Here is a 72,089-nt window from a genome sequence, read left to right on the forward strand (position 1 = left end):
ATATATATATATATATATATATATATATATATATGTCAAAGCAAGGTGCGCAAGCGCTTTGGCCATATATATATATATATTCACTGAAAAAACCATAGGTTTAACACTCGTTATGGTTAGGAATTAGCATTTAAAAAACCTTTGGAATTCACTGAAAGAACCATAGGTTTCACACCAGTTATAGTTAGCTGAACATTTTACTCATACAAAACCATTGAAATTCCCACATTATAGTTAGTTGGACTCACTATAACTCGTGTGCCCGCAATCCACTGCTGATGATGTCACATATTACATCATTCATGACATGGTCAGTGACATCACTGATGACATCACTGATGACATCTCAAATGACATCACTGATGACATCTCAAATGACATCACTGATGACATCATCCAGTGTCTGTGTGTTTCTGTAAAGTTTAAATATGTTTTACATATTGAAGAATGAGTGGATGTATAAGTGTCTGGATGAAGGATTTAGTAGGTGCGTGACTGACTGTATGAGTGAGTGATTAAATGTGTCTTACTGAATGCATGGGTTAGTGACTAAACTGTCTGAATGTGTGCATCATTATATCTGTTGTTGTGTAAGCTGCTGCATGTGTTGATCAGTAGCTATATGAGTGGCTATATGAGTTATTGATTGGTTGCCCAAGTATTTGTATGTGAGGCTGCGTGTGTGTGTGGGTGGCTAAGAGGTGTGTGACTCTGTGCATACATGTGTGAGCAGTTGAATCACTTGGTGTATGGGTTCAAGAGTGCATGTGAAAACAACTGTATGGGCGGTTGACTGTGTGCATGGGTGTGTTGGTGAGTGAATGGATATCTCAGTGCTACATGTCCAAGTAAGTACATATGTAAAATACAGTGCATATGAGAGTTGGCATATATAAATGACTATACATGAGAGCCTGTGATTGCATAAGTGACTGTATGGATTAATGTGTACTTGTATCAGTGATTGTAAAAGAGAGTAAGTATGTGTTAGTCTATGTCTGAATAAGTAAGGGTTTGTGTGTATAACTGTATAGATGAGGAAATGGGAGTGTGATTGATTCTTTGCATGACTGACTAGGTGTGTGAGTAACTCCATGGATGAGTGGCAGTGTGTGAGTGTCTGTATAGGTGTATGAGTGCATATGATAGTGTTGTATTGATGAGTGACTGTATGTATGAGTGATTGCATGGGTGAATGAGTGGATGTGTGTGTAGACTTAGGAATCAGTGAGTGCGTATGTAGTAACTGGTATTGGTGTGTCAATGGTTTCAGGAATGGTAGTCTGTATTCAACACTGGGTGTATCAAAGGTTAGATTAGAGTGTGAGGAGGTGCATCATATTATCACATGAATGATGTCATCAGTGATGTCATCAGTGATGTCATTTGAGATGTCATCAGTGATGTCATCAGTGATGTCACTGACCATGTCATGAATGATGTAATATGTGACATCATCAGCAGTGGATTGCGGGCGCGCAAGTTATAGTGAGTCCAACTAACTATAACGTGGGAATTTCAATGGTTTTGTATGAGTAAAATGTTCAGCTAACTATAACTGGTGTGAAACCTATGGTTTTTCAGTGAATTTCAAAGGTTTTTTAAATGCTAATTCCTAACTATAACGAATGTTAAACCTATGGTTTTTTCAGTGAATTTCAAAAGGTTTTTTAAAAGCTAATTCCTTACCATAACAAGTTTGTAACCTACGATTTTTAAAGTGAAATATTACGTTTTTTTAATAGCTGTTTTTTATAGCTATTAATTATTATGTTTTTTATAAAATTATTTAAATAATGTATATTTTTCTAAAATTGATTTTTCAATGTATTTTTCCTGTGTTTTTTTAAAAATCATTTTACCTCGGAGCGCTCAGGGTACGCGCACCCATAAACGCACCTGTAAACGCACCCGTAAACATAGCGTAAGCGCTATTACCGCATGCGAAAAAATATATAAGTATGTATTTAAAGTAAATAATAATGCAAGACATTCATGTTTGATTTTAAATAACCGTATTTTAACTTTAAAAGCATTTCCGAAAATCTAGCAAAACGTCATTCAGACGCGCCGCGCAAGTGCCCCCGGAAGCGCCTACGTACGTGCCGCGTAAGCGCCCCCGGAAGTGCTCCGGAGCGCGTAGCGTAAGCGCGTCAAGTCATGTGACCTTAAAATAACACTTTTCATTGGTTGTTAACAGTTTTTTTTACAACTAATGAAAACCCCACCCATTTCCTACACTACCTCTTTCACTTTGGAGAGAGCAAGACCTGTTCCCTGTTTCTCCTCTTGAATTCTTTGAAAAGAATGGCTGGAAGAGCACCAAGCAGCAGTGACTCTGATGAGTTTCTACATGAGGACCCTCCTCAGCCAAAAATTAAGGAGCACTTCATCTGGAAGTTTTTCACCATTCCAGAAGGTGAGAAAAAAGTTAATGCAGCAAAGGTGTAATGCAAACTATGTCACACAATTCTATCACGTGGTGGCCCAAGAAAGAAATACAGTTTTGGCAACGCCACTTTGATTCGACATGTACAAAGAAGGCACCCCCAGAACTATGCCTGGGAGAGTGTCAGGGACCTGGCACGCAATCCCCCAAGAGATGGCGGCAGTACCTCGACTGGTGGACCAACACCTTCTGGAAGTCAAGCTGCAAGATTAATACCTGTTGTGCAGCCGGACTTTGCAGACCTGAAATTTGTGTGCAAGTACTGCGATGAATTTCTTTGTTATGGGGAGCAAAGCATAGAATTAATTATTAGGAAGAAAAAGGATCACCGCTGCACCCTCATCCCTAATTTTTCCCTTTTTTTTTTGCTCCTGTTGAGCAATTTTGCATTCCCTAGTTTTGTTTTTGTTCTGTAAAAAAAAACAACAAAAAAACGTTCAGAAAATTTACAAAAAAATTAAAAACTAAAAAAGAAGAAAAAAAGAGTTGTTTTCAGAACTACCTCCAATTCTCCAAAAAGACCTATATTCCTTACATATTGTGTCGTTCATTTTTCAATGAATGTGTACTGCATAATTGTTTGGCTGAAATGACTAAATGAAGGGAAGAAAGTGACTCATGGAACAAATGATAGAAGGGGAGTGAGTAAAGGTGAGTTGATGACAGTGAGGAATGCAAGGTGAGTGAGGGTGAGTGAAGGGGGAGTGACAAAGTGAGGGGATGGAGAGAGTGAGCCAGGGTAAGACAGAGGGAGTGAGGGAAGGGGAGTGAGGAAGTGAAAGGACAGAGAGAGTGAGAGAAGGAGTGAGTGAAGTGGAGTAAGGTGAGTAAGGGAAGGGATATTACTGAGGCAGCAAAAGATAGAAAGAAGGGGAAGGGGACTGAAGTCGAGTGACTGAGAGCTGGTAAGTGGTGGAGGGGAGAGAGGGGAAGGGGAGTGAAGGAATGGGGAATGAGAGGTAGTGAGGGAAGTGGAGTAAGGAAACGGGGGTGAAGGAGAGTGAGAGAAGGGCAGTGAGGGTGAGTAAAGAGGGGTGATAGAGGGTGGATAAAGGCAAGTGAGCATGAGACAAGGGGAGTGAGGGAGTGAGGAGACAGAGGGACTGAAGGAAAGAGTAAGAGAAGGGAACTGAGTGAGGGAGCATAGAAAGCTAAGTGAAGGAGTGTAGGAGAGTTATAGGGAGTGAGCGTGACAGAAGAGGAGTGAGAGAGTGAGGGGACGGAGGTAGTAAAGCTAAGAGAGAGGGAGTGAGGGAAGGAGAATGAGGATGTGACAGGACAGAGGGACTGAGAGAAAGAGTGAGTAAAGTGGATTAATGTGAGTGAGGGAAGGGGAATGAGTGAGTGAGCGAAGGAAGAGAATAGAGGGGAAGAGTACTGAAGCATAGGTACTGAGAGAAGGTGAGTGGGGGATGAAAGTAAAGGGAAAGGGAGAGAAAGATAGGGAATGAGGGGTAGTGAGGGAACCAGACTAAGGGAACGGGGGTGAAGGAGGGTGAAAGAACAGCAGAGAGCATGAGTAAAGAGGGATGAAAGAGGGTAGATAAAAGTGAGTGAGGGTAAGACAAGGGGAGTGAGGAAGTGAGGGGATAGAGGTAGGGAAGGAAAGAGTAACAGAAAGGGACTGAGTGAGGGAGCAAAGAAATATAAGTGAGGGAATGTGGCTGAGTTATAGGGAGTGAGCGTGACAGAAGAGGAGTGAGAGACTAAGAGGATGGAGAGAATGAGGCTAAGAGAGAGAGAATGAGGGAAGGGGAGTGAGGAAGTAAGAGGACAGAGGGAGCGAGAGAAGGAGTTAGTGAAGTGGCGTAAGGAGATTAAGGGAAGGGAAAAGAGTGAAGGAGCAAAGGAAGGAAAGAGAGAGGAAGGAAAGTAATGCAGGAGGTCTGAAAGAAGGTGAGTGTGGGAGGGGAGTGAGGGAAAGAGGAGTAAACATGCGGATTGAGAATAAGTGAGGGAAGCGCTGTAAGGGAACAGGGGTGTGGGTGAGAGAAGAGTGGTGAGGTTAAGGAAAAGAGTGATGAGAAAGTACATTTTGTATGTCAAACTTACCTTATAAGTAATGTAAATTTACTTACATATTTTTTCTAAATGTAATATCTGTGGAAGAGAAAAAAAATAAGTTATAATATTTACAATACATAATTCACAATACAAGAGACAAGGCAGGAGATTAAAAGTCATAAAAGGGTAGTAAGAGATAAAGTAGGAGTGAAGGACACAGAAAGGAAAACAAAGTAATGGTGATGGTTAGAGAGAGTGAAAAAGAAATAGAGGGAGAGCAAATTACTAAGAGGATAATCAGATGGATACGTTCAGTGACAGAGAGGAAGAGAAGGAGAGAGAAATTAAGTGAAGTTGATTAAGATACTATAGGAATGTGAGTTAGGAAAACTAAAGGAAGAAAGGGGACTAAGGAAAGGGGAGTGAGTGACAGAGAAGGAGGAGTGAGTGAGGGTAGATTCATGACAATGAGGGATGGAAGGTGAGTGAGGGTGAGTGTAGGGGCATAAGACAGTGAGGGGACAATGGGAGTGAGGGTAACAGAGAGGGAGTGAGGGAAGAGGAGTGAGAATATGAGAGAACAGAGAGAGTGAGAGAAGGAGTGAGTAAAGGGGAGTAAGGTGAGTGAGGGAAGGGGAATGACTAAGGGAGCAAAGGAAAGAAAGAAGGGGAAGGGGAGTGAAGCAAAGGGACTGGGAAAAGGTGAGTGAGTAAGGAGAGAAAGGGGAAGGGGAGTTAAGGATGGGGAATGAGGATAAGTGAGGGAACCGGAGTAAGGGAACAGGAGTAAAGAAGGGTGATAGAAGGGCAGTGAGGTTGAGGAAAGAGGGATGATAGAGGGTGGATAAAGGCGAGTGAGGGTAAGACAAGGGGAGTGAGGAAGTGAGGGGATAGAGGTAGTGAAGGAAAGAGTAACAGAAAGGGACTGAGTGAGGGAGCAAAGAAATATAAGTGAGGGAGTGTGGCTGAGTTATAGGGAGTGAGCGTGACAGAAGAGGAGTGAGAGACTAAGAGGATGGAGAGAATGAGGCTAAGAGAGAGAGAGTGAGGGAAGGGGAGTGAGGAAGTAAGAGGACAGAGGGAGCGAGAGAAGGAGTTAGTGAAGTGGCGTAAGGAGATTAAGGGAAGGGAAAAGAGTGAAGGAGCAATGGAAGGAAAGAGAGAGGAAGGAAAGTAATGCAGGAGGTCTGAAAGAAGGTGAGTGTGGGAGGGGAGTGAGGGAAAGAGGAGTAAACATGCGGATTGAGAATAAGTGAGGGAAGCGCTGTAAGGGAACAGGGGTGTGGGTAAGAGAAGAGTGGTGAGGTTAAGGAAAAGAGTGATGAGAAAGTACATTTTGTATGTCAAACTTACCTTATAAGTAATGTAAATTTACTTACAAATTTTTTCTAAATGTAATATCTGTGGAAGAGAAAAAAAATAAGTTATAATATTTACAATACATAATTCACAATACAAGAGACAAGGCAGGAGATTAAAAGTCATAAAAGGGTAGTAAGAGATAAAGTAGGAGTGAAGGACACAGAAAGGAAAACAAAGTAATGGTGATGGTTAGAGAGAGTGAAAAAGAAATAGAGGGAGAGCAAATTACTAAGAGGATAATCAGATGGATACGTTCAGTGACAGAGAGGAAGAGAAGGAGAGAGAAATTAAGTGAAGTTGATTAAGATACTATAGGAATGTGAGTTAGGAAAACTAAAGGAAGAAAGGGGACTAAGGAAAGGGGAGTGAGTGACAGAGAAGGAGGAGTGAGTGAGGGTAGATTCATGACAATGAGGGATGGAAGGTGAGTGAGGGTGAGTGTAGGGGCATAAGACAGTGAGGGGACAATGGGAGTGAGGGTAACAGAGAGGGAGTGAGGGAAGAGGAGTGAGAATATGAGAGAACAGAGGGAGTGAGAGAAGGAGTGAGTAAAGGGGAGTAAGGTGAGTGAGGGAAGGGGAATGACTAAGGGAGCAAAGGAAGGAAAGAAGCGGAAGGGGAGTGAAGCAAAGGGACTGGGAAAAGGTGAGTGAGTAAGGAGAGAAAGGGGAAGGGGAGTTAAGGATGGGGAATGAGGATAAGTGAGGGAACCGGAGTAAGGGAACAGGAGTAAAGAAGGGTGATAGAAGGGCAGTGAGGTTGAGGAAAGAGGGATGATAGAGGGTGGATAAAGGCGAGTGAGTGTAAGACAAGGGGACTGAGGGAGTGAGGACATAGAGGTAGTGAAGGAAAGAGTGAGAGAAAAGGACTGAGTAAGGGAGCAAAGAAAGGTAAGTGAAAGAGTGTGGGTGAGTTATAGGGAGTGAGCGTGACAGAAGAGGAGTGAGAGACTGAAGGGACGGAGAGAGTAAGGCTAAGAAAAAGGGAGTGAGGGAAGGGGAGTGAGGAAGTAAGAGGACAGAGGGAGTGAGAGAAGGAGTTAGTGAAGTGGAGTAAGGAGAGTAAGGGAAGGGAAAAGAGTAAAGGAGCGAAGGAAGGGAAGAGAGAGGAAGGGAAGTAAAGCAGGAGGTCTGAAAGAAGGTGAGTGTGGGAGGGGAGTGAGGGAAAGAGGAGTAAACATGCGGATTGAGAATAAGTGAGGGAAGCGCAGTAAGGGAACAGGGGTGTGGGTGGGTGAGAGAAGAGTGGTGAGGTTAAGGAAAAGAGTGATGAGAAAGTCAATTTTGTATGTCAAACTTACCTTATAAGTAATGTAAATTTAATTACATATTTTTTCTAAATGTAATATCTGTGGAAGAGAAAAAAAAGTAAGTTATACTATTTACAATATATATTTCACAATACAAGAGACAAGGCAGGAGATTAAAAGTCATAAAAGGGTAGTAAGAGATAAAGTAGGAGTGAAGGACACAGAAAGGAAAACAAAGGAATGGTGAAGGTGAGAGTGAAAAAGAAATAGAGGGAGAGCAAATTACTAAGAGGACAATCAGATGGATACATTCAGTGACAGAGAGGAAGAGAAGGAGAGAGAAATGAAGTGAAGTTGAGTAAGATACTATAGGAATGTGAGTTAGGAAAACTAAAGGAAGAAAGGGGACTAAGGAAAGGGGAGTGAGTGACAGGGAAGGAGGAGTGAGTGAGGGTGTATTCATGACAATGAGGGATGAAAGGTGAGTGAGGGTGAATGTAGGGGCGTAAGACAGTGAGGGGACAATGGGAGTGAGAGAAGGAGTGAATAAAGTGGAGTAATTTGAGTAAGGGAAGGAGAATGACTGAGGGAGTAAAGGAAGCAAAGAAGGGGAAAGGGAGTGAATCAGAGGGACTGTGAAAAGGTACTGTGGGAGCAGAGTGAGAGGAAGAGCAGTTTAGGATAGGGAATGAGGATAAGTGAGGGAAGTGGAGTAAGGGAACGGGGTGAGGGAGGGTGAGAGAAGGGCAGTGAGGGTGAGTTAAGAGGGGTGATAGAGGGTGGAAAAAGGTGAGTGAGTGTGAGACAAGGGGAGTATAATATATATTTCATAATACAAAAAACTAAATAACTTGTACAACATGTTATATGGTTTATTTTTGCTGTTCTCAGAATATATTGAATTTCACTTAAAACAGTGAGTTCAATACTACTCATCATATGACAGTGGGCACAAAAAAATACAATCAAAAAGATTGTGTTTAAAAAACCCATACAACGTTTCAATAAATAATGTAAAACTTAGAAAAAACATATCTTAACTCACTTTTGATCCACGTACTTTTCCACGAGGCCAAATAGTATATGGAAAGTCCTTTTCTTTGGAAATTACTCAATAGTATTCTTAAACTTCCATTAACCCGAGTTTCTGAAAGAAAAGCTTCAACATCTTTTACATCATGAAACATAGTTATATTTCCACCTCTGACTCACTCATGATTAACATTTCCTATAATACTGATATCACTCACTATGTCATACACTTACACTACCTCTATGACATCTACACGTTTTTTAATACCTTAATCAATCTCACTCACAAAGTAATTTTGAACAGCAGATTAAGTTTTATTAACTGCTCCAATCTTCATAGGCCAATTACCTTTCCTAAAATTTCGGTTGTAAGAATACTAGGTAAGAATTTTGTAAGTCAGAAGGCAAACGTTGTTTGAAAGTCAATTGAGTATCATTACAATTATTCCAGCCTTTTTGACATTTTAAGTAAGCTGTGTAATGTCCTGATGTTGTCGAAGGACCATCATGGTAAATAATTGCTGCAGTTGCAAAGGGTCTTCCTGAAATTGATAATTGAGAAGCCACAACATTTTTAATTAAAGTTGTCAATTTAGTTCCATCAGGTCTACATCGTTGGACCATTAAAATTACATACTGTCCATATCTTTGTATAAATAATGTTGATAGCATTGCAGATTTACATTGAGTACAGACGATGTTTTGATTTGCTTCTCTAACTAGATTATTAAAAGACACTGATTTGCAGTCTGGAAAAGTCAAATATATAAATCTTTCAGTGTCTATTGTAGTAGTACTTGAAAAGGAACAATTTTCGCAGTTATGCTGCCATTTATAAGAAAGGCCAAAAAGATTTTCTACATCTACACCTTCATCTTGCAATACAACAAACATATACATTAGAAATTCCTGACAATCTTGCTGAATATTCTGTGAAAATTGATTTAGAACAGAACATATGTCTAAAACATTTCGAATTTCAGAAACACTTTGTATTTTTGTTCTATCACTGCTACATTTCTCAAACACAGAATTCAATCAACAACAAAATCTTTGATCCCGATTTTCAACAATCTGTTCTTGTACAGTTTGGAGAAAAAAAACAACATTAACCACTACATTAGCATAGCAGTTGACACCAGAACTGTTTTCAAACTGAAATCCAACAACATCTTTAACTGAATCCTTTTCCTTTCTGCTTACAATTACTGGTTCATCTACTTTTTTTCTTTTTGCTACAACTTCACTACAATTTTTCTCATTTCTTCTTTTGCGGCCTACTACACGCTTTTCAAATAGAGGATATTGAGGTAAATTTGGAGCATACTCTCTTCTTAACCTATTATATTCTTTTACACAATTTAGATCTGCACTAATCTTTGTCTCATCAAAATCAATCAAATACAATCCAGATAAAGTTCTGACTCGAGATAAAGCAACATATGCCATACCCTCTTTGAACACAGAACTTCCAATATTCACCAAAGCACTATCTACACTTAAACCTTGAGATTTATGAATAGTCACTGCATATGCCAAAGAAACAGGAAACTGTTTTTGGCGGACATATAAATCTTTCACAAGCAAAAATCGAGCAGAACAACGACTGATTTGTTGCACTTCTTCAATACCATCAAATTTAATTTTTATCAATTCAATTCCATCTCCATTTCGTTAATTCACAAAATCAACAACATGACCCATTGCTCCATTTACTAAACCTCTTTTCACATGTAAATTACGTCGTAAAATTATACGACAATTTAAAGATGCATACAGAGTCTTTTCCAAACCAGCAGTTTTAGATATTGTCTTCTCTAAAGAATCCAATTTTGATTTCAACTTTTCTGACAAAATAATAGTTGCTCCTTCATGATCTATTTTATCAATAGCTTCCAGTTTCACAATCTCTTGATTTTCTAGCTTTAACATTTTGTTGTTGAAGATTGAACATTCTTGCAGAGTTGGCATCAAGCATATGACAGATTTGTTTTCAGTAATTTTCTTTAAAAAATTCTCTGGGAGAATGTTTTCGTTTGGAAACAAATTTGAAATTAATCGTGCATGTAAAGCTTCTTTGCCATGATCACTTACTTTTCCAATTCTTACATCTTGTAGAATATTTTTATAATCTTCATCCTTTGCCTGTCGCATATTTTGAAGCAGTCTGCATATTTGAAATTTAACTATATGTTAACATTTCCAATGCTTCCTAGGCACTTCCTTGTATCTTCATGTGTAAGCATTTTAAACACTGGTTATCCTTTCACTGGAGTTAGCTGCAGTAGATCTCCAAAAACAATGATGTGTTTGCCTCCAAATAACACATCATACTCTGTTTTAAGAATTTCTTGCATTCTTAAATGCACAAAAGCAGGCATTACATTTGATACCATGCTTACCTCATCAATGATAAGAAGTTTCATTTTCTTTAGGACTCTTGAAACTTCACAACAAGCTTCTCCAGATAGCTTGTGGTATTGTAATTTATTATCATGCTCTACTGGCAGCATCAATAAACGATGTAAAGTAATCCCTTTAATGTTATGTGCTGCCAACCCAGTTGGAGCGGTAACAACACAAGACAGCGATGACTCCGTTCTTTTCTGCAGATAAGTTGCAATTGCTTTAATCAGAAAACATTTCCAGTTCCTGCTTCTCCACTCACGTACAGTAGGACAGGTATAAATGATGTACATGAGCACTCTTTTTTCTCATGACATAAACCATGCTCAGTCTGTTCTGTGACTTTGTCATATATTTGTCTCTGCTCAACGTTTAGTTCTTTTTCCAAATCTTCTAAGTTAACTACATCCTCCTGAGCTTGTTCCATGGCTCTTTCCACTTCATCCATGGCAGTGGCAGCGTCATTTTGGATAATTGGTCCTCCTAGTGGATCCTGACTCAATGAAGCAGAACTCTGACTGTCTTGAGAACTGTCTCTAGCAATCTCTGCTGCAATTGTAGCTTCTTGCTGTATTTCCTCGTTCAACATTTTCAGATAATTTGAAAAAACAGGACATTCTATGGTATCGTTGGTTGCATTGAACGAATCTTTATAAGTAAGAAAATCTCCAAGTAGTTCCTCTTCTGTACGCCATGGCTTAAAGAGTTGCAAAAGAGCTAAATAGTAAAATTCCCTTTTGTCTGGAGATTCACAACTCAATTTTCGATGTTTAATCAAATGGCCTTTTCTTTGTTTCACCAGACAGCCTTCACATCCAATTACAGCATATACATCTTTATTGATATCTTCTGTGATGTTCCTCTTAAAATGATAGGTTTGCAGAACTTCATAGAGACAAACGTTCTCAAGATGACAACTTCTATTTGGATAGTATGTATCCACATGTTTGTCTTCAAAATATCTGTACTGTTTGGTTCATTCTCCGCCAAATACTCAATTTCTTGCACAGATTTCAAAACTCGGTTTCGTGTTGCAGCAAGACCTAGACTCACCCAAATGATTCTTCTAGATTTGGCATATAGACTTGCTGATGATAACCAATCAGAACATTCATATGCTCCAATTTCTCGATGCGACAACATCTTCAGACTGTAACTGTATAATTTCTTACTTAGACTCTTTTCATGTGAAATTTCCTCCCACATTTCCTTCAGTTCCGTCTTTTCTGATTTTGTGATGTAAGACGTCACATTTCGAGCAACAGCAATAGAGTTGTCAGCAACATATTGAATATCCATGTTAGCATTCCACATGGACAAAATGACTGGGTTGTAGTCATTTATGTATTTGGACTCTTCATTTCTTCTTCTTAGGTTGTATGTATTTTTCGGTGATTTTCTTGTCAAAGTATGTCACAGAGAAGACACAAAATTGTTCACTCTTCCTTTCGATGTTACTGGACGTGGAAATGCAAAACGACATTTTGTGTAGAACTTGTCCTTGGATTTGTATTTTCGACGACAGTATTTTCCACAACGATGGGTTTGAAAGCGTAAAACTTGATGTCTTAAATTGTTTTCTTCTGTATTTTTCGGAACAGCACATGTAGAATACTGTCCAATGAAACTCATCACTTTCTCATCTGAATCTGTTCCAAATTTGGGTGCATCTTTAATCCATAGCAGCATATGTATGTGAGGAGCACCACTTGCTTGATACTCCTTTCTCCAAAAGAAATCCAAAACCTCTCCAAGCGGAGGATTTTTTTTGTTTGTAATAAAAGACATCATAGCTTCAAACCGATGATTAAAATACCTGCATACATTAACTGGATCCAAAGATCACAGTTCTCCAGGTGTCTTGTATTCAATATTTTCAATGTTTTTATTTGCCTCTCGTAGAAATTGAAGTAAGTCTTCCCAAGCATACTCAGCACAGCTAAGAGTGAGGAACCATGTAGGAGTTCCTAAGTTTCTTAGCATACATTTCAATTCCCCATGACGACGGTACCAATACTCGTTAGTACCACGCTGACATGCCATGAAATTAATTAGCTGAGATTCCAAAACACTGTCTTGCAGTTTGACTTTATCCATAGAGTCCCATTTTGTAGATGTGCTCCACTTTTCAGTATATGGTTCACTGCATAAGAAAGTCCAGACAAGTCACTCTCAAACAGTAGATGGAACAAATATGGAATGCATTGAAGAAACCTTGGATCTTCTGCATATAATCTTAAAGTCTGGTATTTAGATGCAGGAATTTGAACAGGTCGGTCGTCATATCGTCCACCTTGACCTGTTGGAAATAACTGTGGAAAACAACGAGCTTCCAAACTTTCTTCCCATACACTAATGGGACTTCCTTTTGCTTCTTTCATTTGAAACAAGTCAATAGCATTCCCCATTACTTCTTTGGAATGCAATGGACGAACACTATAATGTTCATAAATTTCTTCACTTCTAGAGACATCAACTTTTTCAATTTGCCCAGCTGAGAAATCACTGTCCTCTTCTACAGTTGTTTCCTCTTCTCCAACATATACATTTTTGTACTAGTGATTATTTTTTACCAAATACAACGTTGCCTTTTTGACTTTCCTAACATCCACTAATTCTTGCCAGATTTTTTTACTCTTTGTTGGAACACCATTAACTAGAATAACCAGAGGTTCCTCTTCTACTTTTTCTACACCAATTGTATCAATATTTTTCTTAAAATCTAGAGGCAAATAAACAACTCTTCCCTTTGATCCTCTCTGTAAATCTGAAGGAGGCAATTTCCCTGTCTTAGGCTCCATGCGAACAATAGCCTGAAAAGGATGCACACATTGAATCAGAATAGACTCATAGGTATTTAAATCCATAAATTCAGAAGGAATGTCTACCAACTCCAGATTATTATGAACAGCTCTAGCAGGCATTCTGTTTTCATTTAATTTATTATAACAATATTTACAAATACGTTGATCAGAACACAAATCAAAACAATTTTCTACCAAGAAATAAGTTGCAAAATCCTTCCACTCATCATTATTTTCCATTTCGCTTTTTACATATAAATCAACTAATCTAGTCTGATTCTTATAATGAGTTCGTTGACAACACATACAAGTAAAATTAGGCCTTACACTTGAATTGACCTTAAACTTTGTAATTTCATGTTCAATTTTTTCTGTACTTGAAATCTCTACATTCTCTTCCACATTACCTTCTATTGCTGTTTCAGTTTCTGCGCTGTCCTCTTTTTCACCAAAGTAACAAAACTCAATTTCTTCACAAATGTTCTTCACTTCTAATTCAGTTCCATCCAAAAGAGCACTGTTTAACTGTTTTAGCTTAAGTGCTGGACTTTTTGCATAATACAACCTTCTCACTAATTTCCTCACTTTATTATGATGCACTGCTAACATCCTAAAATGGTGAAAAACACTCTGACATACTTTTCTTGAAAGACAAGCCAGTGAATGCCCATGCAAACCTGTTTTTTCTCACACTCTACAAGGATCTAACTCTTGCAAAATCTTCATCTTTTGTTTTAGACTTTTCTTAGTCTATGTCCGTAAGAAACTGAGAAACAAATCAATTGAATCCTGTCGCACACTACAAATACTACTACAATTCCAAGTATACACTGGAGCCTTAGGACATCTCCCTAAAACTTCATCAGCTAACACCTCTTCTGTATTTCTAGGCACAATTTTTTCTTTTTCAACCGGACAACCGTCCTTCACCTCATATGCTCGACCACTGGTGTCAACTGCATGCACCAAATCATTATCCTGAAAGTAACTTTCTTCATAAAAAAATGGCTCACAACTTGAACTATGCTTCCATTCTCCAGAAAAAACATCACAAAAATTAGTCCGATTAATTACTCTTTTCCACTTACATTTTGTTTTGAAAACACTGATTACCTTATCTAGTGTACGAATTCTATTGATTACTAAACCATATAATTTATTTTTCACTTTAAATGCCTGATCCACAGTCTTCACTATGCTTTTTTTTTTTTTTTTAAAGCACTCTTCTTTACATCTTTACATTTTGTAATACATTTAAAATAATTCTGTTTTAAAACATTCGTCTACGAATGTCAATAAATTGATTTCTCCGTCTATTCCTATAGAGAATATCATCTCCTTCTACAGCTCTAACATTTTTTAAGGGGCACCGTTTTTTATTTGTATTTAGAGATATTTGTTTTTTCTTTGAAAGAACATCTTTTTTTTTTACATTTCATTAACTTCCTTAAAAAGTCCTTTGTTTGCTTATCAGGAGCATTCTTTTTTTTCACTCAAGATTGTTTTTTAGATGAATCTTCTATTTGTGTTTTCTTGGACCATAAATCATGTTTATATATTTTTTGTCGTCTTTCCTTCGTCGGCATATTCTTTTATTTTTCTATAGATGATTACAATCTGTGGTAAAGAAAAAAGAACCTATTATACAACACTACAAACATACTACTTAGCAATTACAATAAGTAAACGATATAAACACTAGTTTACAACATAAGTAACTTTGTACCACAGCAACTGTGTCACAGCAATAGTGCAGTACATTTTGATTATTAATCTCACTCTCTGCCTGCACCATCTCACTCTGTGCCTGTGTCTTATGTCACTCTGTGCCTGTGTCTCATCTCACTCTGTGCCTGTGTCTCATCTCAGTCTGTACCTGCCCCATCTCTCTCTTTGTGTATGTCATTTCTCTTTGTGTGTCTCATCTCACTCTATGCCTGTGTCTCATCTCACTCTGTACCTGTGTCTCATCTCACTCTGAGCCTCTGTCTCATCTAACTCTGTGCCTGTGTGTCATCTCACTCTGTGCCTGCCCCATCTCTCTATTTGTGTGTGTCATTTGTCTGTTTGCATGTATCTCATCTCACTCTGGTAAATGTTTTATGGTAAAATGTATGGCTTTATTTTTTTTGACAAGGATCATACTGAGTGTCTGTGTGAAATAAGGAATTATATTTCACATTTTTCAATATTGTCACCTGTGTCTGCTGACAGTTTGCCTCTCTTAGCTTAAAGGGTATTCTGTGCTTGTGTCTCACCTCACTCTGTGCCTGTGTGTCATTTCACTCTGTGCCTGCCCTATCTCTCTCTGTTTGTGTGTGTCATTTGTCTGTTTGCGTATGTCTCATTTCACTCTGGTAAATGTTTTTTGGTAAAAAGTATGGCTTTAACATTTTTGTCAAGGATCACACTGAGTGACAGTGTGAAATAAGGAATTATATTTTCACATTTTTCAATAATGTCACCTGTGTCTGCTCACAGTTTGCATCGCTAAGGTTAAAGGGTACTTTGTGCCTGTGTCTCACCTCACTCTGTGCCTGTGTGTCATCTTACTCTGTGCCTGCCCCATCTCTCTCTTTGTGTGTGTCATCTGGTATAATGTATGGCTTTAACATTTTTGACAAGGATCACACTGAGTGTCTGTATGAAATAAGGGATTATATTTTCAAATTTTTCTATAATGTCACCTGTGTCTGCTGACAGTTTGCCTCTCTTAGCTTAAAGGGTACTCTGTGCCTGTGTCTCATGTCAGTTTGTACCTGTCCCATCTCTCTCTTTATGTGTGTCATTTCTCTCTTTGGTGTGTCTCATGTCACTCTGGTAAATGTTTTATGGTAAAAAGTATGTCTTTAACATTTTTGACAAGGATCACACTGAGTGTCTGTGTGAAATAAGGAATAATATTTTCACATTTGTCAATAAATATAATTCCTTATTTCACACAGTCACTCAGTGTGATCCTTGTCAAAAATGTTAAAGCCATACATATTACCAAAAAACATTTCCCAGAGTGAGATGAGACACACGCAAACAGACAAATGACACACGCAAAAAGAGAGATAGGGCAGGCACAGAGTGAGATAACACACAGGCAGGGAGTGAGGTAAGACACAGGCAGAGAGTGAGGTAAGACACACGCACAGAGTACCCTTTAAGCTAAGAGAGGCAAACTGTCAGCAGACACAGTTGACATTATTGAAAAATGTAAAAATAGAGGGCCAGATGTAGGTAATTCTATTTTACCGATTCATAAATACCGAATTTTACCGATTCGGTATTTATGAATCGGTAAAATAGAAGTACTGAGATGTAGGTAAATTTCTTTTTAAATTTACCGAATCGGTAATGCCCCTTGATTCCTATGGGCCTTGAAGCCCATAGGAATCAATGGGCAATACCGAATCGGTATTTACCGATTCGGTAAATACCGATTTTGGCAAGGGTGCAGGGGGTGTCACTTTGACACCCTCTAGCACCCTAAATACAGGTATGTGTGCCATGTGGCACCTGGATTCGGTATTTTACCACCCAATTGGATTGGGTGGTAAAATACCGAATCTGTAAGGCCTGTGGCACTCTCAGGAGTGCCACCTACATTTGGAAATACCGAATCGGTAAAATTACCGATTCGGTATTTTACAGAATCGGTAAATTTACCGATTCGGTAAATTTACCGAATCTGTAAAATATATGCCCCTACATCTGAAAACCCAAATACCGGTCGGTAACGGCCGAATTCGGCAGTTACCAACCGGTATTTTGGCTCCTACATCTGGCCCATAATTCCTTATTTCACGGAGACACTCAGTATGATCCTGGTAAAAAATGTTAAAGCCATGCTTTTTACCATAAAACATTTACCAGAGAGAGATGAGACACACGCAAAAAGACAAATGACACACACAAAGAGAGAGAGATGGGGCAGGCACAGAGTAAGATGACACACAGGCACAGAGTGAGGTGAGACACAGGCACAGAGTACCCTTTAAGCTTAGAGATGCAAACTGTCAGCAGACACAGGTGACATTATTGAAAAATATGAGAATATAATTCCTTATTTCACATAGACACTCAGTGTGATCCTTGACCAAAATTTAAAAGCCAGACATTTTACCAGGAAACATTTACCAGAGTGACATGAGACACACACAAAGAGAGAAATGACACACAGAAAGAGAGAGATTGGGCAGGTACAAAGTGACATGAGACACAGGCACAGAGTACCCTTTAAGCTAAGAGAGGCAAACTGTCACCAGACACAGGTGACATTATTGAAAAATGTGAAAATATAATTCCTTATTTCACACAGACACTCAGTGTGATCCTTGACCAAAATTTAAAAGCCAGACATTTTACCAGGAAACATTTACCAGAGTGACATGAGACACACACAAAGAGAGAAATGACACACAGAAAGAAAGAGATTGGGCAGGTACAAAGTGACATGAGGCACAGGCACTGAGTACCCTTTAAGCTAAGAGAGGCAAACTGTCAGCAGACACAGGTGACATTCTTGAAAAATGTGAAAATGTAATTCCTTATTTCACAGAGACACTCAGTGTGATTCTTGACCAAAATTTAAAAGCCAGACATTTTACCAGAACAATTTACCAGAGTGACATGAGACACACACAAAGATAGAAATGACACACAGAAAGAGAGAGATTGGGCAGGTACAAAGTGACATGAGACACAGGCACAGAGTACCCTTTAAGCTAAGAGAGGCAAACTGTCAGCAGACACATGTGACATTATTGAAAAATTTTAAAATATAATTCCTTATTTCACACAGACACTCAGTGTGATCCTTGACCAAAATTTAAAAGCCAGACATTTTACCAGAAAACATTTACCGGAGTGACATGAGAGACACACAAAGGGAGAAATGACACACAGAAAGAGAGATTGGGCAGGTACAAAGTGACATGAGACACAGGCACAGAGTAACCTTTAAGCTAAGAGAGGCAAACTGTCAGCAGACATAGGTGACATTATTTAGAAATGTGAAAATATAATTCCTTATTTCACAGAGACACTCAGTGTGATCCTTGACCAAAATTTAAAAGCCAGACATTTTACCAGAAAACATTTACCAGAGTGACATGAGACACACACAAAGAGAGAAATGACACACAGAAAGAGAGAGATTGGGTAGGTGCAAAGTGACATGAGACACAGGCACAGAGTACCCTTTAAGCTAAGAGAGGCAAACTGTCAGCAGACACAGGTGACATTATTGAAAAATGTGAGAATATAATACCTTATTTCACACAGACACTCAGTGTGATCCTTGTCCAAAATTTAAAAGCCAGACATTTTACCGGAACACATTTACCAGAGTGACATGAGACACACACACAAAGAGAGAAATGACACACAGAAAGAGAGATATTGGACAGGTACAAAGTGACATGAGACACAGGCACAGAGTACCCTTTAACCTAAGAGAGGCAAACTGTCAGCAGACACAGGTGACATTATTGAAAAATGTGAGAATATAATTCCTTATTTCACACAGACACTCAGTGTGATCCTTGACCAAAATTTAAAAGCCAGACATTTTACCAGGAAACATTTACCAGAGTGACATGAGACACACACAAAGAGAGAAATGACACACAGAAAGAGAGAGATTGGGCAGGTACAAAGTGACATGAGGCACAAGCACAGAGTACCCTTTAAGCTAAGAGAGGCAAACTGTCAGCAGACACAGGTGACATTATTGAAAAATGTGAAAATGTAATTCCTTATTTCACAGAGACACTCAGTGTGATTCTTGACCAAAATTTAAAAGCCAGACATTTTACCAGAACAATTTACCAGAGTGACATGAGACACACACAAAGATAGAAATGACACACAGAAAGAGAAAGAGATTGGGCAGGTACAAAGTGACATGAGACACAGGCACAGAGTACCCTTTAAGCTAAGAGAGGCAAACTGTCAGCAGACACATGTGACATTATTGAAAAATTTGAAAATATAATTCCTTATTTCACACAGACACTCAGTGTGATCCTTGACCAAAATTTAAAAGCCAGACATTTTACCAGAAAACATTTACCGGAGTGACATGAGAGACACACAAAGAGAGAAATGACACACAGAAAGAGAGAGATTGGGCAGGTACAAAGTGACATGAGACACAGGCACAGAGTAACCTTTAAGCTAAGAGAGGCACACTGTCAGCAGACATAGGTGACATTATTGAGAAATGTGAAAATATAATTCCTTATTTCACAGAGACACTCAGTGTGATCCTTGACCAAAATTTAAAAGCCAGACATTTTACCAGAAAACATTTACCAGAGTGACATGAGACACACACAAAGAGAGAAATGACACACAGAAAGAGAGAGATTGGGTAGGTGCAAAGTGACATGAGACACAGGCACAGAGTACCCTTTAAGCTAAGAGAGGCAAACTGTCAGCAGACACAGGTGACATTATTGAAAAATGTGAGAATATGATTCCTTATTTCACACAGACACTCAGTGTGATCCTTGACCAAAATTTAAAAGCCAGACATTTTACCAGAAAACATTTACCAGAGTGACATAAGACACACACAAAGAGAGAAATGACACACAGAAAGAGAGAGATTGGGCAGGTGCAAAGTGACATGAGACACAGGCACAGAGTACCCTTTAAGCTAGGAGAGGCAAACTGTGAGCAGACGCAGGTGACATTATTGAAAAATGTGAGAATATAATTCCTTATTTCACACAGACACTCAGTGTGATCCTTGACCAAAATTTGAAAGCCAGACATTTTACCAGAAAACATTTACCAAAGTGACATGAGACACACACAAAGAGAGAAATGACACACACAAAGAGAGAGATTTGGCAGGTACAAAGTGACATGAGACACAGGCACAGAGTACCCGTTAAGCTAAGAGAGGCAAACTGTCAGCAGACACAGGTGACATTATTGAAAAATGTGAAAATATAATTCCTTATTTCACACAGACACTCAGTGTGATCCTTGACCAAAAATATAAAAGCCAGACACTTTACCAGAAAACATTTACCAGAGTGACATGAGACACACACAAAGATAGAAATGACACACAGAAAGAGAGAGATTGGGCAGGTACAAAGTGACATGAGACACAGGCACAGAGTACCCTTTAAGCTAAGAGAGGCAAACTGTCACCAGACACAGGTGACATTATTGAAAAATGTGAAAATATAATTCCTTATTTCACACAGACACTCAGTGTGATCCTTGACCAAAATTTAAAAGCCAGACATTTTACCAGGAAACATTTACCAGAGTGACATGAGACACACACAAAGAGAGAAATGACACACAGAAAGAGAGAGATTGGGCAGGTACAAAGTGACATGAGGCACAGGCACAGAGTACCCTTTAAGCTAAGAGAGGCAAACTGTCAGCAGACACAGGTGACATTATTGAAAAATGTGAGAATATAATTCCTTATTTCACACAGACACTCAGTGTGATCCTTGACCAAAATTTAAAAGCCAGACATTTTACCAGGAAACATTTACCAGAGTGACATGAGACACACACAAAGAGAGAAATGACACACAGAAAGAGAGAGATTGGGCAGGTACAAAGTGACATGAGGCACAGGCACAGAGTACCCTTTAAGCTAAGAGAGGCAAACTGTCAGCAGACACAGGTGACATTATTGAAAAATGTGAAAATGTAATTCCTTATTTCACAGAGACACTCAGTGTGATTCTTGACCAAAATTTTAAAGCCAGACATTTTACCAGAACAATTTACCAGAGTGACATGAGACACACACAAAGAGAGAAATGACACACAGAAAGAGAGAGATTGGGTAGGTGCAAAGTGACATGAGACACAGGCACAGAGTACCCTTTAAGCTAAGAGAGGCAAACTGTCAGCAGACACAGGTGACATTATTGAAAAATGTGAGAATATAATACCTTATTTCACACAGACACTCAGTGTGATCCTTGTCCAAAATTTAAAAGCCAGACATTTTACCGGAACACATTTACCAGAGTGACATGAGACACACACAAAGAGAGAAATGACACACAGAAAGAGAGATATTGGGCAGGTACAAAGTGACATGAGACACAGGCACAGAGTACCCTTTAACCTAAGAGAGGCAAACTGTCAGCAGACACAGGTGACATTATTGAAAAATGTGAGAATATGATTCCTTATTTCACACAGACACTCAGTGTGATCCTTGACCAAAATTTAAAAGCCAGACATTTTACCAGAAAACATTTACCAGAGTGACATAAGACACACACAAAGAGAGAAGTGACACACAGAAAGAGATAGATTGGGCAGGTGCAAAGTGACATGAGACACAGGCACAGAGTACCCTTTAAGCTAGGAGAGGCAAACTGTGAGCAGACGCAGGTGACATTATTGAAAAATGTGAGAATATAATTCCTTATTTCACACAGACACTCAGTGTGATCCTTGACCAAAATTTAAAAGCCAGACATTTTACCAGAAAACATTTACCAAAGTGACATGAGACACACACAAAGAGAGAAATGACACACACAAAGAGAGAGATTTGGCAGGTACAAAGTGACATGAGACACAGGCACAGAGTACCCGTTAAGCTAAGAGAGGCAAACTGTCAGCAGACACAGGTGACATTATTGAAAAATGTGAAAATATAATTCCTTATTTCACACAGACACTCAGTGTGATCCTTGACCAAAAATATAAAAGCCAGACATTTTACCAGAAAACATTTACCAGAGTGACATGAGACACACACAAAGATAGAAATGACACACAGAAAGAGAGAGATTGGGTAGATGCAAAGTGACATGAGACACAGGCACAGAGTACCCTTTAAGCTAAGAGAGGCAAACTGTCAGGAGACACAGGTGACATTATTGAAAAATGTGAGAATATAATTCCTTATTTCACACAGACACTCAGTGTGATCCTTGACCAAAATTTAAAAGCCAGGCATTTTACCAGAAAACATTTACCAGAGTGACATGAGACACACACAAAGAGAGAAAGACACACAGAAAAAGAGAGATTGGGCAGGTGCAAAGTGACATGAGACACAGGCACAGAGTACCCTTTAAGCTAAGAGAGGCAAACTGTCAGCAGACACAGGTGACATTATTGAAAAATTTGATAATATAATTCCTTATTTCACACAGACACTCAGTGTGATCCTTGACCAAAATTTAAAAGCCAGACATTGTACCAGAAAACATTTACCAGAGTGACATGACACACACAAAGAGAGAAATGACACACAGAAAGAGATAGATTGGGCAGGTTCAAAGTGACATGAGACACAGGCACAGAGTACCCTTTAAGCTAAGAGAGGCAAACTGTCAGCAGACACAGGTGACATTATTGAAAAATGTGAAAATATAATTCCTTATTTCACACAGACACTCAGTGTGATCCTTGACCAAAATTTATAAGGCAGACATTTTACCAGAAAACATTTACCAGAGTGACATGAGACACACACAAAGAGAGAAATGACACACAGAAAAAGAGAGATTGGGCAGGTGCAAAGTGACATGAGACACAGGCACAGAGTACCCTTTAAGCTAAGAGAGGCAAACTGTCAGCAGACACAGGTGACATTATTGAAAAATGTGAAAATATAATTCCTTATTTCACACATACACTCAGTGTGATCCTTAACCAAAATTTAAAAGCCAGACATTGTAACAGAAAACATTTACCAGAGTGACCTGACACACACAAAGAGAGAAATGACACACAGAAAGAGAGAGATTGGGCAGGTGCAAAGTGACATGAGACACAGGCACAGAGTACCCTTTAAGCTAAGAGAAGCAATCTGTCAGCAGACACAGGTGACATTATTGAAAAATGTGAGAATATAATTCCTTATTTCACACATACACTCAGTGTGATCCTTGACCAAAATTTAAAAGCCAGACATTTTACCAGAAAACGTTTACCAGAGTGACATGAGACACACACAAAGAGAGAAATGACACACAGAAAGAGAGAGATTTGGCAGGTTCAAAGTGACATGAGACACAGGCACAGAGTACCCTTTAAGCTAAGAGAGGCAAACTGTCAGCAGACACAGGTCACATTATTGAAAAATGTGAAAATATAATTCCTGATTTCACACAGACACTCAGTGTGATCCTTGACCAAAATATAAAAGCCAGACATTTTACCAGAAAACATTTACCAGAGTGACATGAGACACACACAAAGAGAGAAATGACACACAGAAAGAGAGAGATTGGGTAGGTGCAAAGTGACATGAGACACAGGCACAGAGTACCCTTTAAGCTAAGAGAGGCAATCTGTCAGCAGACACAGGTGACATTATTGAAAAATGTGAGAATATAATTCCTTATTTCACACATACACTCAGTGTGATCCTTGACCAAAATTTAAAAGCCAGACATTTTACCAGAAAACATTTACCAGAGTGACATGAGACACACACAAAGAGAGAAATGACACACAGAAAGAGAGAGATTTGGCAGGTTCAAAGTGACATGAGACACAGGCACAGAGTACCCTTTAAGCTAAGAGAGGCAAACTGTCAGCAGACACAGGTCACATTATTGAAAAATTTGAAAATATAATTCCTGATTTCACACAGACACTCAGTGTGATCCTTGACCAAAATATAAAAGCCAGACATTTTACCAGAAAACATTTACCAGAGTGACATGAGACACACACAAAGAGAGAAATGACACACAGAAAGAGAGAGATTGGGTAGGTGCAAAGTGACATGAGACACAGGCACAGAGTACCCTTTAAGCTAAGAGAGGCAAACTGTCAGCAGACACAGGTGACATTATTGAAAAATGTAAAAATGTAATTCCTTATTTCACACAGACACTCAGTATGATCCTTGACCAAAATTTAAAAGCCAGACATTTTACCAGAAAAGATTTACCAGAGTGACATGAGACACACACAAAGAGAGAAATGACACACAGAAAGAGAGAGATTGGGCAGGTACAAAGTGACATGAGACACAGGCACAGAGTACCCTTTAAGCTAAGAGAGGCAAACTGTCAGCAGACACAGGTGACATTATTGAAAAATGTGAAAAAAAAATCCTTATTTCACACAGACACTCAGTGTGATCCTTGACCGACATTTAAAATCCAGAAATGTTACCAGAAAACATTTTCCATAGTAAATTGTTTTTGACACAGAGCACAGCCCATTTAAATGACCACTACAAAACAAGGCAGAAACCTAATCATTTCCAAAATACATTTCCAATATGCACCATTACATTTTTTAACAGCATTACAAAAAAACATGACACACAATGCAAGAATAAAGAAGCACAATATGCTTCTTAGTCTTCCCCATAGTGCATACAGCAGTCTATATTTATTAAATGAATCATTACTCACCTTTAAAAATGCTTTAGAAGATTTAGAACAGTGTCAGTCACACACACCAGTTTTTCTTAAGCAGAATCTCAAAAAAAAACCTCAAACACTGCAACCACAAATGGCCCTGATTCCCTGTAATTCTTCACACATATTCCTGGACTTAACCAATTAAAATTCTTCCCACACTATTTCAAAACCAAACTAACATTTTAATTGGTTCTACATTTCAACTAATATTCACCCATCCCCCAGTGCTCATTCACCCTGTTACCATGGTAACTCCCACCTAACTCAGCACACAGTTCAAAGGTTCATCATACTATGTTGCAAAAGAATCCAGCAAGGGTGTTTGACCTCTCAATGTAGTAGCTAATCATGTGCAATGTTTCTTTCAATTAATTTTTCTCAATCATCAGAATTACTTCTTTCAAAAAACAAAAACATGCACCCTAATTTTCAGTGGTGAATTTTAAGAAACCACCAATCATTTCTTGTTTTTCAAGTGCACTGAATCGCAACCACTTTTTTCATAACTCCTACTTCCAAACTGCCATTTCATTTCCACAACTCATCTGAATACAACCACATCTACCTTGAAGATGCCAAAAGTCTGGATTGTGGGTCATAGCTATGTTCACTGGAGTGAAAAATATGCAGCTACCAGAGGTATTCACAACCTTAATTTACCAAATGTGGATATTATGTGGATTGGACAGAGAGGATTGAGAAGTCAACAATTGATACCATTGGTAAAATCCTTTATGCATCTACCACACCCTGACCTCATAATTGTGCACTGTGGTGGCAATGACCTGGGAACTTTGACTGGGGTAGGTCTGGAAATGCTTTTAAAGGACATCTTTGGGCAATTGATGTCACTTTTTCAAAAAACTGCCTTGGTATTTTCTTATATATGCCAAAGGCAAAAATGGAACTGGTCTAACCAATTTTATCCACAGATTGAGAAAGCAAGGAAACATGTGAATAAATCTGTTTCTGCTTTCCTCAGAGACTATGGTATGGGTTCCATATACCACAACAACTTGCGTTACAGCATGCTACGCATCTATAGGACAGATGGTGTACATTTTACAGATGAGGGGAATAGAGTCTTCCTCTTGCCAGAGATAATTAAGTACATTCTTTATTGTATAGTTAATAAAAACCATTACAAAATATAAAATACCACAGTGTTTAAAAAGCAAGACGTTAACACTACTATGTAAAGAATAAAATGTATAAAATCAGATATCATTCAAGCTTGACGATAAACTTGTCAAGGGCCCTAGCTCAGCCACATTGATAAGGAGTTCATGTTACGAGTTCAAGTCTTTGCCAATAGCCCTCGCTTTTTCTCGAAATTGGCAATAAATTTGACTGTTCTACAGAGGAATTGTGGATCCACTGAGCATAGGATTTGTACAATCGCAGACCGACAGGTGCGTATTCCATGTTCCTTGAACTTGGCTTTTAGCCAACACCGACGATCCTGGTTCACAGCTGGACAAATGCAAATCAAATGGATGAGGTCTTGTTTTCCTGGGCCACATAAATCACATTCCTTACTTTCTTGGGGCCTCCATTTCGGTTGATCTGCACTTGTTGGAAGGTTGCCCAACCTTAAATTAAGGTATTTACGCTTAATAAATGGTGAGAAAGCAAGGTGTAGATAGGCTGCTGATACAGGCTTTTTGTATGATTTAATGGTCATCCAGGCGTGGGTTCGATGACTAAAGGTTAACTTGAAGCGAGTGCCTGTTGGCAGTCTTCTTTACCACCTGTTTAAATGATGGAACTGGAAGCTTAGATTCCCAGTCGTTTCTAGCGAGAGTCTTAAGTACTAGGCATACTGGGAGTTAGGACTCTTTTGGATTGCTTCCCACATGGCGCGGTAGACCTCACTTTCCTGATTCCTCCAGACGTCATACCAAAATTTGACGGTCTCATACTTTTTCAGGAGCACTTGGGATTGCAAACCGAATTCAAGTCTTACTTGTGCCAGTGATGTGTTGTTTGGTAAGACGAATACACGCTTATAGACTTTAGTTTGTATTTTGTCAATGAGTATTGCACTTTTACCATGATGTAATACACTCCCATATGCTATTGTAGGCAGTAGCTTAGCTTTCATTACAGTTAGCAGGGGGGTGACCAGTGCTCCTTTGAGTTTGGTCGCTAAGTTGCTGAAAGCATGCAATAGAGCGGTGCCCTTCTTTTCAATGCCGTTGAAATGTTTAGAGAAATTAAGGCGCTTGTCTAGTTGTATCCCCAGATACTTATAGCTTTCCACCACTTCCAGTTTAACGTTGTCTATTAGGAAGGTTGGTGGTGCTTTGTGGCGTCGAGTTATAACCATAATCTTGGGTTTCTTGCTATTTATTTCTAGCAAATTCTGTTTAGTGTATCTGGTCAGTTCTTGCAGTAGACGTTGTAAGCCTATTCTCGTCTGACTTAGTAGCACCACATCGTCGGCGTAGGATAGATGTGTTACTCGGAGATTGCCTAGCCGGGGAGGATGAGCATTGGTCTGGTCAAGGCTTACTGTCAGGTCTGCCATAAATAAATTAAAGAGGTGGGGGGCCAGCACACAGCCTTGTTTTAGTCGATCAAAGGTGCTGATCTTCCGGGTTAACTGCTGCCCATTGTCAATCTTTACCTGCATCCAAGTGTTGGTATACAGGTCGATGATTGGCGTTAGGATTGAGTCCGGCAGGCCCTGCTGCTTCAATTTGGTCCAAAGTAATTGCCTGCTGACACGGTCAAAGGCCGCCTTAAAGTCCACGAAACAGGTGTAGAGTTCCTGATGGTTTTGTAGACTTTTTTCAGCAATCAAGCACAGTGCCATAGTATTTGCCATAGTGCCCGTGCCGCGACGAAACCCCGTCTGGTTTAACGGGATTTTGTTGTTCGTATCAGACCATTGAGCTAGATCATCTAACACCCGGGATGCATAGTATTTTGCTTCAGCATCGAAGAGGGCTATCAGGCGATAATTCTTTGGGTCTTTGCGATCTCTGCCTGTATAGATTGGATTAATGATAGCTCTCCTCCAGCTATCTGGGACTCGACCTGTGTTGCTTATTGATCGAAACAGGAGGTTGAATTTACTGGCCCAGTACTGGGGGCCCTCTTTGTAAATTGCCTGCGGGATGCCGTTCGGTCCTGGTGCACTGTCTTGCCTGCTTTTCTTGATTATTTGTAATATGAGAAGCTCATCACCTGGCCACAACGGTTGACCCATACCTTCTTGATGGTTGATCGAGTTGTTTGACCACACAAAAGTAATAACTTCCTGGTCCACTATTCCGGATGTTTCACTTGCGGTTATTGCAGTTGTTGTTAGGTGTGTCGATGGCTTTATTGAAAACGTGTCGACTATATGTTGGGTCCATGCAGTTTCAGTAATGCAGGTCATACTTATTGGTTGTGCTATTCTGTTCATGGAATTGACTTGTGACCAGAAAGCCCTGGAATCCGATTTTCTTTACGTTATGCAACAGTTTAGTCCAGAAGTCATTTGCTTGATTTTTTTTTCTCGTCCAAATCAATTTCTTATACTGTTTCCTTGTTGTCCGGACTTCTTGCCAGATACTTGGATTTATCCTGTGGCCATGTGCTCGTCTTGTGAGTTTTTGCAAATGTCTCCTCAAAGGAGAGTGTGGGTTTGGTGATTTTGGTGTTGCTCTTGGAAAGGATCTTCTTTTTAGAGTTGATACTAGTCCTGGGTAGCTTTTCCAAAAAGTCAGACCAAATTTCTGAGCACAGGTCATTCTCATGAGCAGTCGTTTGGAATAGCTTCTTGGAGTCCTGCGCTATTTGTGGAAGTGAGTCGCTCGTCCACCTTAGTCGCTTCAGGTTGATAGTTGAAGTGTTACCAGCTATCATAGGTGCTTGTAGGTACCTGGTTGCAGTCAGCGTCATCTCAATGTGTTGCATTGAATGGTCACTGTCTAGAGAGCAGATTATTTGGAAGTTTTTTATTAGACTTAGCAAGGGTAGTGTTACTATTGTATAATCCAGGATAGAGCTTGCTTTGTGGCCTGTATAAGTGATGGCGGGGGGTTTACCCTGGTTAGTTCTTCCATTTATTACCCGTAGTCCGAGGTGTTCAAGGTCCCACATCAACTGCCTACCCTCTTTGTCTGTCTTCTTGACCGGTGAAATCTCCTGGGGTACAACATCCCACATTTCGTTTGCTACAGTGATGTTGTCCTCATCTTCTGGTTCGTGTAGGAGATTGGCATTAAAATCGCCGGTGACAATAATCTCCCATCTTGGTTGTTCAACGCGGATATTTGATACAACATTAATGACACGTTGGAAGAGCTCTTTTTTAACTGCGTTTTTCGGGTGGGAATATGTGTTGATTAAGATAATAGATCTTGTTTTGCCCTTTATAATGCTCTCCAATTTGATGATTTGCATATCTAGTGCCGATGTGGCCAGTTGTGTGGCATTGATCTTCAGCGCAGTGGTTTTATATACCGAAAGCCCATCCTTGCGCGCCCGTAGCGCTGAGGGCGAATCGCACTTACGTGGAAGCATAATGTGCCTGGTACATCTATTGGTTCTGTTAACCACGTTTCCTGTAGGGCTATGATATCGTATGAATCCCAGGTGGCTGTCTTTCTGCAATTATTTAAGATGTCTTTTGGGCCTTCGATATTCCTGGAGAGGAGTTTTATTAAATTTCCTTCGGTCTCGCCTGCCTGCCAGTGGGTTCAATTACTGTTAGTACACAATTTCTGTCTCAGATGTTCGTTGTTGACTGATTCAGCCCCCCTGGCACCTTGAAGCACTGAGTGTGTTGATTGATTTATCCGCGCTTGATCTTCTCTTTTGCCACACTTTCTTAGCAGGGGAGACGGATAGCCTGGTTTTACTTCTTCTTTCAGAGTAATTCCCCACTCTTCAAATTTTACCACTTCAGTAAGGATGCTTTTTACTATTCCTACATCCCTCAGGATGCAAGTGTGCTTTCCTTTGCCACGTTGTCCTTTGAAGCAATAAATTCGATCGAGAGTAGGTCAGCTGTTGTTAGGTGGCTGAGACTTGGAATTGCAGATGTCAGGTGGAGAATATTCCCACGATTTAAGAAGTCTTGTGAGCCTTGTGGCTCATAGTTGGGGCCAAAGAGTAACTTTCCTGTTATAGCTGCTTTCGTCTCAGTAGCTTGGTCACTGATGATATGTGTTTTGCCATTTTGCCAAGGTTTCGTTGATTTGTGACTTTCATAATCCTTTGCAATGACATGCAGATATTTTGCTATTTGATTGTATGCATCATTCTGGGTTTGCGTAGGTGACATACTAGCTAAAGCCTTTACTTCCCGGCCTGCTTGTTTTGCACCAGCCAATTCTAAGTGATGCCCATATTCCGCGGCGGGAATCACAGGGCATGGTTCTATCCTTTCTAAGTTTGTTATTTCTGTGCTTTGTTGCACTACTTTATTATCTGTGGTAATCATTACTTGAGTGTGATCATGAGTGTTTCTGTCCACCTTTGTTGTTATTTGTCTGTTGTTTTTGTTGTCACTTTTCCCTGTTATGGGATTAACACTTGGAATAGTGATCAGGATAGAAGGCGCTTTATGATTCTTATCTACGCCTTTAACGACAAAACAGTGGGGTCTGCGATTGCTTGCCTCGTGCTTATTTTGTTCGTACCCGTTTGTGGGGTACAGTTTATCCTCATGTAACATGCGAGCCTTTTGGCAGGGGTTGAACTCCGTTTTTTGCGGCTCGCATTGCAGACTCTCTGAAGATTTATTTAGTTGTGCAACGTCGCTGGCCCCTTGATCAGGGCTACTAACTATACAACTTGAGGCAGTCGAGCAACTCATGTGGTCAGTGTTGGTGGAGTTCCCTGCTCCAAGGGCTTTAGCTAGGGCAACCCCCTCTATATGTGTAGATATTTTTGGTGATGTCATGTGGACTAGATCATTGGAGCTTTTAAGCATGGGCTTTTGTCCCTCTTCTTTGGGCAAACTCTTCCAATCTTTACATTCATTTATTATGGTCAGCTGGCATGTCCCCTCTTTAGTCTTTTGTTCATATTTTGATTTTGTTTTGGCCTGATCGAAAGTTAATCAATGACTGCTTGTTTGCAGGTAAGCAGTTTGAAAGCTGATTTCTGTTTTTTCTAGCCCTTTTTTTTCTGCCGCTTAGTCAGACCTTTCTGTTGTTTTGATTGTTTGCCTCATCCCGATCAGTTTGATCTATTTCTAGTAGTTTGAAACTGTTGTTTTGTCTAGCAGGAGGAGTAACACATGTTGTTTTTGGTTCCTGTGTTATTTCATCAAATATTTGTATTGGTTGGATTTTGTTTATTTTTTTTTGGTCTGCCATTTGCTGTACTGGCGCTACAGCGTGGTCTGCGTTGCTATTCCTAGGTTTGGTTACATTATTTTTGTGTGTGTTTTTACAGTGGTCAAAAGAAATAAGATCACTTCCGATTGGAGTACTGTTATTACTCTGGTTAGCATGCTTGCATTCCTATAGGATGTCATTAAGTATTGATCGCAAATCCTTCAATTTTTCCAGTATTGGATAGTAGGTACATGTCTGGGGTGATGCCCAGGGGCGAATCTGATCCTTTATGATGTTAAACGTGCTGGCCATGGTGTCTAATTTTTTGTTTATACCAGCTATGTATTCCGCCATTGTACTCATAAGATGTATTTGAATATTGAGTTTATCTGACTGCATATTGAGAGTTTTGATAGAGGTTTCCAGTATACACCCCAGAGCACTGTGTAATGTGATTATGGATTCCAGGTTTTCTTTAACATCCTGCCCTACTTCCTGCTGGTTCACTTTATTGTGATTGATGTTGACTTCCAGATGTGTTTGTTCTTTGGGTGTTGTGACATTTTTCCGCCCCTGGTTTTTTTTTTGCCGATTTTCGAGACTTTTTATTATTGCTATATCGGCAATAGCTTAAAACACTTGGGATTTCTATTATTGATGTTTCCCTTTGGCCATCTACATCAAGACCATTTGATGAATCTGTGAGTATATCATAGTCCACTTCCTGATTCAGTTCGCTGGATATCTCGATTATGTTTTTGATTGGTGGGTCCTTGATTAACGGTTTTTTGGGTGCCAATCATTTGTTGTTGTTTCCTGGACCTCCTTTGTAATAATTGTTGAATTAATATGAGTATTTGTTTGCTCGGAATTACTTTGAATTGCATTGATGTCCGAGTGGTCTTTATGTATTGTGGTTTTTCCGTTGTTATATGTGGGCGTTTGGGACGCCCACCCGGGGTTACACTCCTTTATTTTTTCTGTAGAGTTTATCAGTGCTTGGCTTAAGCATGAGGCCAGCCTTGGGGTTGAGTGGCTGTTTGGATGGACCTTGTATGATGAGTCATGCGTGCTGGTGTTATATCGTTTGTCATTTTTACTTGTGGCCTGTTGACTTCCAGTCATTGATTGATTTATGTCACTATTATTTGATATACGTCTTATTGAATATCCTTCGATAGGGCAATCCAAGGTCCTTTTTGATACTATTGATGGCGTTAATGATTTCTCTTGTCCTTGTACTGGGTCGTATCTTTTATTTTCCATAAGCACTTGAGCTTGAGTTACTATCATGTGTTTATTTTTGTCATGGGTGGCTACCATACAGTTGAGAGTCTCCTCTGTTCCGTTAGCCCTTTCTGCATTGGCGCTAGGAACGAACAAGGGAGTCCTTGTGTCCGTCGACTTTGTACTTACTTTATTGGGCGACATTGGTTTTTGCAGTCCATTAGGTGTCTTCCTCTTGAATTTTAGACTCTGCATCGGTACCTACTTGTAGGTACAAAAAACACCCACATAACACAACAGCTCTTTTCAGAGCTACCCTACCACTAAGTACTCTAAATAATTTTTTTACTCTAATTTTTTACACTGTTTTTCCCCGTGGTGCGCTCAGGGTACGCGTACCGGGAAGCGTACATGGGAACGCACCCAGCTCTTACCCCGCGAAAATTTCAAAAATTTTATTTCAGTTTTTTCACCTTCAGGGTCCTTCTATGCCCCCCTCAGAAAACCTAGGGGGTCAGGGGATGTCTACCCTGCTCCCTTTTAATCATTTCCCCCTTTCTTTTTACACCTCTTGTGTCGCGATTCTACCGAGACACAAGATGGCGGACTCTCCGGATTGTTTAGAATATTGACAGACACCCGAGAGCCAATCAGCTTTCCGCTCGCGCACTTCCGTGGCGCGCCGGGTGCGCTCCCCGATACGCGTACCGGGAAGCGCGCATATAGATATACATGTGTTTTTGAAGTTAATTTTCGAAAAAACCACTGGAGCAATTTTCACCAAATATAGAAAAGGCACTTCTGCGTACTATTCCCTACAATTTTGCAAAGTTTGGTGTAATTCCGTTCAGCGGTTTGGGCTGTAGCCTTGTCTATTCGTCCTATGGAAATTAACATGGGGAAAACACGTTTTGGGACCTCCCTTTTTTCTCGGCCCCCACATCACGAATCCCCCCGAAACTTTCAGGGAAGGAGCAGAGCGGGGCTGGCCTAAATTTTGGAAAATTACACGCAAATTCCTCAACCGGCGCCAAAGTTATTTCCAATAGAATGTTGCGGATTTCCTATGGTAGCTAGGTCCTAACTATAACTACCTACTGGCAGCCAGTAGGTAATATATATATATATATATATATATATATATATATATATATATATATATATATATATATATATATATATATATATATATATATATATATATATATATATATATATACCTACTGGCGGTCGCCAGTAGGTATATATAGTTAGGATTTTTTCCCTATGGGATTTTTGAAAATTCTATGTCTAATAACTTTGGCGTTTGTGGACGGAATTGGCTGAAATTTTCAGGAAAATGGAACATTTTGTTTCTGAGCAGCCCCTGAAAATTTGGGGGGGGTTCGTCAAGGGGGGGCCGAGAAAAAAGGGGGGTCCCAAAACGTGTTTTTCCAATGTTAATTTCCATAGGGCGGTTGGCCTCACTTTTAGCCCGAACAGCTGAATGGATTTGCACGAAACTTGGCAAAATTGTAGGGACTGTTAGCCCGATGTGCCTTTGCTAGGTCTCAATATATGTGCTCCAGTGGATTTTGAGAAATTAACGTTCAAAAAAAGATATATATCTGTAAGCGCGCTCTGGGCAGCGCTCCGGTTCGCGTACTTGACGCGTAACGGAACTTCGCGAAGCGAAGCTGATTGGCTCTCCAGTGTCTGTCAACATTCTAAACAGTCCGGAGCGGCCGCCATCTTGTCTCTCGGTAGGATCGAGAGACAAGAGGAGGCCAAAACAAAGGGGGAAATGACCATAAGGGGGCATAGTAGATCCTCCCTGACCCCCTAGGTTTGATGTGGAGGCTTTAAAAGGGCCCCGCAGGGCAAAAAAAAAAAAAAGATTTTTTTTTTTTGCGTGGGGAGCGCCCGGTTCGGGAACCGGGAAGCGTTCTGGGGAGCGTACTATAAGGAAAAAAGAATGATAGACTTTTCAAATACTGTATGTTAATTGATTGTTGGTTTTGTTGATTATTTTTTAATTTCTTTATTTTTTAAGCAATTATTTATTATTGTGATTGTGTTTCAAAATGTAATAAACTTTCTAACATTTCACTGTCTGAAATGTCATTATTTTCATTGAACATAGTTTGTAATCTCTGAGGGTGTAAAATGTCCTCATTTTGAAGGAGGTCATCTACTGCTTGCACACATTGCAGTAGTTCTTGGTCCCAAGTTTCATCCATAAATTCTATATAATTTGGATCAATTATTTCTTGGCTGCTCTCTTGCAGGACAATTTGAAATGAAACTTTGTGTTCGCCTTCCATTTTGCCTGAAATTTGGATAAAAAAAATATATATTAGTAGAGATAGGGCACTGTTGGGATTAATTTTAGATAGGCAGTTTTTATCAGTGAATTTATCTTTGGGCAGTGTATAGTATCAGAGTGGAAGTAGGAATATAAATAAATGTATGTGATTTAACGTAAGTAATTTCATAATTATACAAGAGAAACCTAACTCCACCCATAACTATAACAGAGAAGTCTATCTAAATCTATAACTACTACAGAGGGATAGTATATAACTATCAGAAAAAGTTTACCATATTAACTTATAGTGCACAATATACTTCAGTTTTAAAAATAACAGCTTACCTTTACAAAGAAGTTGAAGTGATTAGTGAAAATCCAATTGAAATGTTCAACAAGAAGTAGTAGTCAAAATGGCTGTGTTTCCTTCTCTTCCTTTATATATATTCAGGTATATAACCAATCAAATGTCAGGTAATAAAAGTAGAAAATGAAAGTAACATTTTCATTGGTTGTCAATTCCAACACTTCAGATGTGTTTTGAGAAGTAATTTACCTCACGGTATTTAGAGAGGTCTACAGGCTAAATGGCTAAATGGAATTTCAATCAAATTTGTGAAAATGATAGGGATTGGTATGTAGTATGAGCTAATCTATATTTGGTGAGAGTGTCTCCAGTCGTTTTTCTGTAAATTACTTTCCCACCTTTTTTGATGGTGCGCTTCCCAGAGAGCGACCCGGTACGCGAACTGGCGAGCGCCCCGGTACGCGAACCTGAAGCATTACGGGAGTCCACCATTTTGTGTTTCGGTCGACTTAAGATACAAGATGGAGGGCAAATAATGTTCAGAATGGGTAGAAGGGGGCATGGTAGACTTATCTTGAACCCCTAGGTTTTCTGAGGGTGGCTGAGGAGGCTTATATGTGCGAAAAAAAACATTTTTTTAAAAAAGTTTGCGAGGTTAGCTTCCGGTTCGCGTACCGGGTAGCGCCCCGGGGAGCGTACTTTGTTGAAAATTAGTGAAAAAAGTTAGAGAAAAATAATAATTGTGAGTGATCAGATGTAGGGTAGCTCTGAGAAGAGCTTTTGGGTTTATGGTACATTTAGGTACTTATAAGTAGGTACCAATGCACAGTCTTAAATTCAGAATGAAAATTCTGTTGCCCTCATCTGAGAAGTGAACTCCATCTCCTCTGTAGATATCTTGCATGTAGTAACGCAAGTTATTGTTGTACATGGAGCCCATTCCATGGTCTCTCATGTAAGCTGAAACAGATTTGTTTACATGCTTCCTCGACTTCTCAATTTGTGGACAAAATTGGTTTGACCACCTCCATTTCTGTCTTTGGCATATATTTGAATATACCAAGGCAGTTTGAGGAAAAAGTGCCATCAATTGCTCAAAGGTGTCCTTTAAAAGCATTTCCAGACCTACCCCAGTCAAAGTGCCCAAATCATTACCTCCACAGTGCACAATTAACAGGTAAGGTTTTGGCAAATGCATAAAGGTTTTCACCAATGGTATCAATTGGTGACATTTTAGTCCTCTGTGGCCAAACCACTTAATTTCCACATCTTGTAAATTGAGGTTAGGTAAATTTCTGTTCTCAGCATACCTCTGAGCCCAATAGATGTAACTATGTCCAACAATCCAGACAGAAAACATGGTGAGAGAAGGTTCTGCTGCAGTCAGATGAAGTGTGGCAATGAAATGGCAGTTGAAAAAATAAGAGTTTAAAATGAAAAAAACTGTGGAGTTTCTGTGTTAATGAAGCAGTAACAGTGATTGGTGGATTTTGATTGCTGAAAACAGAAAGTTAGGGTGCATGGATTGTGGAAATATATGATTTATTAACCACTAATAAGCCTGATGTGCTTTTTCTTACCGAGACGTGGTTGGATGAGGATTCTTCCCCGGAAGCGCTTGAAGCAATCCCCCCTGGCTACTGTCTACTTCGGTTAGACAGACACATACAAAGAGGGGGTGGGATAGCCCTCATTCATAAGGTGGAATTAGAATGCACCCTTACAAAAGCCACTATACTGCACTGCGAAAGCGGCTTATTTGCCATCAAACTTGGACCTAGATACATTATTAATGGTCTGTTGGTATATCGTCCGCCTGGAGCAACTGGACAATTTGATAGTCAGCTTTTGGACTCTATCACGCAGCCAGCTCTCCGTTACAAAAAGTTTATCATTTTAGGTGATTTAAACCTCCATTTTGACGACAGGGAATGTAAGGAGGCACAGGAGGTAGCAATAGCTCTGGCGTCATTAGGGCTGAATTTACAATCTACTGCCCCATCACACCAACACGGCCACCTATTGGATCCCATTTTTGCCAACTGGGAGGACATTACTACCTTCCCTCCGGTCAAAATAATCTGGTCAGACCATTTTGTCATCCCGTTCCTGGTTGTTAACACACCCATAGAAAATAGATTTTTTAAACCTCTCTCCCTGAAACGAAGAAATTGGAAAAAGTTTAGCCAGGAAGCCTTTAGACATGCTCTTCAAAAAAATCCCCCTCTGCAAAGTAACTCTCTTCAAGAAGCTTGGAAAAATTATGAAAATTGGTTGTCCAATGCCCTGGATGAGATAGCACCTTGGACATCCAAGCCTCCGGCTAGGCAATCCAAAACCGCTCCTTGGTTTTCGGAAAAATTAAAACTTGCCAAGGCCAGATGTAAAACTCTAGAGCGCAGATGGAGAAAACATTACAATCTTGAGGATAAACTACTATATAAGACTGAACTAAATAAATACCATAAATTAGTGAGATCGGAAAAAAGCTGCCATCTTAAAAATAGAATTGATTCAGCGGATAACCCTACAAAAGAACTGTTCTCTATTTATAAAGAACTCACGATCCCAACTAGATTGGAAGCTCAAGATACTCTCTCGAAAGAACTGTGTGACTCCATTGCTGATTTTTTTGTTGACAAGATTGACAAAATCCATGCCACCTTCACTAAAGATGAGTCCACCTCTAGCAAATCTGCAGAAGTTAATAACAGCAACACGGTGACCTCAGGTCTCACATGTTTTACTACTCCTGAGAAACGAGAGCTACTCAGCATTATAAATAGTATACAATCGGGCTCCCCGAGCGATGTATGCCCGCCGACTCGCTGCAGAGGAGTAATGGAGTCTACAATAATTGAGCATATCAGTCTTATTGTATCGCTTTCCTTTAAAGAATGCAAGGTATTAGATGCCTGGAAAACTGCCCAAATAATCCCCCTAAAAAAAAAGGCCAACATCCACATCTCCCATTTCCAGAATCTACGCCCTATCTCCCTCCTCCCTTTCTGTGCTAAGATTGTGGAGAAAATAGTGAATAGGCAGCTCATGAGCTATCTGAAAGAACAATCACTCTTGCATCCCACACAATCAGGGTTCAGAGCGGGTTACTCTACAGAGTCAGCCCTACTCTTCTCCACTGAGAGTCTTAGGCATATAGTGGACGGGGGAGAGACAGCAGCGTTGGTTCTCTTAGATCTTAGTGCAGCTTTTGACACCGTGCTGCACTCAACGCTGCTGTCTCGGCTCTCTGGTATGGGAGTGAAGGGGTCAGCCCTTGCGTGGCTGGAGTCCTTCCTGGTTAACAGGAACTTTCAGATACACTGCCCCCCCTTCAAGTCTTCTCTCAGAAATGCGAGCCATGGGGTTCCTCAGGGCTCGAGTTTGAGCCCCACATTGTTTAATATCTATATGGAACCCCTGGCTCGCATAGTTGAGACTTATGGTGTGGGCATTGTCAGTTACGCTGATGACACCCAATTGATGTTCAAGCTTACGCCCGACCACAGTGAAAACGCCACCAATTTCTCCAACTGCCTCTCTTCCGTGGCAGCTTGGATGAACAACAACTGTCTCCGCCTTAATGGCGACAAAACCGAGCTGCTGGTGGTAGGAAAATCATCTTCCGCATGGTCTCACATGTGGTGGCCTGCGGAATTAGGCAGTCTCCCTTGTCCCGTGGCTTCGGTGCGTAATTTGGGCATTATATTGGACTCTAACCTTTCATACAATCCTCATGTTGGCAAAGTCACAACTAAATGCTTCAGCGTACTGAGGGTCATTCGGAAGGTATTAGACCTCCTCCCCATGGACTCCAGAAAGACTATTGTCCATGCCCTTGTAACTCCCCATCTGGACTATGGGAACGCTTTACTATTGGGCCTGAGCAAAAAAGGCATTCATCAACTCCAGTGTGCTCAGAACGCCGCTGCGCGTCTTGTGCTCAAACTTCCTCGAAGAGCCTCAGGGAGATAGATGTGCCTTGTCCAAACTCCATTGGCTCCCCATCAAAGAGCGAATTAAATTCAAGGCTCTATGTTTTGCCCACCGCATAGCCCATGGCACCGGTCCAGGATATCTTCATGGGTTACTCTCAATACACCGGCCCACTAGGAACCTGAGATCCTCTGGAACGATGCTGTTTAAAATCCCTAAAATCACCAGAGCCAGGATGGGCGGCTCCTCGTTCAGATACCTGGCTGCTGAGGTCTGGAACGAACTCCCACTCGAGATTCGTATGGAACCCTCCGAAATTAGATTTCGGGGTAAGCTGAAAACTTTCCTTTTCCCTCGCATTTAACTCTCCTCCTTTTTTCCGTGGCTGACCCCCCGGAGTTCATTCCTCTGTGCCTCTTTGCAGTTTTCAGCGCGGGGACACTCTGTTTTGAGTAACCAGGCGCTTTACAAATGGTTTCTATTCTATTCTATTCTATGGATGAGTTCTTTGAAAGATGTATTTTGAGTGGTCAAGAAAAAATCATTAAATGAAAGATTGCACTGGATATGCAGGTGCACTGAGAGTTCAGAGTTCAATTGAAACATTGTTGTGTGAACTTGCAAACACCAGAGGTCTTCCAAGAGGTGGTTGCTATGCAAAAAAGGCAGAGAGGGCAGAGGGGGGAAGGGTTTTGATTTGAAAAAAGTGAGGGAAGAGTTTTGATTGGGTGACATGAGAGATATGTGTGAAGAATTACAGCATTTCTGTGCTTTTGATAGCTGCAGACTCTGGAGGGCATACCTTTTGCTCTGCTGAAGACAAATTGGTGTGTTTCTGAGACTGTTTTGAAACTCATAAAGTATTTGCTAAGGTGAGAAAAGATGTATTTAATTTAGATAGAGAATAGTGTGCTTTAAGGAGAAAATTATGAAGAAAGTTGTGTTTTTCAAATGTTGCTTTGTCTCAAGTGTTTTACAAATAGATTTTGTTTCTTTGAGAAATTGTAATTGGAGAAAATGTGAAGTATTAGTACTGACAGGGTGTTTTTTTGCATAGGAGCTGTGGAGTGTTTTCAAATTATGACTTGAAAATCGTTTTTGAGGAAAAGGAATGGTTTTAAAATTTATGACAAGGACATAATGGTGTATGCTTCTTTATAAGGCATTTGAGTGTCGCTGATGTTATTTTTCCCATTTTAATGTAAGACCTTTCCCTGTGGAGCAAATTGCTTGTAAATATGCTCCCACCTGTGCATGGCAAATTTAGATTTTGAATGTTTGCGTTACATAGCCATGTTAAAAGTGACCCAAACATGCTGCAAAGGCAATCAAAAAACGCTTTCATGTGTCTTAAGGACATTTTAAGTCATTTCCCCATGTGCAGTGTTTTCAAATTATGACTTGAAAATCGTTTTTGGGGAAAAGGAATGGTTTTAAAATTTATGACAAGGACATAATGGTGTATGCTTCTTTATAAGGCATTTCAGTGTCTCTGATGTTATTTTTCCCATATTAAATTAAAAGACCTTTCCCCGTGGAGCAAATTCCTTGTAAATATGCTCCCACCTGTGCATGGTAAATTTAGATTTTGATTGTTTGAGTTACATAGCCATGTTAAAAGTGACCCAAAAAAGTTGCAAAGGCTTTAAAAAAACACTTTCATGTGTCTTAAGGACATTTTAAGTCATTTCCCCGTGGGCAGTGTTTTCAAATTATGACTTGAAAATCGTTTTTGAGGTAAAGGAATGTTTTTAAAATTTATGTGCGCCATATGCCCCCAAATTTCTTTTTCAGGGGTGCAGCAGGGTGTTCTTGAGACACCCCTGCACCCTTGGAAAAATTCCTAATTTGAGATGAGCTAATTGCTAATCGCAAATTGCACCTTCATTCCTATGGGCCTCCTGGCCCATGGAAATGAATGGGTAATTTGCAATTAGCAATTTGCTCATCGCAAATTAGGAATGGTAAAGAATCGCTATTTATTCCTTAAAATTCGCTATTTAGGAAATGCAAAATAGTTTGATGATACATATGGCGGGTCATCTCTAACAAGATAAGAAGCTTAGGGATAGATTTATGATGACTGGCGCAATGAGGTGGACATCACTTACTTCATTGGTAGGCCTTTACATGTATTATCTCCTCTGTATTCTTCAACAAGCGTAACTTTGATCTGCAACCCTGAGTAGGCCTCACCTTAAACAAACCTCTGGATAGGCCACACCTTATCGTCATCCTGAATTAATCATTTAAAATGCTAGGGACAGATTTATGATAGGTGTATGCCTCTTTTGCGCCACTGTGCGTCACTTTTGTGATGCAGCGGCGGTGCAAAAGATTTGCTATGAGGCGACAAAATTACAAATTGATGCATTTAGGCAGATGTGTCATGCTGTAAAAAAACCGTGCCACATGAAACCGATGCGATTCAGAAAAGGGGGTGGTGATGAACAGATTGTCTGAATTAAGCAGACCACTCTTACCCAGTCCAAAGATCAGGGCTTGATCCATCACCGTTATTTAGCTCACTGCCCCATCCCAGCTCAGAACCTGGCTATATGCAAATTAGTCTGTCCCTGGCCCAGTGCATCATGGGAACAGGGCAGACCAAACTACCAAGCCAATTCTTCACCAGAAAGGAGACAAGCTACCGGGGACCGGTTTCTGGCATTTCAGCCTCGTCGGCCCGGCTTGCTTGAATCCTGATGGAGCAGTGAGAAAGGGACTCATGTCTGAGTATACCCTGCCACACCTATAGTGGCCAAAAACGATTCAGAAAAGGGGGTGGTGATGAACAGAGTGTCTGAATTAAGCAGACCACTCTTACCCAGTCCAAAGATCAGGGCTTGATCCATCACCGTTATTTAGCTCACTGCCCCATCCCAGCTCAGAACCTGGCTATATGCAAATTAGTCTGTCCCTGGCCCAGTGCATCATGGGAACAGGGCAGACCAAACTACCAAGCCAATTCTTCACCAGAAAGGAGACAAGCTACCGGAGACCGGTTTCTGGCATTTCAGCCTCGTTGGCCCAGCTTGCTTGAATCCTGATGGAGCAGTGAGCAAGGGACTCATGTCTGAGTATACCCTGCCACACCTATAGTGGCCAAAAACGATTCAGAAAAGGGGGTGGTGATGAACAGAGTGTCTGAATTAAGCAGACCACTCTTACCCAGTCCAAAGATCAGGGCTTGATCCATCACCGTTATTTAGCTCACTGCCCCATCCCAGCTCAGAACCTGGCTATATGCAAATTAGTCTGTCCCTGGCCCAGTGCATCATGGGAACAGGGCAGACCAAACTACCAAGCCAATTCTTCACCAGAAAGGAGACAAGCTACCGGGGACCGGTTTCTGGCATTTCAGCCTCGTCGGCCCGGCTTGCTTGAATCCTGATGGAGCAGTGAGCAAGGGACTCATGTCTGAGTATACCCTGCCACACCTATAGTGGCCAAAAACGATTCAGAAAAGGGGGTGGTGATGAACAGAGTGTCTGAATTAAGCAGACCACTCTTACCCAGTCCAAAGATCAGGGCTTGATCCATCACCGTTATTTAGCTCACTGCCCCATCCCAGCTCAGAACCTGGCTATATGCAAATTAGTCTGTCCCTGGCCCAGTGCATCATGGGAACAGGGCAGACCAAACTACCAAGCCAATTCTTCACCAGAAAGGAGACAAGCTACCGGGGACCGGTTTCTGGCATTTCAGCCTCGTCGGCCCGGCTTGCTTGAATGCTGATGGAGCAGTGAGCAAGGGACTCATGTCTGAGTATACCCTGCCACACCTATAGTGGCCAAAAACGATTCAGAAAACATGAAACCGATGCAGCAGTGATGCAAAAGATGCACCATGTTGCAAGACAGGCCTCACTTGGGGCCATATGTATCAAGCTAATTAGCATTCGCAAAGGCCGAAATTCTGCGAATTTCGGCCTTTGCGAATGCTAATTAGACAAATGGTATGTATCAAACAAGTTTGATGCAAAATAAGGAATAGCAAAATTTGCTATTCCTTATTTTGCGATTGCACTTAAGGATTTGCAAATTTTGCGATTCCTTAAATGCAATGTATCAAACAAAAAATATGCAAAAAATGCCATTAAGGATTTGCAAATTACCACCAACTTCTAGTTGGTGGTAATTTGCAAATTCTTTTCAAAAAGCTTTTTTTCCAAAAAACAAAAGGTGCCATATGACGCCCATACATGCCCTTAGGGCATGTATGTGCGCCATATGCCCCCAAATTTCTTTTTCAGGGGTGCAGCAGGGTGTTCTTGAGACACCCCTGCACCCTTGGAAAAATTCCTAATTTGCGATGAGCTAATTGCTAATCGCAAATTGCACCTTCATTACTATGGGCCTCCTGGCCCATGGAAATGAATGGGTAATTTGCAATTAGCAATTTGCTCATCGCAAATTAGGAATGGTAAAGATTCGCTATTTATTCCTTAAAATTCGCTATTTAGGAAATGCAAAATAGTTTGATGATACATATGGCGGTTCATCTGTAACAAGATAAGAAGCTTAGGGATAGATTTATGATGACTGGCGCAATGAGGTGGACATCACTTACTTCATTGGTAGGCCTTTACATGTATTATCTTCACTGTATTCTTCAACAAGCGTAACTTTGATCTGCAACCCTGAGTAGGCCTCACCTTAAACAAACCTCTAGATAGGCCACACCTTATCGTCATCCTGAATTAATCATTTAAAATGCTAGGGACAGATTTATGATAGGTGTATGCCTCTTTTGCGCCACTGTGCGTCACTTTTGTGATGCAGCGGCAGTGCAAAAGATTTGCTATGAGGCGACAAAATTACAAATTGATGCATTTAGGCAGATGTGTCATGCTGTAAATAAACCGTGCCACATGAAACCGATGCAGCAGTGATGCAAAAGATGCACCATGTTGCAAGACAGGCCTCACTTGGGGCCATATGTATCAAGCTAATTAGCATTCGCAAAGGCAGAAATTCTGCGAATTTCGGCCTTTGCGAATGCTAATTAGACAAATGGTATGTATCAAACAAGTTTGATGCAAAATAAGGAATAGCAAAATTTGCTATTCCTTATTTTGCGATTGCACTTAAGGATTTGCAAATTTTGCGATTCCTTAAATGCAATGTATCAAACAAAAAATATGCAAAAAATGCCATTAAGGATTTGCAAATTACCACCAACTTCTAGTTGGTGGTAATTTGCAAATTCTTTTCAAAAAGCTTTTTTTCCAAAAAACAAAAGGTGCCATATGACGCCCATACATGCCCTTAGGGCATGTATGTGCGCCATATGCCCCCAAATTTCTTTTTTAGGAGTGCAGCAGGGTGTTCTTGAGACACCCCTGCACCCTTGGAAAAATTCCTAATTTGCGATGAGCTAATTGCTAATCGCAAATTGCACCTTCATTCCTATGGGCCTCCTGGCCCATGGAAATGAATGGGTAATTTGCAATTAGCAATTTGCTCATCGCAAATTAGGAATGGTAAAGAATCGCTATTTATTCCTTAAAATTCGCTATTTAGGAAATGCAAAATAGTTTGATGATACATATGGCGGTTCATCTCTAACAAGATAAGAAGCTTAGGGATAGATTTATGATGACTGGCGCATCACCAGGGATGTGCCAGTCATCCTGCGCCGCTGTTCCGCCACCCATGGTGTGCTGCATTTACAATGCGGCGCACCATGGGGCAAAAACGGCACAGATGCGTGACGCATCTGTGCCGTAAAGGTGGCGCATTGCTGGAGTTGTATCGCAAGTGCGATGCAGCTCCAGCAAGGCTCAGGGGTGCCCCATCTCCACAATGCTGCGTCAAGACCTATGCCTGCTTCAAGCAGGCGCAGGGTTTTGACGCAGCTTTGTCCTATCTGATTGTAAATGCGGCACACCATGGGTGGCAGAGCAGCGGTGCACGTTAACTGGTGCATCCCTGGGGATGTGCCAGTTAACATAAATCTGCCCCTTTACATTTAAGTATGTGCAGGGGACACAGAGTCGGTGAGGCTTATCCAAGGTTAAGAAGAGATGAGTCCTGTTCACTGAAAAATTGGACATAGGCTTCACCTCCTCAGCATCGCTGGACATGGCTAAATAATAGCTGCAAAATGTTACTCTTGTTAAACAATTTTACTATTATAATCTCTGAGATTTGTCTCTTACTCTGCAACATCTCATTGTTGTTATCTTTCTTTAAAGATAAAGACAACATCAACATGAGCGACAATCAGCAATCAGTTGATTTCGACCTCATCATTGAACTCATAATTGAAACATCAGTGGATGTTGATCCCTTGGATGATTTAAATCCTGAGGATGAAGAAGAACGTGATGAGGATGCAGATTTGTCAGAATTGTATGACATAGGATGGGAAGCTGACGTGCTTGAGCCTATGGAACTATAAACATTTATTTTAAAAATTTATAATAAATGAAAAGTAAAAATGTAAACCGTTTCATTTAAAAATAAAGACACCTTCAAAAACAGGTTATGTGTAGTGTCTTCAATAAAATATTAAAATATGCTCATAAAATTAGATCAGATTCACATATAAAACAGCACAGGTAAAATGAATATAAATTCCATTTCTTTTCTGCTATTTCTGTATTCTAAATTTGCCAAGCACTAAAAAATCTTCTATGTAAAAATGTCAAGTAGTGTGTTAAGTTTTTGATGACTGTTATTGATTTACTGTTGGGTAATAGTGGTTAATAACATTTTTTATTATATTTTACCACAGATTCAACTGCAGATCATTTCAAGATTTCAGCATGCCAACCAAAGAAAGACTGAGAAAGGCTGCAAAACGTCAAAGACAGCAGGTCAATGAAAAAAAGCAGCAGTCCTCTAACAAAAAGATTTGTGAAGTCACCAAGAAAGCACCGGGTAAGAGTACAAAAACATTCATAAGAAATATCTGTAGTAAAAAAAATATTACTACAGAAAATGTTTCAGTCCAGAAAAAGAGAAGCAATTCAAACGGAAAGGAAAGGCCAATGAAAAATGTTACTGCTAGAGCAAGAGATAACTCTGTGCATGATAGTAGAAGGAAACAACAGTTTAGGGACATTCGTAAACGAATGTTCCGCAACAGGATAATTGGCAATTTGTTAAAAAATATTAAGAAAGGTCAACAGAAAGTGTTTTTTTATAAGAGAAAAAAAATAGTTGAGAAAGTTATTGATCAGGCATTTGAAATTAAACGTAAGTTATTTATTTTGATAATCAATAGAATTAGGAAGCTAAACAAGGCAATTTATGATTTCAAAAGAAATAGTAGATGGAAGAGAATAGTTAATCGTAGTAATTTTTGTGAAGTTTTTTCTGGAGAATGGATGCATAGTTCAAGCTGTGAGGCATTTTTTAATGAGGAGAGTTATTTCCAGGATAATGATTTGGTGCATGCAGTTGACACCAGTGGTCGAGCTTATGAAGTGAAAGATGGTTGTCCAGTTGAAAAAGAAAAACTTGTGACAACAGAGATAGAAGAGGTGTTAGGTAATGAGGTTTTAGGAAGACGTCCTAAGGGTCCTGTGTACACCTGGAAGTGTAGTAGTATTTGCAGTGTGCGACAGGATTCCATCAATTTGCTTTGTGATTTTGTACGGTCATTTAATAAGAAAAGTTTGAAGCAGAAAAGGAAGTTGTTGCAAGAATTAGATCCTTGCAGAGTGAGAGAAGTGACAGGTTTGCATGGTCATTCACTGGCTTGTCTTTCCAGGAGAGTATGCCAGAGTGTTTTTCATCATTTCAGGATGCTAGCAGTGCATCATAATAAAGTGAGGAAATTAGTTAGAATGTTGTATTATGCTAAGAGTCCAGCAATTATGCTTAAACAATTATGCGCTGCTCTTTTGCATGGTTCTGAAATAGATGTGAAGAATATATGTGAAGAAATTGAGTTTTGTTACTTTGGAAGTAAAGAGGAGAATGTTGAAATTGACCAAGAAGAAGAGGGTAATGTGGAAGATAGTGTACAGGTTTCCAGTACGGATAATTTCCAGAGGGAAATTGCGACGTTTGAGGTGAAATCAAGTGAGAGGCCAAATTTCACTTGTGTGTGCTGTCGACGCACTTATTATAAGAATCAGACTAAGTTAGTGGATTTATATGCAAAAAGTGAAAGGGAAAAAATTAGTGAATGGAAGGATTTCACAACATAATTGATGGTAGAAAATTGTTTTGATTTGGGATTGGATCAACGTGTGTGTACTTATTGTTGTAACAAATTAAATCAAAACCAGATGCCTGCTAGAGCAGTTCATAATAATCTGGAATTGGTTGAGATTCCTTCTGAATTGAAGGATTTAAATACTTATGAATCTATTTTGATTCAAAGTATCCATCCCTTTCAGGCTATTGTAAGAATGGAGCCAAAGACAGGGAAATTGCCTCCATCAGATTTACAGAGAGGATTAAAGGGAAGAGTTGTTTATTTGCCTCTAGATTTGAAGAAAAACATTAACACAATTGGAGTAGAAAAAGTGGAAGAGGAACCTCTGGTTATCTTAGTTAATGGGGTTCCGACAAAGAATAAGAAAATATGGCAAGATTTAGTGGATGTTAGGAAAGTTAAAAAGGCAACATTGTATTTGAAAAAAAATAATAAATACTATAAGAATGTATATGTTGCAGAAGAGGAAGTAAGTGAGGAAGAGGATAGCGATTTGTGTGCTGGTCAAATTGAGAAAGTAGAACCCTGTACTAGTGAAGAAATATATGAACATTATAGTGTTCATCCTTTGCATTCCAAGGAAGTCATGGGGAATGCTATTGAGTTGTTTCAAATGAAACAAGCCAAAGGGAGTCCCATTAGTGTTTGGGAGGAAAGTTTGGAAGCTCGGTGTTTCCCACAGCTTTTTCCAACAGGTCAGGGAGGAAGATATGATGAGCGACCTCATCAAATTCCTGCTTCTGAATACCGTACTTTGCGATTGTATGCAGGAGATGCTAGGTTTCGACAATGCATTCCCTATTTGTTTCATCTCATGTTTGAAAGCGATCTGTCTGGGCTGTCATATGCAGTGAACCACATCTTGAAAAGTGGTATACACATGCAAAACATCTCGGCAAGTTACTTTATGGATAAAGTCAATGTCCAAGACAGTATTTTGGATTCTCACCTGATTAATCTCATGGCGTGTCAGCGTGGTACTAATGAGTACTGGTACCGTCGTCATGGTGATTTAAAATGTATGCTGAGGAACTTAGGAACTCCCACATGGTTCCTCACTCTGAGCTGTGCCGAGTATGGCTGGGAAGACTTACTTGAATTTCTACGAGAGGCAAATGGAAACATCGAAAACATCGAATTCAAGACACCCGGAGAACTGTGCTCTTTGGATCCAGTCAATGTATGCAGGTACTTCAATCATAGATTTGAAGCTATGATGTCTTTCATCATGAATAAGAAGAATCCACCTCTTGGAGAGGTGTTGGATTTCTTCTGGAGAAAGGAGTACCAAGCAAGAGGTGCTCAAGGAAAAGGACAAGTTCTACACCAAATGTCGTTTCGGCTTTCCACGACCGGTGATTTCTAAAGGAAGAGTAAACAGTTTGATGTCTTCGCTGTGACATAATGTGATGAAGAAATCACCTAAAAACACATACAATTTGAAGAGGAACGAAGAGTCCAAGTACATCAACGACTACAACCCGGTGATTTTGTCCATGTGGAATGCTAACATGGATATACAGTTTGTGGCTGATAACTGTATGGCTGTGGCTCGGTATGTGACATCTTACATCACCAAAAAAGAGAAGACAGAATTGAAGGATATGTGGGAGGACATTTCCCATGAAAAGAGCCTCAGTAAGAAGTTGTACAGTTTCAGTCTGAAGATGTTGTTGCATCGAGAAATCGGAGCTTATGAATGTTCTGACCGGTTGTCTTCAGCAAGTCTCTATGCCAAGTCCAGGAGTATCGTTTGGGCGAGTCTTGGTCTTGCTGCAACGCGTAATCGAGTTCTGAAACCTGTGCGGGAAATTGAATATTTGGCGGAAAAGGAGCCAAACAGTACCGACATTTTGAAGACCAACATGTTGGATACATATTATCCAAATCGAAGCAGTCACCTCGAGAATGTTTGTCTGTATGAGGTTCTTCAAAATTACATATTCAAGAGGAACATCAAAGAAGATACTGAGAAAGGAGTGTATGCTGTAATAGGAAGTGAGGGATGTCTGGTCAAGCAAAGAAAATGCCACTTGGTAAACCATCGAAAATTGAGTGGCGAATCTCCTGAAAAAAAGGAGTTTTTCTATTTAGCACTTTTGCAACTTTTCAAGCCTTGGCGTGCAGAAGAGGAACTGCTTGGAGATTTCCTCTGTTACGAAGACTCTTTCAATGCTGCCAAGGAGACCATAGAATGTCCTGCTTTTCCCAAATATGTAGAAATGTTGAATGCGGAAATTGAGCAGGAAGCAACGATTGCAGCCGAGATTGCCAGAGACAGTTCTCAGGACAGTCAGAGTTCTGCTTCATTGAGTCAGGATCCACTAGGAGGACCTGTTATCGAAAATGAAGCTGCCACTGCTATGAATGAAGTGGAAAGAGCCATGGCACATGCTCAGGAGGATGCGGTTAACTTAGAAGAGTTGGAAAGACAACTCAACGTTGAGCAGAGGAAAATATATGACGAAGTTACCATGCAAATTGATCATGGATTAAGTCATGAGAAGAAAGAGTGCTCATGTACGTCGTTGAAGCCTGTCCGACTGTACGTGAGTGGAGAAGCGGGAACTGGAAAAAGTTTCCTTATTAAAGCAATTTCATGTTATTTGCAGGAAAGGACAGAGTCATCGCTGTCTTGTGTTGTCACCGCTCCAACTGGACTGGCAGCACATAACATTAAAGGGATTACTTTACATCGTTTACTGATGCTGCCAGTGGAGCATGACAACAAATTACAATATCACAAGCTATCTGGAGATGCTTGTTGTGAAGTTTCAAGAATCTTGAGGAAAATGAAACTTCTTATCATTGACGAAGTAAGCATGGTTTCCAATGTCATGCTTGCCTTTGTGCATTTGAGAATGCAAGAAGTTCTCAAAACAGAGTATGATGTGTTATTTGGTGGCAAACACATCATTGTTTTCGGAGATCTTCTGCAGCTGACACCAGTGAAAGGGCAACCTGTGTTCAAAATGCTTACGCATGAAGATACCAGGAAGTGCCTAGGGAGCATTGGCAACGTCAATATATGGTTAAACTTCAATTATGCTGAACTGCATGAAAATATGCGTCAGGCGAAGGATGAAGTTTACAAGACTATTCTACAAGATGTTAGAATTGGAAAAGTGACCGAGCATGGGAAAGAAGCTTTACATGCACGATTACTGTCAAATTTATATCCAGAACAAGATGTTGTGCCTGAGAATATTTTTCAGAAAATTACTGAGAAGAAATCTGGAATATGTTTGATGCCAACTCTTGCAGAATGTGCCAAATTCAACAACAAAATGTTGCATTTAGAAAAGCAAGAGATTGTGAAACTGGAAGCTATTGACAGAGTAGAGCATATGGGATCAACAATTATTTTGTCTGAGAATTTGAAAACAAAATTGGATTCATTAGAGAAGACTATATCTAAAACTGCAGGTTTTGAAAAGACTCTGAATGTGTGCTTGAACTGCCGTATAATTTTAAGAAGGAATTTACATGTTGAAAGAGGTCTGGTAAATGGATCAATGGGTAATGTTGTTGATTTTGTAAAATACAGAAATAGAGATGGAATTGAATTTTTAAAAATTAAATTTGATGGCATTGAGGAAGTACAGCTAATTGGTCGTTGTTCTGCTAGATTTTTGCTTGTAAAAGACTTATATGTTCGCCGTAAGCAGTTTCCTGTTTGCTTGGCATATGCGGTGACAATCCATAAATCGCAAGGTTTAAGTGTAGACAGTGCATTGGTGAATATTGGCAGTTCTGTGTTCAAGGAGGGTATGGCATATGTGGCATTGTCACGAGTTAGAACTTTATCGGGATTGTACTTGATTGAGTGTGATGTCACAAACATTTGTGCGGATCTAGATTGTGTTAAGGAATACAATAGGTTAGAAGAGAGTATGCGCCACATTTGCTTCAATATCCTTTGTTTGAGAAACGTGTGGTAGGCCGGAAACGAAGAAATGTGACCAATACTGGGGAGGTTGTAGCAAAAAGACGAAAAGTCGATGAACCTGAAATTATAAGCAGAAACAAAAAGGATTCTGTTGAAGATGTTGTTGGTTTTCAATTTGAAAACAGTTCTGGTGTCACTGCTATGCTAATGTAGTGGTTAATGTTTTGTTTTCTCTAGAAAATGTAAAAGAAGAGATTGTGGTCAATTCTGATCAAAGATTTTGCAGTTTGTTAAATTCTGTGTTAGAGAAATGTAGCACTGATAGAACAAAAATAGAAAGTGTGTCTGAAATTCGAAATCTGTTAGACAGATGTTCAGGCCAAACACAATTCTCTCAAAATATTCAGCAAGATTGTCAGGAGTTTTTAATTTATATGCTTGATGTATTGCATGCTGAAGGTGTAGATGTAGATCACCTGTTTGGGCTTTCTTATCAATGGCAGCATGACTGTGAGAACTGTAGGGTATCAAGTACTACTAGTGTAGATTCAGAAAGATTTATATATTTAACTTTGCCAGACAGTAAATCAGTCTCTTTTAATAAACTAGTAAAAGCAGCTGATCACAACATGGAGTGTAGCCAATGTAAATCTGAAATGATGTCCACATTATTTATACGAACATATGGCCAGTATGTTATTTTAATGTTCCAACTATGTAGGCCTGATGGAACAAAATTGACAACTTTAATTAAAAATGTTGTGGCTTCACAGTTGTCAATATCAGGAAGGACTTTTGTAACTGCAGCAATTATATATCATGACGGTCCTTCAATAACATCAGGACATTACACAGCTTATTTAAAGTCTAGAAATGGCTGGTCATTCTGCAATGATTCTGTTTTAATTTTCAAAAAAAATTGCCGTATGACCTTAAAAACTCTTACCTGGTGTTTTTAAAACCAAAATTTTAGGGAAAGAATCTCGGGATGTGCTCTGAGGAATTTCAAGAAGTTCTAATGGCTCCTACACGATTTGGCCTTGAGGATAAGTGTAGTACAGAGACATAACTTCTTACCATAACACTGGACGTCATGGAGAAATAACTGCACTTTGAATGAATTCAGAAAAACTGTTTCTTTTTATAAGCAAATTGAAGCAGCCAATCAAAACATGGAGTAGAGGGAATGTAAGTCTGCAATGCTGTCTACTGTTTTATATTGCTTTGTGATTAAAAGTGATGTAGAGAATTAAATAATTGTAGTAGTCATAGAGATAGTGTAAGTCTGCTTCATAGTAAGCAGTATCAGTGTCATAGGAAATGTAGAACATGACTGAGCAAGAAGGGGAAGATCTTACTAGTCCAGGATTGTGAAAATGATCTTCAACATTTTAATTGTGAAAGTTGCGGAAATACAACATGACGGGATTGGCTTACAAGAATTCTAAGAGTTATAAATGGCTCTGACATGATTTGGCCTTGTGGAAACGTGTGGTAGAGAGCAAGAAGTCATTTATTGTATGTAACATGTTTTTCAAAACGATGGAGGTTTTCTTTCAGAAAGTGGCGGTCTGAAAGTAATAACAGCCCAACAGAGTGTAAGCTGTTCATAGGACATCCTTCGACGTCATGGAAAGTAAGTTAACTTTAAGGAGTTCGGAATTCTGATTTGTTATGTTGTATGGGTTTTTTAAACACAATCATTTTGATTGTGTTTTTTTTTCCCCGCTGTTATATGATGAATACCTTCAAGTCACTGTTTTTAGTGAAATTTGATACATTCTGAGAACAGCAAAAATAAACCATTTAACATGTATAATTAATTCTGTACTGTTTGCATTTATGATGTACATTTAGAACTGTGTAGGAGGCATGGAGAAGGAGAGGCTTCTGTAAGTGTCAAAGTTGTTGCATACAGTGCTCATATTCTACGTAGTCTTTCATATGATAGACTACATTTCCACAATGAGATACCTAAGCAAAGGAAACACAGGTGATATGATTGTGGAATGAGCAAAAAAAATTGCACGTTTTTCAATTATATTACCTGTGTTTCCTAACATTACACATCACATTGTGTAGATGAGGTTTAGGCCTGTTCCTGGAGACAGAGGAGGTCTGACATTTGTTCAAGAGTGCAGTGGACATGACTCACTTCGTTGGTAGGCCTCCACATGTATTATCTCCTCTGTATTCTTCAACAAACCTAAATTCCATCTGCAACCCTGAGTAGGACTTACCTGAAACAAATCTGTGGATAGGTTACACCTTATTGGCATCTTGAAACAATCATTTAAAATGTTAGGGTCAGATTTATGGTGGCCGTGCGCCTCTTTTGCTCCATTGTGGGTCACTTTTGTGTAAAAGATGCACCATGTTGCAAGATAGGTTTCAGTTCATCTCCAGCAAGATACCATCAGTTTAAAATGTATATAATTAGCACTGTGTAGGGGGCATGCAGAAGCTGAAGCTTTTGTAAGTGTCAAAGTTGTTGCATGCAGTGCTGCACTTCTGGGTACTGTTTAATATGCTGCACTACATCGGCACTATGAGATACCTAAGCCTAGGCAACACAGGTGATGTGATTGTGAAATGAGGAAAAGAAACTCCACATTTTTCAATTACATCACCTGTGTTTCCTAAGTTTACGAATGACATTGTGCAGATGAAGTTTAGGTCTGTCCACGGACACAGAAGAGGTCTGGCCTTTGTTCAAGAGTGAAGTGGACATGACTTACTTCATTGGTAGGCCTTCACATGTATTATCTCCTCTGTATTCTTCAACAAGCATAAATTTGATATGCAATCCTGAGTAGGCCTCACCTTAAACAAACCTCTGGAGAGGCCACACCTTATCGTCATCCTGAATCAATCATTTCAAATGTTAGGGACAGATTTATGATAGGTGTATGCCTCTTTTGCGCCACTGTGCGTCACTTTTGTGATGCAGCGGCGGTGCAAAAGATTTGCTATGAGGCGACAAAATTACAAATTGATGCATCTAGGCAGATGTGTCATGCTGTAAAAAACCCGTGCCACATGAAACCGATGCAGCAGTGATGCAAAAGATGCACCATGTTGCAAAACAGGCCTGACTTCATCTCCAACAAGATAAGAAGCTAAGTCTTCTGTAAATGTCAAAATTGTTGTATATACTGCTCAACTTCTATGTACTCTTTGATATGCTAGACTCCATCTGCACTATGAGATACCTAACCAAAGGCAACACAGGTGATGTGATTGTGAAATGAGGAAAAGAAACTCCACATTTTTCAATTACATCACCTGTGTTTCCTAAGTTTAGGAATGACATTGTGCAGATGAAGTTTAGGTCTGTCCACGGACACAGAAGAGGTCTGGCCTTTGTTCAAGAGTGAAGTGGACATGACTTACTTCATTGGTAGGCCTTCACATGTATTATGTCCTCTGTTCTCTTTAACAACTCGAAATTTCATTTGGAACCCTGAGTAGGCCTCACCTCAAACAAACCTCTGGATAGGACACATCTTATTGGCATCCTGAAACAATCATTTAAAATGTTAGTGTCTTGCGACACTTTTGTGAGACAACAGCAGTGCAAAAGATGCACCATGTTTTAAGATAGGCCTCACTTCATCTGCATCAAGATACTGTTAGTTTAAAATGTATATCTTTAGGACTGTGTAGGGGGCCTGGAGAAGCAGAAGCTTCTGTAAGTGTCAAAGTTGTTGAAAAACTGTTTGTCCTTCAATCTTTTCCCTTGTCTTTTCTAATTTTTAAATACATGTTTTAATATTTTTCAAATGTTTGTTCTCTCTTTCACAGATTGAAAGTATAAAAACAAAAAGTGAGTGAGTTAACGATAATTATAAGGTAAATGTTTTGTACTCTTTTCGTTACATTTCTATCACATTCACCTACTAGTAGTTCGACAGCTTCATTTCTTTAACCCTCAGTTTCCTGCCTTTGCTACTTCCCTCATTCCTTTCTCTATTACCTACTTACTCTACTCCTTCCACTCCTTTTCTCAGTCCCTCTCTTCTCATAGTTCCTCACTCTTGTTCACTCACTCCGTCTCTATTACTCTTAGTGTCTTTGACTGATCACTCTTTCACTACTTGTTCATTATGCTTTTTCTGTGTAGTTGAAGCACACTAAGGGGCATATTATGAACACAGCCAATAAAATTATTGCTGTTTTTATTGGCAGAAAACTGTTGCAAAAGTGGTTTTAGCGGCAGTTTTCCGCCGCAAAAGCGGCTTTAGCGACACATTTCTGCCGATAAAAGCTGCAAAACTTTTATTGCCTATGTTGATGATATGGCTCTATGTTACTTACATTTCTTTGCTGTTTCAATTAATCTTTTTCTGTTATTTTTTCTTTTCTGTTTTCTGTTTTTTCTCTCTGTTATTCCACATGTTTTAATCTGATTTTGAACATTCACTCACATTCTCCAAGAAACTCTTCTTTGTTATTGTTCTACTCTCTTTTTTTTCTTTCACTTTCTTATCTATTTTGTTTTTCACAATTATACCCTCTTCCATCTTTTCTTCGGTAAATAGATCTATTAAACAGTATCTCTGGTTTACTCCCTATAGCTGTCTTTCTTTTAACATTACTCTCTGTTTACTTCCCTTATACTTACTCTTCTTTTTTTTTTTTTTTTAAGTTTTTTTGGTTTGCTCCCGGTTCGCGAACCGGGAAGCGAACGGGGAAGCGAACTAAAAGAAATAGAGCTTGCCAGAGTGCTAAACATTCTAGCAAATTTTTTTTGAAAGGGGAGGTAGTTCTGAAAAGAACTTTTTTTTATGTTTTTGTTGTTTTATATATTTTTTTTTTTTGAACATTTTTTGGGTTTTTTGTATTTTTTGAACAGTTTTATGTATTTTTTTTGTTTTTGATGGAGGGGAAACAACAAAAAACAGGCATTGAAAAGGGCTCAACAGGAGCCCAAAAAAAAATTACTGTCTGGGGCGGTTAGGGCAATTGTGATTTACATAAGCTAGGTTGATTAACGTAATGCTCATGTTACCACATGACAGCAATGCACCGCAATACAAACAGGTAAATTTGATATGAGCAAAGTTCTCCTGAATGTTTGGCATGGTTTCCCGTGCCTCTGCTCCTGTCAACGATATCTGTGATGTTGACCTGGCCACAGGAGTTGTTGTTGGGTTATCCTGCATGTCACGTATCTCTGCCTGGCTGTAGTTCAATGGATGCCACCTGTTCATGTGACGATGCATTGTATAGTTACCGAAGCTATACTTTTTATCAGTGCCTCTAGATAACCGGTCTTTACAAATGAGGCAGGTGACATACCTAGCATTTACTTTCTTCTGCCCTCGAGGGAGTGAAAAAAACTGCCAAATAAAACTGGCTTTCCGATGGGAAACCCGGGGCACCTCTTGTAAGAACTGTGGTCCTTCTGTCTCCTCTTCCTCTAGTTCATCCTCTTCCTCCTCTGTGTTGCTGATGAACTGGGGAGGTGGTCCTCTCTTCCCATGAGGAGGTGGAGGTGGTGGTGGGGGTGCACCAGCTGAAGCAACTAATGAAGCCATTGCTCAACTCTCAAAAAAGGTCTTCCTCTCACAAAGATGAAAGTCAGAGTGAGGAAAGAAGGAGGGGTTTTCATCATTTGGGAAAAACAATAGTTCTAAACCAATGAAAAGTGTTATTTTTAGGTCACGTGACCTAGCCTTACATCATTATGAAACCAAAAGTGAAATGAACCAATGAAAAGTTTTATTAACAAGTCACATGACCTCTTACGCTTAAGTTACGCGCTGCGGAACGCGCCCCAGATCGCTTCCGGGTCGCTGCGCTTCGCGCCTCGGTTCGCGCTCCAGAGCACTTCCGGATGCGCTAACGCGGCGCGTAATAAGACGCATTACGCGGCAACGCGATACGTCGCGCTTTCCGACGCACCGCGGATCGCTTCCGGGGAACTGCGCTTCGCGTCTCAGTTCGCGTACCGGAGCACTTCCGGGTGCGCTAACGCGGCGCGTCATAAGACGCATTACGCGACAACGTGATACGTCGCGCTTCCGCGATGCGTCACGATGTTGATTTCTAACGCGGCAGTTGCGCAAACGGAACGTTTACCGGTTCGCGGACTGGGTCGTGGCATCAAGATGAGCTAACGGGAAGCTTCCCGGTTCGCGAACCGGGAGCGAACAAAAAAAAATATTTTAAAAAAAAATTATTAATAAACATATAAAATATATTTTTGGATTTAAAGAAGAATACATTTTACAGCTACAGATATTAGCTTTTAAAAAACCAATGAAATTCACTGAAAAAAACATAGGTTATAGACCATATATAGTTAGGAATTAGCATTTACAAAACCTTGAAAATTCACTGAAAAAACCATAGGTTATAGACCATATATAGTTAGGAATTAGCATTTAAAAAACCTTATTTTACTCACACAAAACCATTGAAATTCCATATATAGTTAGTTGTACTAACTATATATCGCGCACCCGCAATCCACTGCTGATCATGTCACATATTGCATCATTCATGACATGGTCAGTGACATCACTGATGACATCACTGATGACATCTCAAATGACATCACTGATGACATCACTGATGACATCTCAAATGACATCACTGATGACATCACTGATGAATACATCCAGTGACTGTATAATTCTGTAAAGTTAAAATATGTCTTACATATTGAAGAATGAGTGGATGTATAAGTGTCTTGATGAAGGATTTAGTAGGGGCATGACTGACTGTATGAGTGACTGATTAAATGTGTCTCACTGAGTGCATGGGTTAGTGACTAAACTGTCTTAATTTGTGCATCATTATGTCTGTTGTTCTGTAAACTGCTGCATGTGTTGATCAGTAGCTATATGATTAACTATATGGGTTATTGATTGGTTGCCCAAGCATTTGTATGGGAGACTGAGTGTGTGTGTGGGTGGCTGGGAGGTGTATGACTCTCTGCATAGATGTGTGAGCAGTTGATTGACTAGATGTATGGGTTCAAAAGTGCATGTGGAAACAGCTGTATGGGCGGTTGACTGTGTGCATGAGTGTATTGGTGAGTGAATGGATATCTCAGTGCTACATGTCAAAGTAAGTACATATGTAAAACACAGTACATGTGAGAGTTGACATATATAAATAACTGTGCATAAGAGCCAGTGAATGTGTGAGTGGCTGTATGGATCATTGTGAACTTGTATCCAGGATTGTATAAGTGAGTAAATATGTTTTAGTATATGTTTGAATAAGTAAGGTGTGTATAACTGTATAGTTGAGGAAATGGAGGTGTGATTGATTCTTTGTATGACTGACTAAGTGTCTGAGTAACTCCATGGATGAGTGACAGTCTATGAGTGTCTGTTTACACTGAGTGTATCTAAGGTTATATTAGAGTCTGAAGAGGTTCATCGTATTATCACATGAATGATGTCAACAGTGATGTGATCAGTAATGTCAAATGATATGTCATCAGTGATGTCATCAGTGATGTCATTTGAGATGTCATCAGTGATGTCATCAGTGATGTCATTTGAGATGTCATCAGTGATGTCATCAGTGATGTCATTTGAGATGTCATCAGTGATGTCACTGACCATGTCATGAATGATGTAATATGTGACATGATCAGCAGTGGATTGCGGGTGCGCGATATATAGTTAGTACAACTAACTATATATGGAATTTCAATGGTTTTGTGTGAGTAAAATAAGGTTTTTTAAATGCTAATTCCTAACTATATATGGTCTATAACCTATGGTTTTTTCAGTGAATATATATATATATATATATATATATATTCACTGAAAAAACCATAGGTTATAGACCATATATATTTTCAAGGTTTTGTAAATGCTAATTCCTAACTATATATGGTCTATAACCTATGGTTTTTTCAGTGAATATATATATATATATATATATATATATATATATATTCACTGAAAAAACCATAGGTTATAGACCATATATAGTTAGGAATTAGCATTTACAAAACCTTGAAAATTCACTGAAAAAACCATAGGTTATAGACCATATATAGTTAGGAATTAGCATTTAAAAAACCTTATTTTACTCACACAAAACCATTGAAATTCCATATATAGTTAGTTGCACTAACTATATATCGCGCACCCGCAATCCACTGCTGATCATGTCACATATTACATCATTCATGACATGGTCAGTGACATCACTGATGACATCACTGATGACATCTCAAATGACATCACTGATGAGATCACTGATGACGTCATCCAGTGACTGTGTGTTTCTGTAAAGTTTAAATATGTTTTACATATTGAAGAATGAGTAGATGTATAAGTGTCTGGACGAAGGATTTAGTAGGTGCATGACTGAATGTATGAGTGAGTGATTAAATGTGTCTCACTGAGTGCATGGGTTAGTGACTAAACTGTCTTAATTTGTGCATCATTATGTCTGTTGTTCTGTAAACTGCTGCATGTGTTGATCATTAGCAATAAGAGAGGCTATATGTGTTATTAATTGGTTGCCCAAGTATTTCTATGGCAGATTGAGTTTGTGTGGGGGTGGCTGGAAGGTGTGTGACTCTATGCATAGATGTGTGAGCAGTTTATTCACTAGGTGTATGAGTTCAAGAGTGCATGTGGAAACAGCTACATGGGCAGTTGACTGTGTGCATGAGTGTATTGATGAGTGAATGGATATCTCAATGCTACATGTCATAGTAAGTACATATGTAAAACACAGTACATGTGAGAGTTGGCATATATAAATAACTGTGCATGAGAGCCACTGAATGAGTGAGTGGTTGTATCGATCATTGTGAACTTGTATCAGGGATTGTATAAGAGAGTAAATATGTGTTAGTATATGTTTCAATAAGTAAGGTGTGTTTAACTGTATAGTTGAAGAAATGGAGGTGAGATTGTTTCTTTGCATGACTGACTGAGTGTGTGAGTAACTCCATGGATGAGTGGCAGTGTGTGAGTGTCTGTATACACTGAGTGTATCTAAGGTTATATTAGAGTCTGAAGAGGTTTATCGTATTAGCACAAGAATGATGTCAAATGAGATGTCATCAGTGATGTCATCAGTGATGTCATTTGAGATGTCATCAGTGATGTCATCAGTGATGTCACTGACCATGTCATGAATGATGTAATATGTGACATGATCAGCAGTGGATTGCGGGTGCGCGATATATAGTTAGTGCAACTAACTATATATGGAATTTCAATGGTTTTGTGTGAGTAAAATAAGGTTTTTTAAATGCTAATTCCTAACTATATATGGTCTATAACCTATGGTTTTTTCAGTGAATTTTCAAGGTTTTGTAAATGCTAATTCCTAACTATATATGGTCTATAACCTATGGTTTTTTCAGTGAATTTCAATGGTTTTTTAATAGCAAATATCATAAGCTGTCGAATGTCAAGTACGTGGTAAGTGAAAACATTTTCGTGTTTATGCACACTGATCTGCTTTGAATGGTGCCCCCCCCCCCTCATTTCTATTAGGAGTACTCTCTCTTTGCAGATAGTGAAAGGTAGTTAACGCAGGCCTTTGCCCCCGTTGTAATCTGTCGTGCCTGCTTCTCTCTCCATTTGATTGATTGTTATCCAAGTATTTACTGTTTTAGAATTAGTTCTCTTTGGTTCATTCTCTATTTACAAACAAACACAGAGTCGCAATACTCTGTTTAGTCTTTGCAGATAACGAAAAATCGTGTAAAAAAAAAGAAAAGGAATCGAGCAAAATCAGTAGGCCACTAATGGGATCTCTTTTTGACCTCGCTAAAATAGAAACATTAGGAACAACCCCTCATGACAAATACAAAACTAGTGAGATGAACTGAACTCCACACAATGATGGCTGCAAAACAGCTCGGCTCCGCCACCCACCCCGCCCAAAATAACGATAAAGAGCGGCTGCCATGATTGGTTGCGGAATGGCCACAACGGAGCTACGAAATGGTGGTGCTCTCATGCTAACCCCAGCTTCAGTCTGAAACATCCAGAAACACTGTAGACTACCAATTCGATCAGTTCCGGTAGCGCCCCAATGTAACCCGGTAGAGAAGAACTAGCCCTCCCCTCTTTGACTGATGGTTCTTGTTGCCTGTCCCTTCTGTTGTCATTTAACAGAACTATTTAGCCTGCTGAAAGGGGTTGTGTTTCGACCGCTGGTTGGTGGAGACATTTTGACTATATTCTGGACCTGCGTTGTCGCGTAATGCGTCATATGACGCGCCGCGTTAGCGCATCCGGAAGTCATCCGGGGCGCGCAGCGCGTAACGTAAGCATAACAAGTCATGTGACTTGTTAATAAAACTTTTCATTGGTTCATTTTACTTTTCTTATTCTAATGATGAAAGCCTTGGTCATATCACCTAAAAATTACGCTTTTAATTACTTCCGAACATTATTTTTTCTTAAATATATGTTATAATGTTCCAGGCTAATGTACTTTCCCGGAAATTTTACAACTGTCCTGCAAGTAAAATATATTCTTTTTTCGAGAAAAAGAGCGTTTCTTCGTCCCATGACGGAGCCGTTGAGCAAAAGAGGGTCGACCTGCTGTCTTAGTCGCCGATACGCCTGAATATGAGATTCTTATCGATCACTTTATGTTGCAGGAATAGAAAACACAACAGCCCTTGACCATTTATCTTTACTGCGTTCCTTCGTATTATACCTTTTACCCTTCATGTAATTGGTCTGCTTTATTTCACTTGCCTTTTAATGATTCTAAAACAGTGACTATTATTAAAAACTTTACCAATGTATATACTACTACCATGTTTTCTTTTAAAAACCTTTATTGTGAAAATTTCATTATACAAATACGAGCCTATAACCACGTGGGCCTGCCACGGAGCAAACTGTAATCGTATATGATGAATAGACATTTACACTGTAGAGGAACGTAACGGGCGGGCCATTAGGTTGCAAGAACTAAGGTGTCTAACAGTTACGGAATCGGTGGACGTACATTTTATAATTAAAATACGACAGGGCCAGTTACAATAAAATTATCTAGATATACATTTGCGGGCAAGTACCATGGGTGACGTTAATTCGAATTTTCAACAGTACAGTAATCAATAACACATCAGAACTTAATATCAATAGGGATGTCGAAATATTCAATCAATTCTCGTCCCCGCCCGCCATGTGCTTCAAAACTGCATACGTATCTCGTGATTTCAAGGTTCTGCAACCAGTACACAACAAGGAGTTACGAGTCCCATTTATTCCGGCGCCATTTTGGGCGAGGACGGGCAGGTCCAGGATATAGTCAAAATGTCTCTACCAACCATCGACTATGATGATGTTCATATGCTGTATTTATTAGAGTAACACTCATCTGTCCACATGAAATTAATTTACCACAATCTAAACATGTCATTTTAATCTTTCCAAAGTTCTTCTAAATATTTGGGACCGTTTCCCTTGCCTCTGAAGCTCTCAGTGCCACTTCTTTGATGAATGTACTAGCAGGTCAGGGGTTCTCCTCCAAATCTCTCTTTTATGCAGCACTATAATTAATTGGTGCCACCTCTCCATATGACGATGCATGGTATAGTTACCACAACTATATTTTTTTTCGGTTCCTCTGGAGAGTTCATCGTGGCAGATGAAGCGTGTAACGTACCGGGCATTTACCTTTTTTTGCATGTACAGGAAAGGAAAAAAAATCGAGCGTCCGAGTTCTAAGGTGTCCCAGGGCCATTTTAGAGGACCAGGCCCAAATCCAAAGAACAGGCCGCCATTTTGAGAGTCCTCTTGCAGCCGCCTGTCGCTGTAGCATCAAGAGCAGCCGAAACTCAGCTGAATGGCAACTGAAACGGTAAATGGGCGCCCCACTACATTTCAGCATTGTAGGATGACCACACCAGTACAGCAACTTGCTAGACATCACCTCGGTGCCATCCGGATCTCGGCGCCCCACTGCAGATGAAGTGCCTCTCAACTATGAAACCACCACGGTGACATCCGGATCTTGGCGCGTTGTGCTGCCTTCGGCCTATTCGCACATCGGTCCGCTACTGACGCCATCTCACAGGCTAATGGGGTGACCCACGCCGAGTTTCAGCATTGTAGGATGACCACACCAACTTGCTAGACATCACCTCGGTGCCATCCGAATCTTGGCATCTCAACGCCTAGTGGTATCTTCCATACAGAAAATATTGTTACGCTGCCTTTGGCCCCATTCGCACATCAGTCCGCAACTTAGACATCACCTCGGTGCCATCCGGATCTTGGCATCTCAGCGCCTTGTGGTGTCAGTCAGAAAATATTGTTGCGCTGCCTTTGGCCCCATTCGCACATCAGTCCGCTACTGACACCATCTCACAGGCCAATAGGGCGCCCCACGCCGACTTTTACCATTGTACGATGGCCACACCAGTGGCACAACTTGCTAGACATCACCTCGGTGCCATCCGAATCTTGGCATCTCAACGCCTAGTGGTATCTTCCATACAGAAAATCTTGTTACGCTACCTTTGGCCCCATTCGCACATCGGTCCGCAACTTAGACATCACCTCGGTGCCATCCGGATCTTGGCATCTCAGCGCCTTGTGGTGTATTTTCTTCAGAAAATATTGTTGAGCTGCCTTTGGCCCCATTCGCACATCGGTCCGCAACTTAGACATCACCTCGGTGCCATCCGGATCTTGGCATCTCAGCGCCTTGTGGTGTCTTCTACTCCGAAAATATTGTAGAAAATATTGTTGCGCTGCCTTTGGCCCCATTCACACATCAGTCCGCTACTGACACCATCTCACAGGCCAACAGGGCGCCCCACGCCGACTTTTACCATTGTACGATGGCCACACCAGTGCCACAACTTGCTAGACACCACCTCGGTGCCATCCGGATCTTGGCATCTCAGCGCCTTGTGGTGTCTTCAAATCAGAAAATATTGTTGCGCTGCCTTTGGCCCCATTCGCACATCGGTCCGCTACTGACGCCATCTCACAGGCCAACGGGGCGCCCCACGCCGACTTTCAACATTGTAGGATGGCCACAGAAGTGCGACAACTTACTAGACACCACCTCGGTGCCATCCGGATCTTGGCGCGTTGTGCTGCCTTTGGCCTATTAGCACATCGGTCCGCTACTGACGCAAACTCACAGGCCAACGGGGCGCCCCACGCCGACTTTCAGCATTGTAGGATGGCCACACCAGTGCGGCAACTTGCTACACACCACCTCGGTGCCATCCGGATCTTGGCATCTCAGCGCCTAGTGGTGTCTTCCATTCCGAAAATATTGTTGCGCTGCCTTCGGCCCCATTCACACATCGGTCCGCTACTGACGCCATCTCACAGTCCAACGGGGCGCCCCACGCCGACTTTCAGCATTGTAGGATGGCCACACCAGTGCGGCAACTTACTAGACACCACCTCGGTGCCATCCGGATCTTGGCGCGTTGTGCTGCCTTCGGCCTATTCGCACATCGGTCCGCTACTGACGCAAACTCACAGGCCAACGGGGCGCCCCACGCCGACTTTCAGCATTGTTGGATGGCCACACCAGTGCGGCAACTTACTAGACACCACCTCGGTGCCATCCGGATCTTGGCGCGTTGTGCTGCCTTCGGCCTATTCGCACATCTGTCCGCTACTGACGCAAACTCACAGGCCAACGGGGCGCCCCACGCCGACTTTCAGCATTGTAGGATGGCCACACCAGTGCTGCAACTTGCTGGACACCACCTCGGTGCCATCCGGATCTTGGCGCGTTGTGTTGCCTTCGGCCTATTCGCACATCGGTCCGCTACTGACGCCGCCTCACGTGCCAACGTATTTTCTCCGCATTTTACACCCTATGCCGCATAACAGGTCATGTGACTTGTTTATAAAACTTTTCATTGGTTCATTTTACTTTTGGTTTCCTAATGATGGAAGGCTTGATCATGTGACCTAAAAACAACACTTTTCATTGGATGAAAACTTTTTTTTTTTCCCAAACGATGAAAGCCCCACCTTGTTTCTGGATGTTTCAGACTGAAGCTGGCGTCAGCATGAGAGCACCACCATCTCGTAGCTCAGTCGTGGTCATTCCGCGAGCAATCATGGCAGCCGCTCCCCACCAGAAGCCTGCAGGAGTCGGAGCCCCCAAAACTTTTGATGAATTCTCAAGGCGGAGGGGACGCTTTCGAGAATGGGGTCCAAGACCTAGCAGACAAGCGTCCGATTTCCAAGGTGTCCCAGGGCCATTTCAGTGGACCAGGCCCAAAAAGGAAACAGCCTGCCGCCATTTTGAGAGTCCTGTGACAGCCGCCTATCGCTGCACCGCAAGAGTGGGCGCAACTCAGCTGAATTGCGGCTTTTGACACAGTGGACCAAAAACGGACGGAATGGCAACTGAAACGGTAAAGGGGCGCCCCACTACAACAGATGACACTCCACCTGGAGAGGCCCGTTCACGCCGCCTCCCCCGGGGCGCCCCACGCCGTTATTCGGAGCAGCATTGTAGGATACCAAAACCAGTGCGGCAACTTACTGGACATCACCTTGGTGCCATCGTTCTGCTGCCTTGGAACTATTCGCGCAACAGTTTGCTACTGATGACCCACCCCCCGCGACGCCCCATGCCGTTATTTGCTGGGTGGCAACTTACTAGACATCACTTTCGTGTCATCTAGATTTCAGCGCGTTCTGCTGCCTTGGAACTATTCGCACAACAGTTTGCTACTGATGACCCACCCCCCGCGACGCCCCACGCCGGAAATCTGGACGTTGTGCTGCGTTGGGACTATTCGCACAGCCGACCGCTACTTCGTTGTTTTTCCCTAAAAATGTTTATATGTTATTACTATTTTTGTTTTCTTGTATATATTTATAAATTATTAAAGTTTTATAATCTTACTACTTTGTCGGAGTGCTATATATTTTTAATGTGACACATAATTGTAAAAACTTTGATGTACAAAGAGTCATCCCTGGAATCTTCCGCTTCAGGCTCGGTCCCCTCCCCAATCACAATACAGGATGGTTTTCAGATAATAGCAACGCTTCTGCTGTGACGGATCTCATCGAGTGTGGGCCTTGATCTACTATAACTCCTTTGAAGAGGGGTGATTCTTTACAGCTGTGGCCATAAACTACATCTGCAGGGCTAGCTGATACCCTAGGACCAGCCTGGACAATCGGACACAGAGGAAAAGGAGTGTCAGAGGGTGCGGTAGTGAATAGGGCGAAAGGGAGGTGTCGGGCGGGCACAGGGTGTGATTCTCAGGGAAGAGCAGCGCAGATGGGGGGAGGTTTATTACCCATGCATAAGACAGAGAGCGGGGGTGACCACTGCCTGGGGGAGATGCTTGCGAGGGTGGGGAGCCATGCTAAGGATCGACAGCGTGCACAGAGTGGGTCTGGTCAAGGCATCTAAAATGGCTGCCGTGCACGACAAAAGTGTGGCATTTGAAAAAAGACAAGATGGCGCAGACAATGTTTTTCAACACTTCCTGATTTCCTTCGAATCGAACGTTAACAGACGTTGGGGCATATTACCAAAGTTAAGCGATATTTATCCCTAACGATGCTTAGCAACAATTTTTTTACCGTCAGAAATTATCGCAGATAAACCTTGCTATTATCAAGGTTTATCGGAAATACGATAAAAAACGACCGCAATGCATTAATATCGCTGAAAACTCAGCGATATTCATGCATTACCGAGCTAATGCTCTTAGCCATGTTATCCACCTCCCATTGGATAACATGGCTAAGAACTGCTCAGGGCAGGTGGTAGCTTTTGGAGATATTCGCGCTTATCTCGAATATTTCCAAAAGTTGATAATAGGAGATAGCGATGTTAGCGACTGTTTCCAGTCGCTAACATCTTGGCATGCCCACTTTGCATGTCATTAGTGATAAATATCACTCACATGCAAAGTGGGGCCCAAGATGGTCGCTATATTCTACTAGCCGTCGCTAACTGGTGTTAGCAACAGCTAGGTAATACACATATAATTTTATCTCCGCGAAGTGGAGCGCTGTTACAGATATATATCTTGTTTCTGAACGTTAATTTCTCAAAATGCACTGAAGCACATATATTGAGACCTAGCAAAGGCACATCGGGCTACCAGTCCCTACAATTTTGCCAAGTTTCGTGCAAATCCATTCAGCTGTTCGATCCTACCGAGAGACAAGATGGCGGCCGCTACGGACTGTTTGGAATGTTTACAGACACCGGAGAGCCAATCAGCTTCGCTTCGCAAAGCTCCGTAACGCGAAAAGTACGCGAAGCGGTGCGCTGTTACAGATATATATCTTTTTTTGAACGTTAATTTCTCAAAATCCACTGGAGCACATATATTGAGATCTAGCAAAGGCACATCGGGCTACCAGTCCCTACAATTTTGCCAAGTTTCGTGCAAATCCATTCAGCTGTTCGATTATTATTATTTTTATTTTTTTTTTGCCCCGCGGGGCCCTTTTAAAACCTCCACATCAAACCTAGGGGGTGAGCGACAATGTACTATGCCCCCTTATGGTCATTTGCCCCTTCGCTTTGGCCTCCTCTTGTCTCTCGATCCTACCGAGAGACAAGATGGCGGCCGCTACGGACTGTTTGGAATGCTGACAGACGCCGGAGAACCAATCAGCTTCGCTTCACAAAGCTCCGTTGCGCGAAAAGTACGCGTCCTGGGGCGCTGCCCGGTCCGCTGTTACAGATATATATCTTTTTTTAAACGTTAATTTCTCAAAATCCACTGGAGCACATATATTGAGACCTACAAAAGGCACATCGGGCTACCAGTCCCTACAATTTTGCCAAGTTTCGTGCAAATCCATTCAGCCGTTCGGGCTAAAAGTGAGGCCAACCGCCCTATGGAAATTAACATGGGAAAAACGCGTTTTGGGACCCCCCTTTTTTCTCGGCCCCCCCTTGACGAACCCCCCCAAAATTTTCAGGGGCTGCTCAGAAACAAAATGTGCCATTTTCCTGAAAATTTCAGCCAATTCCGTCCACAAACGCCAAAGTTATTAGACATAGAATTTTCAAAAATCCCATAGGGAAAAAATCCTAACTATATATACCTACTGGCGACCGCCAGTAGGTAATATATATATATATATATATATATATATATATATATATATATATATATATATATATATATATATATATATGTATATATATGTTTATATATTGTATGTAACTTTTCCATTGCTATGGTCATCAAGTCGGTTTCCATTACAATCAGTTTTTGGTTTACACCTTGTTTCTAATTTATACTGCACTGTAGTGAATAGCGATGTTGTGAGCAAGGCGGACACGTCCGCCAAAACGCGTCGTCCATCACGGAAGAATAAACACTTATCCTTGAAATTAACCTTTACCCACGGAGTCAGCGCCTGTTTTATTCATTGTGTTCAGCAGGATTGGCATCAAAATATATATATATATATATTCACTGAAAAAACCATAGGTTATAGATCATATATAGTTAGGAATTAGCATTTACAAAACCTTATTTTACTCACACAAAACCATTGAAATTCCATATATAGTTAGTTGTACTAACTATATATCGCGCACCCGCAATCCACTGCTGATGATGTCACATATTACATCATTCATGACATGGTCAGTGACATCACTGATGACATCACTGATGACATCTCAAATGACATCACTGATGACATCACTGATGACAACATCCAGTGACTGTATGTTTCTGTAAAGTTAAAATATGTCTTATATATTGAAGAATGAGTGGATGTATAAGTGTCTGGATGATGTATTTAGTAGGTGCATGACTGACTGTATAAGTGAGTGATTAAATGTGTCTCACTGAGTGCATGGGTTAGTGACTAAACTGTTTTAAATTGTGCACCATTGTGTCTGTTGTTTTGTAATCTGATGCATGTGTTGATCATTAGCTATATGACTAACTATATGGGTTATTGATTAGTTGGCCAAGTATTTGTATGGGAGACTGAGTGTGTGTGTGGGTGTCTGGGAGGTGTATGACTGTGCATAGATGTGTGAGCAGTTGATTCACTAGATGTATGGGTTCAAAAGTGCATGTGGAAACAGCTGTATGGGCGGTTTACTGTGTGCATGAGTGTATTGGTGAGTGAATGGATATCTCAGTGCTACATTATTGTGAACTTGTATCAGGGATTGTATAACAGAGTAAATATGTGTTATTATATGTTTCAATAAGTAAGGTGTGTTTAACTATATAGTTGAGGAAATGGAGGTGTGATTGATTCTTTGCAAGACTGATTAGGTGTGTGAGTAACTCCATGGATGAGTGACAGTCTGTGAGTGTCTGTTTACACTGAGTGTATCTAAGGTTATATTAGAGTCTGAAGAGGTTCATCATATCATCACATGAATGATGTCATGAGTAATGTCAAATGAGATTTCATCAGTGATGTCATCAGTGATGTCATTTGAGATGTCATCAGTGATGTCATCAGTGATGTCACTGACCATGTCATGAATGATGTAATATGTGACATCATCAGCAGTGGATTGCGGGTGCGCGATATATAGTTAGTACAACTAACTATATATGGAATTTCAATGGTTTTGTGTGAGTAAAATAAGGTTTTGTAAATGCTAATTCCTAACTATATATGGTCTATAACCTATGGTTTTTTCAGTGAATTTTCAAGGTTTTGTAAATGCTAATTCCTAACTATATATGGTCTATAACCTATGGTTTTTTCAGTGAATTTCATAGTTTTTTTAATAGCAAATCTTTATAAAAATAATACATTTTAAATCGAATTTTATATTTTATAATTTTTTATATTATTTTTGGTGCGCTCCCGGGGCGCGGACAGGTGAACGCACGGGTAAGCGCAATCTTGCGGCGCGCCCTGGGGCACGTACTGATGCGCGTCCCGGAAGCGTTATTGCCGCGAACGAAAACAACATCGTGACGTATCGCGTAGCCGCCACGCCTTGCGTCATAAGACACGCATCGCGTAGCCGCGAGATGCGTCTTATGACGCACCGCGTAAGCGCACCCGGAAGCGCATACGATCGCGCAACGTAAGCGCCCCGATGCGCTTACGATACACGCCCGGGACGCGCCCCGGGGCGCGTAGCGTAAGCGCGTCAAACCATGTGACTTTAAAATAACACTTTTCATTGGTTCAGAACTTTTTTTTTCCAAATTGTGTGAAACCCACCCATTTCTCTCACTATTGCTTTGTACTTGGAGAGAGCAAGAGCTGTTCTGTCTACTCTGTTTATCTCCTACTTTTCTGATCTCCAGCAATGGCTGCAAGAGAGTAATCCAGCAGTGATTCAGATGGATTTTTAGATGAGGACCCTCCTCAGCAAAAGATAAAAACCCATTTCATCTGGAAATTTTACGACATCCCTGAAGGACAGAAAAAAGTCAACGCTCCCAAAGTAACCTGCAAAATATGTGGGAGTAGTTTATCCAGAGGCAATCCTCTGAAAAAATATAGTTTTGGAAATGCTAATTTGATCAGGCATGTGAAAAGAAGACACCCTAACAACTTTGCCAGGGAGAGTGTCAGAGAGCTGGCACGGAATGTACCCACAGATGGCGGCAGCACCTCCACTGGTGGAGCAACACCTTCGGGACCACCCCGTGGAAGAATGGTCCCTAACATTCAGCCGGTGTTTGCAGGCATCAAATTTTTGTGCACGGAGTGTGACGAACTGCTCTGCTATGGGGAGCAGAGTGTTGAACTCATTGCCCTAAAGAAACAGCAACACCGCTGCTCTTCCAGTCCCTAAATTTTCAAATTTTTTTGCTCCTGTTGAGCAGTTTTGTTTTGTTTTTTTGTTTTTCCCTTGACAAAAATCCAAAAAAAATATAAAATTGTTTTAAAAAGTCTAAAAAAATATAAAACAACAAAAACAAAAAAAATATATAAAACAACAAAATCAAAAAAAAAGTTCTTTTCAGAACTACCTCCAATTTATAAAAAGAAGCTTTTTTTTTTTTTTTAAAAGTCTGTCATTTTTTATCTCCATGGTACGCTCCCCCGTACGCTCCCCGGTGCGCGTACCGGGCGCTCCCCCCCGCGAAAATCGAATTTTTTAAAAAAAAAATTTCACCCGCGGGAGCCTTTTATGGCCCCCACATCAAAAGTAGGGGGTCAGGGGGGTGTACCCTGCCCCCTTTTGCTAATATCCCCCCTTTGATTCTTGCCACCTCTTGTGTCTCAATCCTACCGAGACACAAGATGGCGGCCGCTGCGGACTGTTTCGAATGTTTACAGACACCCGAGAACCAATCAGCTTGCCGTGCGCAAGTCGCGTGGCGCGCCTGGAGCGCTCCCCGGTACGCGTACCGGGCGCGGCTCTAGATATATATCTTTTTTTAAACCTAATTTACTCAAAATTCACAGGACCACATATCTTGAGACCTAGCAAAGGCACATCGGGCAAACAATATCTACAATTTTGCCAAGTTTCGTGGAAATCCATTCAGCCGTTCGAGCTAAAAGTGAGGCCAACCGCCCTATGGAAAATTGCATGGCAAAAACACATTTTGGGACCCCCCTTTTTTCTCGGCCCCCCCTTGACGACCCCCCCCCAAATTTTCAGGGGCTGCTCAGAAACAAAATGTTCCATTTTCCTGAAAATTTCAGCCAATTCCGTCCACAAACTCCAAAGTTATTAGACATAGAATTTTCAAAAATCCCATAGAGAAAAAATCCTAACTATATATACCTACTGGCGACCGCCAGTAGGTAATATATTCACTGAAAAAACCATAAGTTTGACACCAGTTATAGTTAGCTGGAAATTTTACTGATATAAAACCAATGAAATTCCACGTTATAGTTAGTTGGACTCACTATAACTTGCGCGTGTAATGCACTGCTGATGACGTCACATATTGCATCACTCATGACATCACTGATGACACCATCCTTGTGACACAGTGACAGACCTCCTTTCACTGTAATCTAACCCTTGAAACACATATTCAAAAATAGAAACTAAAATTTTCAAAAAAATGGAGATACCCATACCAGTTACAACAACCAATTCAATAATTCCACCATCTATATACACATGCACTAATTCACCAACAGTTCTATATAGTCACTCATACATATATTCACTAATCATATGTAGTGATACACCTACACATCGTGTTACACACCGACAGTCATCCAAAAGTTATTCACACACATGCAAATAAACTATTGAACATCCATTTATTTGCATAAACAGCTATACACACACTACCACTTTACTTCTAAGGAAACTTACACATACTTACTCTCTTAAAAAATCACTTATAGAAACACATACTAATTTAAACAGGAACTCTTACAATCCCTCCCTCTCACATATACTCAC

This window comes from Lissotriton helveticus, chromosome 4_1 (assembly GCF_964261635.1).
Source record: "Lissotriton helveticus chromosome 4_1, aLisHel1.1, whole genome shotgun sequence".
NCBI lineage: Eukaryota > Metazoa > Chordata > Amphibia > Caudata > Salamandridae > Lissotriton > Lissotriton helveticus.